This window comes from Tachysurus fulvidraco, chromosome 24 (assembly GCF_022655615.1).
Source record: "Tachysurus fulvidraco isolate hzauxx_2018 chromosome 24, HZAU_PFXX_2.0, whole genome shotgun sequence".
Lineage (NCBI taxonomy): Eukaryota > Metazoa > Chordata > Actinopteri > Siluriformes > Bagridae > Tachysurus > Tachysurus fulvidraco.
The window spans coordinates 11,061,659-11,120,036 of record NC_062541.1 but is presented as its reverse complement, the minus strand read 5'-3'; the positions used below and the strand labels follow the sequence as shown (position 1 = coordinate 11,120,036).

The window sequence follows — 58,378 nt, the reverse complement described above, 5'->3', positions numbered from 1 at the left end:
TTACACATATATGAGCAATTTTGCACACACTATTTTTAAATAATTATTTTAATTGACGTTTACAGTCTTCTTCTTCTTCTTCTTCTTCTTCTTCTTCTTCTTCTTCTTCTTCTTCTTTTTCGTATAATAATAATAATAATAATAATAATAATAATAATAATAATAATAATAATAATAATAATAATATCATTATTATATTGCTATAAATAAGACAATTTAAGGTTGGTGTGTATTTTTTATATACAGTAGTCAGGCTTTATATACTGACTAGCACCATAAACAAATGAGAATTTAGCAGACTTACATCAGTCATAATTGTTTATTGTGTTTAAACATTTAAGATGTTGTCGGTTACCTATTCAAACAAGAGAAAGTAAATGCATAAAAAAGAATCTATGTAAGTCTTTGAAATCTTTATCTCCACTGTTGTCTACAGATAGATATATTGAGCATTTTCTTAAACACAAGTGACATAAGTGATGAGTGATAACAGATTATGATCAATTCCTGATCTTGTTTTAATTTGTACCTCTAGATGGAAGTTTTCACTTATTAAACAAAATAAATCAACAAAATGAAAATGAAAATTTCAGCTAAGGAAAAAGTTAGGAGAATAATAGTTAGTATTTCCCCCCTTTGGCTCAAATAACCACAATGAGCTGTTTCTACTGGTATGCTTTTATCATGTTGCAAGGTCCAGTTCCACTTCAGCTTCAATTCTTTGACAGATATTCTCATATTTTCCTGAAGCACCTTCTAGTACTTAATGTAGAAATAGTGGATTCTGTGATGATGAGCTGGTCGTGCTGCAGCAAAGCATCCACAAATCATAACACTTCATGTCTGCACCTGATGTGAAACACCTGTAGATAATTTTATTCATTTTAAGTACAAATAACTGTGGGGGTGTACTCAATTTTTCCTCACCAGAAATTCACATTTTTTTTAGATTTCATTTTACATATTTTGTGCTTTTTATTTGTTTTGTTATATTACCTGAATTATCCAATATTGTTAAAATGAAGATTAAATGGCCGTATGTTTAACTATTAAACCACAGGCTTTTATTAGGTGTCTTAATTTTTTCACATGACTTTATGCCAAACCTACCTGAAGTTTGTTGAAATAGTCTTGAAATAGTCTTGCAATTTGTCGATAGATTAAAGAAACGTACAGGCTGCCTCTTCAAAATTATTACACTGCTGAAGATTATTATAAAAATTTGTAGCATGCAGTATACTTGTGGATTATTAGTGGCTGTCTTTTTTCTAATCAAAAAATATGCAGTATTACTTTCTCCATCCATTAGTAAGTGTAAATCTCATCTAATTTACAGTGTAATTTTGCATACTCGAAAAAAAAAACTTACTGGAAATAAAATTCTATCCTGTGCAGGATGTCGTACTTTGTATGTATGTGTATGTGACAAATAGAATTTGATTTGATTTGATACTCAAGCTAATTAAGTTCAGAAAGCAACACAGGGAAAGAAAATTCCACAATTTCAAACATCACCTTATTTTATAATTCTCTTTTAAGTTCAATACTGCTACCAAATTTCAACAGTTCCCATTTGGTACAATGGTACAGCTTTGGTGCTCTTTTCTAAGTCTGCTCAATCTGTGATGTGACATTCTATTTAACATCTTCAAACTAGAATAAAGAATTTGTTTAATTTCCAGTAAGAATGTGCAAAATTAAGGCATGCTGATAGACTGGCCCTTAGTTCTGTGGTCTGTAAGAGGTGTAGAATGTTGACTGAGTTACATCAATATAAAGTGAGCTTTCTCTCCAAATATCCACAACACTATACCACATTATCAAAGCATTCATAGTTAGATTTATATATGCAGCTGTGGGAGTTAACCATATTAAAATCCTTGCCTATGATACTTATAACACTTGGGTAATTAATTATCCAGTGCTGAATATTTTCAATCCTGCCTTGATGCCCGATGAGATAGGGACAGGCTCCCCGTGACCCGTGAAGTTATGATAAGCGGATAGAAAACGAATGAACGAATGAATGAATATTTTCACTTATTACATCCAATAAATTGGCTTTAGAAGGATTATATACATAAATGTTTACTAGACCTAAGGTTGACTGGCCAAGAAAAGCCACCAATAAAAGAAAATTACCTCAGGGGCAAAATGTAATATCTCACCAGCAAAATGATTTTTCAGTGGTGCAAACACTGCTGATCGCTCAGTGCCATGAGACATCCATATATCATTGCCCCACTGGGACATCCAATATTTAACATCATCCTGTGTGGAATAGGTTTCTTGAAAACAAAACAAAAGATGGACCTGTGCTTTTTAACAAACAAAAAAAGTGTGTTTCAGATTGTTTTTTTAATTCTCATTCATTAACTAATGGCATTATTAATGAACAATGATTAAGAAGAATCAAAACAATGGATTCAAAGGAAGATAAACAAAGCAGAGCTGTGATGACCAATTTTAAATGTCAATCTAAAAACATTCAGTTTGAATATGTTGAAAGTTCAAATCTAGTTGTTTTAGTTTAAAGGTACCATTTTAGAAGAACATTATGGAATCTGTGGAAAAATCTCAACACCTTCAAAAAACACATGCGTTTAATATGATGTATGATGAATGGTTAGACAGATCACCAACTAAATATGATGTGCATCATTTGAATCTCTTACTATTGGTGCCCCCTTGCCCACCCTCCAGGACTTGTACGATTCAAGAACCAGAAATAGGGCAGGAAAAATCACTACTGACCCTTCACACCCTGGACACAACCTGGACACAACCTCTCTCAGCTTCTCCCTTCTGGCAGGTGCTACAGAACTTTGCATACTAAAACTGCCAGACACAGGAACAGCTTCTTTCCCCAGGCCCCTCATAATTTAAACTCCCCATAATTATATTCCCTGCTTCATATCTATAAGTACTGCATTATCAGAACTGTCAGTCATCACATCTTTGCACTACTATGCACTTCTCACACTTTATGTACATAAATGATCTGTCACATATTCTGTATTCATATTTAATACTCGTACTGTCTATTGTATCACATCTGCATTGTTTTATATAGTCTGTATTGTCTTGTATAGTATAGTGTTATTTATGTCTGTACTTCTGTGAGTCACCAACAGCTGGAACCAAATTCCTTGTGTGTCAACAACACACTTGGCCAATAACCTTGATTCTGATTCTGATTCTATTACACTTTTTTAATAATCAAGGTTTCATAGATGATGCAATTTTACTGATTTCAGCTTTACAAACCGGTATTAGTGTTTTTACTAAAACAGGTATTGTTCTTTAAAAACAAATGTTATTATCGGTATTCTTTACAAAATGTATATTGTTCTTTACTAAACAAATAGTAACATTGGTGTATTTTTTTTACAAAACAGGTATCTCTGGTTTTCTTTACAAACAGATATTTGTATTCTTTACAAAAACAAACAAACAAACAGGTATGTTTGTGTAAACTATAAAATGTAAGGGTGTTTTTATTTTTTATGTACTTTGATGCCAGATGTTTGTGTTTTCATTCAGGTGTCTCATGTTTGCCTTCTCAGCAGTCACCTTCGTTGACTGCCCTTCTACCACTCAGGTGCATCTGTTTCTATTCCTACAACACCAGCATCCAAACCCCATAGCCGCTGCAGCTCTGTGAGGAACTCCAATAATATACACAAAGGTACTAAAGACGAATTCTAATTTTGAGCCCTTACGGTTTGAGGTGAACTGATTGATGGCTTTAGAAGGATTAATCAACAAATTAGTTTGCTTTCAATTATTAAAATGAGGGTTGGTTGCAGAATAATATAAATATTAATACAAAAATTCAAGATAAACATTAGAAATATTTAAAAGTGTTTGTATTTATCCCCAAGTCGTGGCCTAATGTTAGAGAGTCTGACTCGTAATCCTAAGGTTGTGGGTTCGAGTCTCGGGCTGGCCACGACTGAAGTGCCCTTGAGCAAGGCACCGAACCCCCAACTGCTCCCTGGGCACCGCAGCATAAAATGGCTGCCCACTGCTCCGGGTGTGTGTGTTCACGGTGTGTGTGTGTGTGTGTGTTCACTGCTGTGTCTGTGCACTTTGGATGGGTCAAATGCAGAGAACGAATTCTGAGTATGGGTCACCATACCGTATGCCACGTCACTTTTCACTTTCAATGAGCAAGTCTGAGGTGACTGTGGTGAGGAAAAACTCCCTTGAATGGTAAAGGAAGGAACCTTGACAGATCATCCTCATATGGTTATAAATATACATAAAAATTGAATAGACATTTTTGACTGAACTTGCCTTAGAGCGCCACCTTGTGTCCAATGACCTCCAATTCCAAACACTACCTGCACTTTTGATAACACATAAATGCATGTTTATGAAAGGTACATGCACATCACTATGTCAATTTATTTTATGCATTAGAAGCATCTCAGAATCATGATGTAGTTACGCGTGTAATTAGAGAAACGTGTCATTGCAATACAATCAATACAATCAAGTTTTTCTAGCTGATCACACTTACTCATCATGTCTCTTCTCTTCCGGCATAACAACGTCTCTATCCACAGGATTTAATGACAATTTGATGACGATAACAAAATGTTGTGCATATGCCAATATGTTCTGCAGTAACAATTTTAGATGATTTCAAGCTTTACCGTGTTATTTAACACACTTCCTATAGGTGGCAGTAATGCTCCAACGAATGTTGTACCATAAACCACAAGAAGAAGAGAAAGACTTTGCGCAATAAACAGAATTTGGATAAGAGGACTCTCATAGAAAAGAAACGACGGTAAGAAAAAAAGCAGTTTGATAAAAAATAACGTGTGTTGAATTCTATATGTTATGTTCTATCCTGTGCAGGATGTTTTTGCTTTACAGTTGACCAGTTACAGTTACTAGTTCTTGCTAACATTCTAGCTAGCATTGTAAACATACACTAGCCACTAGCTGTCTTTAATATGTTATCCAAGTTATGGCCATAATGATGTGTTTTTAGGCTTATTATTTTGACGTGTGAGGTTAAGTATTAAATATCTCCTAGATAAAATACTAACATATACTGCAGCTTAGTTTGTTGACTGTCCTGACCAAGGTGTTGGCTGTGTTTCAAATGACTGTATTCGCAATAACAAGTGCACTTCACGTAGGAGCCATTTGGGATTAAGCCCAGGCCTAATTAAGCCTGGCTAATTTAGTCAGGTGTTTTTATTCATTAACTTTTCACCATGTTTTTCCTGTTTACTGTAAATTATGCCAGATGCTAAACGCCTACCACAAATGTCATCTCAGATAGCAAGTCAAATTAAGAAGCTTTTATTATCATTTACACCATATATAGCTGTTGCATTACACAGTGAAATGAGACAACGTTTCTCCAGGACCGTAATACTACATAAAGCCAAGACAGAGCTATAAGGACTTAGTAAGTTAGTCCTAGATACATAAAGTGCCTCTGTGCAACCTGGTATAAACAATGTAGAAAAAGACAGACATGTCAGTGCAGGACAAAAGACAAGACACGACAGTGCAGGACAAAAGACAAGACACGACAGTGCAGGACAAAAGACAAGACATGACAGTGCAGGACAAAAGACAAGACATGACAGTGCAGGACAAAAGACAAGACAAGACATGACAGTGCAGGACAAAAGACAGGACATGACAGTGCAGGACAAAAGACAAGACAAGGCACAAAAGACAGTGGGCTAAAACGGTTAAGGTTTATCTAATACCTCAGCTAAATATTGTATCTGTGCTGTTCATGCAGTCACCATAATAGACTAATAAAGATTGTGACACTCTTTGGTTGGACGTTTATGAATGTTTGTTGACTGTCATTTGATTTGTGTGCACTATTTTTTTTTTTTAAAATGTTATTCCTCTGTGCATTGTAGATCTAAGTGAAAGCTTAGCTCCAGAAGGCCAGGCGTGATCATGGGGAAGGCACTGTCTCACCTGTTAAAGCAGACATGCCATGAGGATGGCCATGCCACCATGAACTCTGGACCTGAGTATAACCGCATGCCGAGTGAGGATGTCAAGGGCAGTGGAGATGTGTCTCAGTTTCCGTATGTGGAGTTCACTGGCAGAGACAGTGTCACCTGCCCAACATGCCAAGGCACTGGGAGAATCCCACGAGGTAAATGTTGCATCATAATTTGACCACCTTTCCTGGGTGGGACCTGGATAGAGTTAGACCATGGAATGGTCTGATGAGCATAAAAATGTCTTCCATTCCCCATTCTACGTATGTGAAAGCAACAATAAAAAGATAAATAAGTTTTAAAGAACATGAACACTAAGAGCATAGTACCTTTCAGAGGTTTATTATCTCCATATATTTTACCACTCCATTTTATTAACTCCCAAAAAAGAGCTATATGACTAACAATAATAATAGTTAACGAAAATCAAATTTCAGGAGGGGCCAAGGCCAAAATAAACAAACAAAAAAAAGAATAACAAACACGTGGCTAACCTCAGAAAAAAAGGTAGCAAATCTATTCGATACTATGATGGCAAAAAAATAAACTCAAAATAATTAGAAAGTACTGACGAAGGTAATTGGTAACATTAGGAGCTAGCACATTCAACAACCAGACAAGGAGCTACAACAACAAGCTGGACAGGACAAAGACGGAGCTCAGAAGAAAGATCTTGGGGGGGAAAGTAGATTTTTCCACCTCTGGCAATTTCTTCTTAGCTTTGTGCAGCCTTACTCATGCCTGGTAAGCTGGCACAGATGAGGACAACCAATGGCGAACACAATCCTTCTGACACGAGATAACAATAAGAATAAGTCACTAGGCGTAACTCACGTTATGGCCTTCACAGTCACCAGTTTGCATCGCAGTTAGCTCTCAATCTAATTAAATGCCTGGAGGAGATTTGGGTTTTGCTACCTTCGTCAACAAAACACACTGAGGGAAGACCAGACACTGTGTTTTTACGCAACATTCAGTTTGTTACCATGAAGGTGGAATTATTTTCACATTTGTCTTTTAGTGTCTTGCTTGCTGACATTGCTGTGAGAAGTGACAACGCCATTTACATTTTAGCGTGTTTTATCTCATTTTTATCTTGTGTTAGATAAAAACGTGAAATTTGTGTGTTGTTGCATCAATCGGTTAACTTTAATAACAGAAAAGTGCTTCACAGTTTCACAGAATTTCACACTAGGAGGAACACAGGCACTTGACTAGGGTACAGATGGCACTTGATTTGATTCTACTACACTGTCTCATCAAAATTGCTATAAATCTATCAAATTGTTTTTTTGTTGCAGGTCAGGAAAATCAGTTGGTGGCGTTGATTCCTTACAGTGACCAGAGGCTGAGACCAAGGAGAACGTAAGAACCGTTTGGCTACAATGATCGTGATCTAACCGTATGAACTTTATATATGTTCTGTAGAAATGTCATTGGAAGTTATATCTAATATAATTTAGAAAATTGAAATACTGCTAGAGTAAACCCAACTTGTAATAAGGATGCCACCGATGCAACTAGAAAGGTAGGGCTTGTACATAAGCATATAGTGTTAATAATGCATTAAATTAATTTGTATTTAGGCCATCCTTAAAAATATTCTTGTTTGCCGTAACCCGACCGACCCGGTCAATTTAGGGCCGACTCAAAAATTTTATTTATTTTTTTGCTTTAAGTCCGACCGACTTGCCGGTTGTAAATTTGCGTTAAGACGGGCCATTTTTTTTTTTTTACTCCTCAAACAACTAATACAAAAGCATTAAAATAATATTAATTATATTTTAGTAAGTATTGTAAATATATAAATTGCCTAGGACTACATACAAAGGAAGGCTACGTTCTTTCTTTTAAATAAAAACCCGTGACGTCATCTATGTTTACCGGATGTCAAACTATGCCCTGTGCGTTCGCTTCGTCTCATGCTCTCATTCACTAACAGAGTCAAAGGTTCGCGCTTGGTAATGATGGCTGTGGCTGCAGTAAACAAAATGTTCACGGTCACCGTTCAAAGTCATACGGGTTCGGGCATCATAATACATCTAAAAAATTCATTAAAACAGCTCGACACCGCTTTAACTTGGGGTTTAAAATGAGGATTGCAATGCTTTAAAATGAGGTTTGCAATGATGTGCCCGAAGGCATGGGTCGAAGACCCAGTCTGTGACGTCACGATATGCTAATTTGTGTCATACCTACATGATAGTAAAATTGTACTTATTTTTTTTTCGTTGAAACTTGGAAAAAAAAATATAGACCTACCTACTGGTCCATTTACTGTTACTGCAAACCAAAATATTTTTAAGGATGGTCTAACAATATTCACTGGTCTGTTGATTTAATGATATTTATTCCAAATTTAAAGCTAAAGTCATGAAGATCAATCAATCTTGTCTCGTACTCCTCACCTCTGCACACCTGTTCCTCACGTGTTTATTGTTATTAGTATTTAGTTGAGCGGCGTTGCCAAACTCTGTTGTCTGTCGTCTTTTGTCTAGTCTGTGTGCTTGTTTCGTCTTTTTTTTTTTTAAGTTAATAAATCCTGGTTATTTTACTATATCCTGCATTTGGGTCTGTTTTTATCCCCGTGACGCTGACACATTTAGAAAGTAGAAAAGTTTACAAGCGCACTTACACGTGACTGACACTGGAATCTGACCCCCAACATTTTAGTTTCAAAGTACATTTAGATTTAAAGCTTGATTTTAAAAATACAAAATATTTTATGACTAGTGTTAAATATTTCATTATCACCCAATTATATCAGATAAAAATGTATTCATTTAAAACTGCATCATTTGTAATACAGATTATTAACCAGTTTTAAAGAAATCTGATGAATTCTTATTCTGCTTAGTTTTCCTTATGTTTTCTACAACTACAATAAGAAATACAACAATTTAATCATCATGTGTGTTTTACAGAAAGCTGTATGTGTCAGCCTCGGTTGTTGTTTGCCTGCTGCTCTCAGGCTTGGCAGTGTTTTTCCTTTTCCCACGCTCCATCGACGTGACCTATGTGGGGGTGAAGTCTGTATATGTCACCTACGACCAGGCCAAGCACATTGTGTATCTCAATATTACTGTAAGCATTTATCAGCATTTCAGCTTAATCTTCACCGAAGCAGATCTAGAAAGCTCACATACAACCACAGTATAATATATAAGTAGTAAAAGGAAGGTTCTGGTTTCTTTTCTAGAACACGTTGAATATCACTAACAACAACTACTACTCTGTGGACGTAGCCAACATCACAGCTCAAGTGCAGTTCTCCAAGACTGTGATCGGAAAAACACGCATTAGCAATATAACCACTATCGGCCCACTGGATATGAAGCAGGTAAGCATTTTACAAAGAATTTTAGATCGAAAAATCATATTTCCTGTTAACTGCCGATTCGTTTGATGCTATACTGGTGTCGAAACATCGCTTTCTCTTTCCGGATCATTTTGTTTTCAAGCTCAGAATTCTTCATTAAGTCGCTGTATAAAGATATACTTTCTGTGTTTCAGATTGATTACATGGTGCCTACCACTATAGCTGATGAAATGAGTTACATGTAGTAAGTATGCTTACAGTTTGTACACGCAAACACACCAAGCTCGATGCCGCACATCTTCAGAGAGCACTTTTTAAATATGTGAGGAGACTTGAATAGAATCATTTCTGTATCTCAATGCAGGTAGAAGTCATAAACATGCCTATGGCACTCTAGGTGCATTTGTACCACATCCACAGTCATGCCACTATAGCGACTATAACAATGAGCAGAAAACCCGAGGAGCTTAATCCTTCTGTTGTGGTTTTGTCAATTTAGTAAAAATTTCCTACTTGTCCCAACCCCCCCCACACAAAGTTCTCGTTCGGTACAGTCTTCATGTTCCAATAAGACATGTTGCAGTGTCAACTAAATTTGTAAGGCAAATTTGACCTAGCAGCCTAGCATTTCATAATCACCAAGCAAGTTTTTTTCTATGGTTTGTGGTCTTGAGTTGTAAAATGAAACAAATTGTGGATTTTACTCATGAACGAGTGCCATAATTACAGTTAAATGTGTTTTACACACAAGTCTGAAAATCTTATGTGCTTACTCAAGAGGTACAATGCAACAATAGGCACTAAATATTAATAACAATAAATCTTTTTTTTCCCCTTAACAGGATATCCATTTAACATTCAACAAAACTTATTTCATTCCTTCTTTACTTATTTTTCAGTGATTACTGCACACTGCAGACTATCAAAGTGCACAACGTAGTGATGATGATGCAGTAAGTATTCCGCCGTAAACACTTGGATATTTCCTGAAGTGAACCAGAAGCAGGAGTGACTCTAATAGTTGTCTTTGTTGAACGAGTGAGATAACGTTTCACTTGTTTGGACTCTTTCAGGGTAACAGTCACCACGGTGTATTTTGGCCATGCTGAACAGGTCTCTCAGGAGATGTACCAGTATGTGGACTGTGGGGGAAACACTACATCGCCGCATGAGTACAATCTAAGAACTCCTGCGTCAGACTAATGCTCAAGCTCGAGGGTACACTGTGTTTGTCCCTTTTCCCTGCCATCACCATGTCTGTTACATTCGTTCAAACCGCTTGACGTGCGTTTGTTAAATAACCAGAAGGTTACAAAATTATGAGCTAAGCACTTTATTTTCCAATCTCCCAAGACCTCTGAATTCTGTAAAGTACTTGGAAATAGGAAAACTGAAAACCACTCACAGCTGTATATTCACATTCTCTTTTAATGTCTTTGTCAAAAACACTTTAATCACAAACACTGTAAAACTTGATAAAACCACTGCTTCATATTTAAAATCCAGTTAAAAAAAGTGCACTTTGAATACTTTTCTGCTCTAATATAGATTAAATGTTTATGATTGACAGAGTATCTGGACTCTGATAGATCCTGCATGATCTGTTTAAAAGTATGTGTAGCATATTACTAAGTAAAATTATTTATTAGACGTTTGTTTACCTCCTGGCAATCACAGACCCTCATCTGCTGCGTCTGCAGTGGATATAGTTGTTTTCTATGGGGTGAAGATTTGCACTTATTAGTGCACTGAATAGGATTAAGTCTTAAACGCTTTCTCTTTTCTTCAGCTTGCTAACAACGCCCTTTTTTGTGCTGTCAGTGATGGAAATGACCTTGAGCAAACATTTGTTAGAATACAATGTATGAAAGAGCAAATTGGTTTGAAAAAAAGGAGCAAAGTAATTAAACTGTCAGTGTCTGAATTTATGCTCAAACAATCCAAAGTACAACCACACAAGCATTATACATATGTATATACAGACTGTATCACATTGTGTTGAACCACATCAACGTTTTGTGTTGATGAATCGTGCCATTTTTACATTGTACATCAAATGTGGATGACAGCACTTTTAAAACTTTTAATCCAACTTTGTATAGAAGCTTCTGGTAAAAACCATTATTAATCAAAAACTAATGAACTGAATATTAATCAAGCTGATACTGTGTAACGTATCACATCTCTGTAACATGTCCGTTAACCTTTTTTGTTTATATGGGTTACATAAAAGTGATGCGTTATTAATCACCGAACCCAATGACTATTTGTTTCAAAGTCATATGTTTGTTCTTGCACTCGTCTGATAAGGATCCTGATTTTCCTAATCTAATATAGTCAAAATATACAACAAAAAAATGGCTGAGGTGTCATTATATTTAAAAACTGACAGTGTGTGAAGTTTATATCTGTTGTAGTGTTGTTTCAGCTTAAGCTTCGTTTGCAGAGTTTTAACAAAGAGATTAAAGAATAGTTCTAGATGCTGAAAGTATTGTGTAATAAAATGTAAAAAAAAAAAAAAAAAAAGGAACTAATAGTTTTGGTTTAACTGAATCCTATTTTCTTGGCTTGAATAAAGGTATAAATCCTCTTGTGACTTCTATAATCACTGTTGCTTATTTTTGATAATGTTCCATAGATATTGAAGAGCTGATAGTGAAGGTAAAAATTACAATACCATTATGTGTAGCATCCATTAAAAAAGTGTTTTTTTTTTTTTTGGAAAACATGCCATTTTCTATTCATGAAAATATAGTTGCTATACAAAAGCATAAGAGATAAAATCTGATACCTGTAAACATGACATTATAATAACAATACTAAAGGCTACGTTGTTGATGTAAATGTCACTGGCTCTTGTTAGCATGGTTTAATGAAACATGCAATTCATTGTTGCTGCATATCCATAATTTATAGCCAAAGCCCAACCCATAATTGTTTATATTATAGCTGGGAATTTGCTCAAATATAAACCTTAGCGTAATTCCTATATTGCATTAATCAGAAACACACAATCCAGTTTCCTGCAATCTTACTGATAAGATATTTGTTTTATGTTGTCATAAAAACATCATTCTTTGTATTGCTGCTTTTCTGATGCACGATGAACTTTGCTCTGCAATGACGTTAAATAAACATTTAATTATATTGAGCCTGTTCAGGGGGGTAATTTAGAGTATTTGAAATTTAAAACCTCACTTTAAAACAAAAATAAATACATTTAAAAATAGTTTGAGTCAGTCCTAAATTGACTGATGATAAAAAGATTTGGCCTTTTAATGTCAAGTTAACAGACTACGTAAGTCTGTAGACTACTATTAGGATAAATAAACATGTCTTTACTATCCCCAGTATAAGGCTGAGGCCAGGGCCATTACAAAATTATAATATTAAATTAAACTACATTACAAGAAAAGAGAGAAAGAAAAATAATTGTTAAAAAATAAATACCAACAGTTTTTAATATCCAGTGCTTTACTTATGATGAGCAACAAAACACTGACACCTGGTGATATCAACAATACTGAATATTAAGTAAATCGTATAAAATTGTATTAAGTAAATATAAATAAAATAGCAAGTTATATCTTAATATTAATGCCATATTCTGAGCAGCCATGATGTTAGTGTTCACTAGCATAGCTTTAATAAGTTGATTAGTGATATCTGCACTAGCTAGTCCCTTCCATGGTTTATCCTTGCTTCCTAGGGTATTCTCAAGACCCACTTTTACCAGTATGATGCATTTATTGAAGACGTATGAATGAATAAATGATGGATTATTCACAGTTCTTCAGCTTTGCTTCCCTTTATAAACCCATAAAAAGAATTACAATTCTCTATTCATGTTTTCAAGAAGCTTACTGAAGTTGCAGTATGGGATGAACTATCATATAAAATGTGTTTATGTAGGTGAATGTTTTTTTTTTAAATTGGAACTCAGTGTTAATCTCTGACCTTTGCAATGAAGCTAAAGTGACTCCTGAGTATAGACAGCAGGATTATAGAGATATTCAAGCTCTGTATTTCTGAGGGATGAGTACAGAGCACAGCGTAAACCGGTTTTCAAAACTTGTCAGTTTCTCACCACACAAGCAATGTTTCCAGTTCTCATCCCTTCACGACGTACCTGACTCATTTAGGTGGGGTAGAGGAGATGTTCCAGATGCCCTGAGGGATGGAACCCTGCAGTGGTGTGCACTATTTTGGAATACAGACAGTATGCAAGCATAATAGAAGGACTTTGTTTGAAAATTCAGATCCTTCCAGACGTTTATGAATTGCTTGACTGTACAAGAATTTGACTGCCATATTTCCATATTTCACCCTTCTTCTATTTACAAACAGAGTTAACACTTTTTCTGATTCATATGCCTTATTCACAGCTTGTATTAAATTGGATTTGTGTTAGAGGTTTTTAAAAACATTTGACATTTTGCAGTGACGGGACTTTTAAACTGCATTTTGTTCTGCTGTGTGCTTTAGGAAAACAAACCTGCTTCAGTGACCTGCCTCAAACACAAACAGCTTAGAGGGTTCTGTTTTTACAGTGGTGTATTTATGTACACTAACTTGACTTACAGTCATGTTGTATCACATAAATGTTCAACTTCACACCAGTTCAATTTTTGTATTATATTGTGTTGTCTTTTACTTCTTTCATTGTTTAATACATGCTTGAATATTCTTAATTTGTATGCATCAGGTCATATAAATAAATGACAGCAATTAGGATTAACCCAGTTTATAAGCTTTTGTACTTTTTTAAACAAAATCTGAACACATTGCATTCTGTGTTCAGAGAACCTGTCTGTCTGTCTGTCTGTCTTTCTGTCTGTCTATCTATCTATCTATCTATCTATCTATCTATCTATCTATCTATCTATCTATCTATCTATCATTCTACAGTATCTATCTACTCTCTTAAAGTTCTGTTTAACTGAAGACCAGATAAATAAAACCATATAGCCTTTAATTGGATTTCTCCTTCCATGGAAATGTGGTGTTAAATCTGTTGCTCTCTGTCTCTTTTTTTCTCTGACACTGTCCTCTGTTTCTGCATACATCTGTCTGCTTTGGGTTGGAAATTTGCTGAACACACCCACTTGCTCTCTGAGCTCTCTAGAATAGTGCTACTATTGACTCAGTCCTGACAGGCAGCAGTGTCTCACACCACACTCAGCTTCTTACACCTAGACTACTCCCTCCACTTAGACATGGCTGTTTACCACAAGGAGTTTGAAAAAGCAGGCAAGAAAGCAGGCCTCCAGATCTGGAGGATTGAGAATATGGAGCTGGCTCCAGTACCAGAAACCCTGCATGGAAGCTTCTATGTAGGTGATGCCTACTTAGTCCTTCGCACAGTCAAACAGAAGAACGTCTCCTTCTATGATCTTCACTTCTGGTTAGGTGAGTTAAAGAACATCTATAGCTCATGTAATTTATTGTCTGACATGAAATTGACTTGTTATCTTATTGCACTTTGAAATAAGAACCGTTTGCTTATGCTGTAAGGATTTTATAATGGGCAATTCAGGCTATACAAATTGGAATAACATAATCTATTAAAATGTAGGTGACATTTCCCTGTGCCTGCCTGTACCTGTTAATAATTCTATTGTGGTCACTGGAGGAAGAAATGCTTAATATAATCTGGATAGTGAGGAGTATATAAAGTTCATTTGTTTTTCAACTGCATGATTAATCTCTTAACAAACAGACAATAAATCTAACAGTAGAAAGCTAATGGTAGAAGAGTTGCAGAAACTCTTCATGCATGTGTGTGTGTGTGTGTGTGTGTGTGTGTGTGTGTGTGTGTGTGTGTGTGTGTGTGTGTGTGCTTGGTGGAAAGCAAGATCTGAATAATAGAAATTGAAATGCATGCCACTGTAAATATATGACATGTTTTTGCACATTGTTCGAACTGGTACTCAAAGCAGAATGAATAATTTATGTACAAAGACAGCTTACAGAAATGACACTCATCTTTCTGATCTACAAATGAACTGTATGATCTGTACATCTCCACTGACTGCTAGGCTGATGCGTTAATTTATACTAGAACATACTATATTCTGATAAAATGATTGTATCAGTGAACAGCACAACCAAGGATGTATGGACCATTGGTTTCTGAGGAAGTGAGACTGCACATTGGTTTTGTATATATCAAACCAGTTTTGACTTCCTATTGACTTACTGTCATTGAAAACCTACTGTCATTTGAAAACAGATTTTATCATCTGAGATATGTTACAATGTATAAACAATTACAATCAGATGTGTTTTAAGCTATTATTTTCATCTTCACCACCTTGCTCATAAAGTTAACACTACTGACATTTGCTGCCATGTCTCTACTCTAAACTCTGTCTTTTTTTTCCAAACCCACAACATTAAGCATTACTGACCACTAAGGATGTAAATGGACTCTTAATTGATTTTCTGTCCATCACATCTTCCTAGGAAATGATTAATGCAGCTCACAGCATAATGGAGAGAAATGCATTCAAGGCCTTTTATGGAGAAATAATATAAAGCAGAAGTGCATAACAGTACTTCCTGTGCATTATGTAGTTCAGCAGCAAAGCTGTTGACAAAGCATAAAAGTGTTACAGTAGCACAGTGAGTTCTAACAGCTTTGCAAAAGTGTTAAAGCAGACACATTTCTCAGTCACAAACCAAACTGATGCTGATTCATGTAATATTCATGATTGAAAACATTATGAAATCCAAATATAGTGTAATATATGAGTCACAACCTTTAATTTGTAAATAATTGTGCAGACTTTATTACTCCCCCATCCTAATGCACAGCACTGTAATAATGGAAACTGTCTTCAAATGTAATGTTTTTCTATCTGTGTGTTGATTGTTCTATCTATCCAGGTAAGGAGTGCACTCAGGATGAAAGCACAGCTGCAGCCATATTTACAGTACAGCTGGATGATTATCTTGGGGGAAAGCCAGTTCAGTACCGTGAACTCCAGGGCTGCGAATCCACTGCTTTCACCAGCTACTTTAAAGGAGGGATCACATACAAAGTATATTTTCCCACACAGTTGCACCAAATGACACATGGAGATAAAAAGTATTACATTAAGTAGGATAGATAAAATCATTGTTTCTTTATGACTTCAGGCAGGAGGCGTGGCTTCAGGCTTCCAGCATGTGGTCACTAATGACCCCAGTGCCAAACGGCTCTTCCACATCAAGGGCCGGCGTGTGGTCAGGGCTACTGAAGTGCCTATGGACTGGGCCAGCTTCAACAAGGGCGACTGTTTCATAGTGGACCTGGGTGCAGTAAGGGCCCACAAAATGATCTATTTCTTTCAATGTTGTTGCACTTCTGCTTTAAACATTTGCTAATACCATCACTTCATTCTAGAGAAGGCAAACAGTATGTCGTTTCCAATTACACTTCAGTACACTCTACACTTATGTTTGATGAAACAGGATCTTCTGAACACACATGTGCTGTTTATGCACAGTGGGAGGGAATGCTATTTGGATTAGTCCGAAGCCATAGTTACTGTCAAAAAACTCAGTTTATTTTTGCTTAAACAAGGTGTCTTTTTGGCAAGACAAATATACAGTATAGAAATATATAGTGTTATTGGTGTTCTTTTCTGATTTTATTACAAAACAGCTATCTGAATGATAGTTGATGCTGGTCAATATTTTGAATATATTGCTATTCAGTATACTGACCAGCTTCAACTATTATTCAAACAATGTTGAGTGAATACGAAACCTGGTGCTTTATGTTGTATTATTATGATGCCACTAATTTAAAATAAACACCTAAATATTAAACATTTTCCTTCCCCTCTGAGCCTATACCAAATGCAATAAGTACCTTGCATGTGTGTATTGTACTGTGCAGTAAAAAAAATCAATCAGTAGTAGTGGTAACGCTGTACATTACAGTAATTAAAATATACCTGTATCCTTATTTCAAACATGAAGACGAAGACAAACAGGTTAAATTGCAGTGAATGTTTGAACGATCGTAATCTGATCACTTACCCTGTTTCTTTGTCTTTCATGCTCACTCTCTCCAGACTATCTATCAATGGTGTGGCTCGATGTGCAACAAGTTTGAGCGGCTGAAGGCAGCCCAGGTTGCTGCAGGCATCCGTGATAATGAACGCAATGGCAGAGCTCAGGTTGTAGTTGTAGAAGAGGGAAGTGAACCTAATGGGCTGACTCAGGTAACGTTAAGCATTTAATCCTAAATGAAAACTATAGAAATAATAGCTTTGATTGTGCATTCCACGCAGATTATTAGAAGTAACAGAAAATGCTTTTCTGTAAAACAAAAGGAAGGAAGCACTGTTGGTGAGATAAATTGTGATGTTAGTGTTTAACCAGCATCAGCCACTGGCTATATGCCTTGGTTAAATGTACACATCTTGCTGTATTCTTAATACTTTTCATTTCACAGGTTCTTGGGGAAAAGCCAGACCTTGCAGATGGTGATGATAATGATGACATTGCAGCTGATGTATCTAACAGAAAAATGGCAAAACTTTACATGGTGAGACAGAGCAAGTTGCACCACAACACAACAAAATAAACATACAAATCCATAGATGCATCTTTAACATTGAACTACAAGGTTAAGATTGATTTTGTTAATTAGGTATCTGATGCCAGTGGAAAAATGCAAGTGACGCTTGTTTCCGAAGAGAATCCTTTCTCTCACAGTTACCTGTTGACTGATGAGTGCTTCATTCTGGATCATGGGAAAAGCAAGATGATCTTTGTGTGGAAGGGTGTGTACTTTAGCATCTTATTATGTACTTATGTAGATACAGAATGAATGTAAATAGCTGATAAAAAAAATTAAAATTTTTTTTAAGAATTTTTAAATTTTGTTTTCTTCTTCATCTCATACTGTATCATACAAGCCACTTTCTATCTGTCCTAGGACGCAACGCAAACCCTAGTGAACGTAAAGAGGCTATGAAGACAGCTGAGGGCTTCATCAAACAGATGGGTTATCCTGCAAACACACAGGTTTACATCCCTATGTTAATAATACATTATGTGATGTCTAGGAAATCCCTTGTCACATTGACATGTGTTTTTCCCCACATACACCGAACAGTTAAGAGACTGTATAGGAACCTTGATTTTTCATAATCATATTTACTTTGAGTTGCCAAGTCAAATGTATAGATCAAAATACAAAATTAGACCAGGTAAAAGGTTTTTCCAAGATTCCACAGTTATACTTGATTATTTTAACAAGAAGTTAATTAAATGCATCAAGCTTCATAGAGTCATTATCACTATGTCTTTGAAAAAAGAACGGTCAAATAATTAAAGCCCTGTTTCCCCAAACACAGATCCAGGTGCTTCCAGAAGGAGGAGAAACTCCCATCTTCAAGCAGTTCTTTATGGACTGGAAAGAGAAAGACCAGAGTGAAGGACTGGGCCAAGTGTATGTCACCGAGCGGATTGCTAGAATTCAACAGGTGGAGTTTGATGCTTCTAAACTTCATGAATCTCAGCAAATGGCAGCCCAGTACAACATGGTGGATAATGGCTCTGGAGAAACACAGGTGAGCAACATGGATGCAGTCAATGTACCATTAATCCCAGCGCTGTTCAGAGAGTTTCAGGTTACTTTATTTATAGTCATTTATAGTTCATTTATAGTTTGTTTTTCAATTGCTTTACGTTTTAGATTTGGAGGGTGGAGACTGGGAATAAAAAACAGAGCAAAGTCCCCATAGATCCAGAGACATATGGACAGTTCTATGGGGGAGACTGTTATATCATTTTATATACCTACACTAGAGGACAAATCATCTACACCTGGTATGAGTTACACCTCTTCAGTATTTATCTAGGACTAAATTTACCAATTTAGTGACTCTTAGATTACCTGTAGTGTATTTATTAGATCTGAAAGTATAGCTTTTCTGCTCTCTCTTTAAAGGCAGGGATCCAGCAGTACAATAGATGAGCTGACCGCTTCAGCCTTTCTCACTGTGGAACTGGACAAATCGCTGGGAGGAAATGCAGTCCAGGTGACTAGATGGACACACTTTAAAAAGAAAAAAGAAAAAAGAAGTATATTTTGTATATTGGGGCAGTGGTGGCTCAGCTGGGGCAGTGGTGGCTCAACTGGTTAAGGCTCTGGGTTGTTGATCGGAGGATCGGGGTTCAAGGCCGTGCACAGCCAAGCTGCCATTGCTAGGCCCTTGACCAAGGCCCTCAACCCTCAATGCTCCAGGGGCGCTGTATCATAGCTGCCCCTGCACTCTGACATCAACCTCCTCAGTTGGGGTATATGAAGAAAAGAATTCCACTGTGCTGTAATGTGTATGTGGCGATAATAAAGGCTTATATGCCCTGTTCTGTTTATTTAATACTCTATTGTGGTAATAAGGTAGCAACACGTATATACGGGGCATACTACAATGTCTAATGAGCTTCTAATGATACTACAATGTCTAATGAGCTGGCAATGGGGGTAAATATTTATTCAGCTTCTACATTTATTTACTTATTAATATGTTTGTAAAGATAGATTTACTTATTTACTGATTTACTACTAATGCTAGTCACTGTAAATATAGCAGTCATGACTCAAGCATTAATACTGTCCATAGTGAAGGTTAAAATGCTCATAATAAAAATGTTAGAAAAGACCCAAATAGGCCCATATAATTTATTCAGGAAAAACACTGCCATCTTGTAGTCATATTTAATCCTGTGCATCATGTGTAGGTTCGGGTGACCCAAGGGAAAGAGCCAGCACATTTGCTGAGTCTGTTCAAAGCCAGGCCACTGGTTGTGTATAAAAATGGAACATCCAGGAAAGAAGGACAGAAGCCTCCACCCCTGACCCGGCTATTTCAAGTGCGCAGAAACCTGGGTACTATCACCAGGATATCTGAGGTGAGGTGCAGCACAGGTGCACAAGGGCCTGATATAAAACATTTTATTAAAAAAATTTATTAACTAGAGATGCATTTTCATGTATGTTTTCTGACAGGTTGATGCCATAGCAACTAATTTGAACTCCAATGATGCCTACCTATTGAAGGTGCCTAATGGGAACGCGTATCTCTGGGTAGGCAAGGGAGCGAGTGAAGAAGAGACACGTGGAGCGGATTACATGAGTACGCTACTGCAGTGTAAACCCCAACGCATTACAGAAGGAAAGGAGCCAGGTAAGAGCTCTTGACATGTAGGCACACTTATGTATACCACAGCACTGTTGAACGTTCAATATTTATTGGTCAAAAGGTGTTAATTCAATTTCTATAACAGCACAGCCCTCACTATAGTTCCTGGTTAAAGGTTTATATGAATGGGTTTATTCTAATATGTAATTATTTAGTAATAATAACTTACATAGTGATGTTGTATGCCATACACCATGGTTTGCTGTAAGGTGACATTTATTTAGCATTTTTTAAGAAGGAGTCTCCAGTGTTAGCATTTTGTACTGGTCAGAATTCTGTGTCACAGAATAAAGTTCTGGTTCTTGGTGAAATGTGAAAAATGGTGAGGACTATTTAACTATTTATAGCTTTAATAGAAGTGATAACATGATCTAACTTGTCTCTTAGATTTAATCATACAAGCCTGAATTCTAGCTTTGTTCAAATTTGAATTTTCAGAGTTTATATGAAATCAATTTGAGCACTTTGACAGTTTCTGGTAGAAGGGCATCTTAACATTAGGCTCAAGAATACCTAATGAATCATTACTGACTGATCAGGATTCTAACTATGCTAACCCCTTGTCCAGGTCTCTTTTGCAAATGAGATTCCAGTCTGGTCTTCTCATAATAAATTTATTGGGTTAAAATTTTATTAATGCTTTTTTCTAGCTGTTTTGACTATAAACCCAGTCTTCAACATTTCCAGGTTGAAATAATGGCATGCCTAATTGTTCTTTTATTATTATTATTATTTTTAAGATGCATTCTGGAAAGCTCTGGGTGGACAAACCAAGTATCAAACATCAGAGAGGCTGGAGAGCAAAAGCATTGTACAGCCTCCTCGACTGTTTGCCTGCTCTAACAAAACAGGAAGATTTATTGTGAGTATTCAGCCTATAAGAAGCGACCTACATCTAACTCTGTATAGTTTTGTTTGCTTTTTTGCTCTATATGACTTCGGATATAATTTTTAAATTATGGCTTATTTTGTGTATTATGGTGTACATGTTTGGCTAGACAACATATTTGCATCAGGTGCAATTTCTGAATGTATTCTGTCCTTTCTGCAATTCAGCAATTTTCTGTTCATAATCTTTTCATATCTTTATACATATCTGCATAAATCCATGAATCCATGAATGAGAACCTGAATCCTAAACTGCTTAATTGTGTTAAAAAAAAAAAAAAAAAGCAAAAAAACCCCCACATATATTCTGAATAAGGATGTCTGCCAACGGCTGTACATGATTTTTTAACAAGCCAGACAAGATTCATCCTTTTGAATAATCACATTAAGCAAACCGTGATGAGATGTACATTAATTAGTCCCCCTTAGGGGAAATTCAACACGGCAGCAAGAGAAAGTAAGAGGAGTAGTATCAAATCTATACATAAGAAATATTGTTGAATAAAAAAACTGTATAAGATAAAGATAAAGATAGAAATTATATATATATTTAAAAAAATCAAATACATCAATGTGTATATATGTATCCTAGAGTTCTAATAATTATCTAGTTTCTAAATACTACATGCTGACTTTTTTCATTTTATAAAAAATACTGGCATAATAACAACTTAGTCATGTTTTATAGCATAATAACTGGAAAAAATCATCCGCTTATATGGTTCATCCTCAGATTGAAGAAGTTCCTGGTGAGTTCACCCAGGATGACCTGGCAGAGGATGATGTAATGCTGCTGGATGTCTGGGATCAGGTAGAATGATAAACTCCTTTATATGTTTTATATTCTGACAAGTGAATATGATCATATTTATTAAAACAAACAAACAAACAAACAACAAAAAAAACTTTACCACTCTCCATATTCATCTGTGATCTGAATAAATTATTGGACTGTCAGGCACTCACATAGTGTTTAACAGGTGTTTATCTGGATTGGAGCGGATGCCAATGAAGTGGAAAGGAAAGAATCAGTAAAGTCAGGTGAGCAGCTCTTGCACAAATGTATTTCCCTGCAATAAAATCCAGCACATTAAGCTTGATAACATATCAGTGCCATTTAACACAATTATGTGTGTCAGGATGGAGCACTAATAGCATTCAAATGCACACATAATGGCATTAAAATACATTACAGATGAAATCAGCAAAATCACAATTGCACATGTGTACATACGCACAATTGCACGTGTACATACAAATTGTCACAATTGCACATGTGTACATACAAATTGTCACAATTGCACATGTGTACATACAAATTGTATATATTGTATACTTATTTGCATATGTATATTTCATATGTTTATTTTAACTGCACATTTCACACCTGTATATGTGTACATACAATTTAATCTATACTACATATGCCATTCTGTTACACTGTGGAGATTATGTCACTAAAACAAATTCCTCGCATGTGAAAACATGCCTGGCAATAAAGCTGATTCTGATCATTGCCAGCATCATTTTGGACTGTTGTAAAAGTGTAGTGCGTGTCATGTTCAGTGTGATAAAAAATAATGGAAGAAGCACTGGGCCTTACATCAAGTTACATTACCATACATTTACAATCAGATTTTTTTTGGGTATGTATTTTAAAAGAGTTTTAATTCTTATAATGATATTTGGTTTAGTTTGTCTGGTTGCTTAGATGTAATATTGAATCAATCATTACATATATACTTCATTTTTAATTAATATGCCGATTGATTTAAAGACATACATTTGATAGAATACATACTTAATAGGTAAACTCTGATAAATCTTTTTTCTTTATTAGAAAATCTAGATTATGAAAATGTTTATGGATATTGGCCATTATGATATAGGCCTGGATAAGTCTGACACAATTGAACAGCCATGCAACAATCCAAAAGCTTTCAAACAATAAACAGCACATGTAAAAACAACCACAGTATGCTAATGTCTTACAGGGTTAAACAGAAATGTACATATCTGACAACACTGCAATACACAATCACGCACCAAAGTCAAGATAGGTGTCTATCACTGAAGTATGTGCAAACTGCATCATACAGTCAAGGAAGCACAGACCTCCAGAGGTGTAAAGGTGAAAGATCTCTCACTGACTGATGATTTAACATTCCTTTACAGCCAAAGCGTATATTGAGACAGACCCATCAGGACGGGATAAGGGGACACCGGTTGTGACAGTGAAACAGGGCCATGAGCCTCCTACCTTCACTGGGTGGTTCCTGGCATGGGACTCCTCCAAGTGGCAGACTGGGGGCACAAAATGAAGATACAGCATGTTGTTTTTCAACTCAGGAAGACTGTATGACTGTGGCCACATCTAGGTGAAGACATGCTATGCCTTAAAACTAACATATCATTTGTGCCTGTATTTCAAAATAGTGCCTCTTCATAGGTTACATTTCCTTGTCACTGCAGTGGTGTACAACTTTTTTTAACTTTATTGTGATTACTATCAAAACTCAGAAGAAATCTAACGTAATCCAGTGGTTCTGAAGTTGAAGTACTTTAAATCCATTTAATTGTGAAGTACACGCATGTTACCATATAAAAAATACATTCCAAAGGTACAAAAGATGTGCATTCCTTTTTTTATTGCACTTGCATGCATTATTCTTTGTTTGGCCTATTGTATCTGACTTATGGTATTTTTGATACTGCTTGATAATTTGCAAAAAATATATATAAAATTTTTTTAAAACTAATCAAATCATTTTGCATTTTTTGTTTGAGCCACGCCTTTCACAGTGATGAATAATTGTCTCGGTGATTAACCTTAGGCGTAGGCTGTCAGTTAGTTAGTTTAGAAATTTAATCAAGATCTCAATATGTGTGTGTGTGTTTGTGTGTGTGTGTGTGTGTGTGTGGGGGGGGGGGGGTTAATGGTTAAGGTGTTGGATTACTGATCAGAAGGTTGTGAGTTCAAATCCCAGGTCCTCCAAGCTGCCACTGTTTGGCCCCTGAGCAAGGTCCTTAACACTCAGTTGTATAAATTGAAATAAAATGTAAGTCACTCTGGATACAGGCGTCTGCTAAATAAACAGAGATGGGGAACTCGAGTGATATGACTTGACTCGAGACAGACTTGCTTGACAAATATTAAAAAAGACTCGACTCGACTTTGACTTGACATTCATGACTAGAGACTTGACTCGGACTTGAGTTAAATGACTTGACTTGAGATGGGGGACTCGACTTGACTCGATTCAGACTTAAGTTGCAAATTTGAGACTTGAAACTTGCTTGACAAATATTAAAAAAAGACTCGACTTGACTTTGACTTGACATTCATGACTAGAGACTTTCTTGTGACTTGCACATGTGTGACTGCTAAATGCTGTAAATGTAAATGATATCAGTTGTAATACTAGCTACAGTTTCTGGGAAAGTGACACGGACACCGCTAGATGGCACACACGAGAAAGAGAAGCACCGAGAAACCGAGCACATGTCCCATTTATTATTTTTCCTTGGAAGAGAAATAGTCTCATCGATATCAGATTATCACCATTTCACTCCCAAAGACAGAAACCGACGGCTGTGTATTTGTACAGAACACATTATAGACAGACTGGATTCTTGTTATTTTCTGCTTTTTAAGTCCAAACACGTGTTAATGGTCGGGTGATCATTGCTGATGGATTACAAGACACCACCTCTTTTCATCACGTCTCACTTTCAGCAAAGACCAGTTCTTTACAAGTTTCGTTAGTCACTGAACCACTTTTGTCTTGTCTTGTATAGTCCAAGCTAAATGTATAGTATAGAGTTATTTATGTCTGTGCTTTTGAGTCACAAACAACTGGAACCAAATTCATTGTGTGTGAACTCACTTGGCCAATAAACTTGATTCTGATTCTTTGTAACCGAAATATTCTATGTATTTTATATGCATGAGTACATTACAAAACAAATGGGCCAAATTTAGACAAAGGCTACACCTTCAATGCACTTCTTAGAAATATCTCAATAACAACAACAACAACAACAATAATAATAATAATTTAATTTATAAAGTGTATTTCTATAAAAATGCATTAACCATTGCATTAACAGGCACAAGCTACATAATTAATTAAATCCAAAATAAAATCCAAAATTAAATGTTTATTATTATTATTATTATTATTATTATTATTATTATTATTATTATTATTCCTTATTTTTTTCTTTTTTATACCGAACAATATTAATTTAAATTTTAGCTATCACGGGTTTGTTTTTTTTTTTTTTACAGTTATTTATAGTGCCTTGTTACTATAGTACCTTGAACTAATATCTGCACCAAATCCCAGAGCTCATGAATTCAACATACTGTAGAGTTCCCTAAGAAACTCCGCAAGCGCGCGCAAAAGGCGGTAGGCGTGTCTAGGATAAAAGATTAGCGTGACTTCTGACCAATCATCATACACCAAACCCCCGAGTTTGTATGAAAGTGGACCAATCAGGAGCTCCTGCCTGTTGTCAGTCGAGGCAGTAGTGCTCGAATAAACTGGCAGGCGGGTTGCTGTATCAGTCAGGGAGTCAGTGAGCCGCGGTGCTGGATAGAGACACGGTGTTTGTTGTAGTTTTCTTATCTCGAACGGTCTTAATAAGAAAATACATCACCGTGGAAACAGGCGGAATTATCCTTTCCACACATTGCGTGAGGTGAGTGTCACTGTTCAATTCTGCCTTCATATACACCTGTCTGTAATCTACCTGCAAATGTATTCTGACATTTAATGATGATAATGATGTACACACCGCAGCAGCCTGATTCATTTGATTTCGAGTCACTTGTTGGCAACAATTACAAATTGATTCGCTTTTTATTTTACGGCAGCGTTTCCCATAGCAACCGCACTCACAGATGGCCGGCGACAGCGTCTTAGTTGTAAAGCAGATTATACGCGATTTATCGTCATTACGTTTTGTTAATCAGTGACCAAACTAATGTATTTCCATTTTTTTTGTGGAACCAGGTGCACATTTATCCTGAAAAAAAGTGTAATGAATAGAAAGGCAGTGGGCGGAAAGCAGCGCGTTCTTGTTATTCATTGTCGATTTTTATTGCAGTTGTAAGGGATTAGACGCTGGCCATAGAGAGCATTAGCCTATGAAACCTCTGCGCTCTCCAGAGCTGCTACATGTGCAAATGGGGTCTCGGGCTCCTGCTGATTTTATCCCACATTCATCCTTCCTGCCACGAAGTGACATCCAGCTAAGGTAAAAACTGTGAATGACAAAAGGGATAAAGCCAGGCCCACTTTAGATCCAGTTACTAAAGCAGAAAACCAATGAACTGTGTGCTTGTTAGGGACTCGCACTGCTGGCCTCATTGCATCAGCTCTCTTTTCATCTGGTTTCAGGTTCTTGTGATCTCCAAGGAGTGAGCGAAGCCTTCTGACTGCTTAGTAAAGCAATAGTGGCTTCTGGTCTGCTCGATCTCCCTGTTCACCTTTGTCAAGATGGGCAACGGCTTATCAGAGCCCCACACCATCTTCCCGGGACTGCCATCGTTCCAAGCCCTGCATATTGTCATTCTTGGACTGGATTGTGCTGGCAAGACAACTGTGTTGTACAGGCTACGCTTCAATGAGTTTGTGAACACTGTCCCAACTAAAGGCTTCAACACAGAGAAGATCAAATTGGTGCTGGGCACAAAGGGCCGGACGGCAGCCTTCCACTTTTGGGATGTAGGCGGTCAGGAGAAGCTGCGGCCGCTGTGGCGCTCGTATACACGCTGTGCCGATGGCCTCGTGTTTGTGGTGGACTCTGTAGACGCTGAGCGCATGGAGGAGGCCAAAACGGAGCTGCACAAGATCACAAGGTTGCAGGAGAACCAGGGCGTTCCTGTGCTTGTGCTGGCCAATAAGCAGGACCTGCGTAGTGCTCTACCACTGGGTGATCTGGAGAGGCTGTTGGCGCTCAATGAACTCGGTTCCAACACACCCTGGCATCTCCAGCCAGCTTGTGCCATCATTGGAGAGGGCCTACAGGAGGGTCTGGAGCGTCTGCACGGCATGATCAGCAAGCGGAGGAAGATGATGAGGCAGCAAAAGAAGAAAAGATGAGTGAGAGGGCTTAGTCAGGTTCACTCATCTTGTGATTACATGCCTCCTGTCACTGTGCACTGGTGGATTCATTGATTTCACTGGTTGAGTTTTATCAGCCTGATTGATGAAGCTGGAGGGATACAGTTTGAAGATATACCACTGTACACTATTGATTTGTCACCCTAGTCATGGATGGGTGGGCTGGAGTTGTCCCAATGACATCACAGGACCTTTTACATGATTTCAGTGGACATGTTGTTTATTGATTTATTTTTTTTATGAAGTTAAACACTGGAGAATATGTTATCCATTGAAGATGGATCTCTAGGCTGTTTGATGTTCTTTGACCTCCAGTGTTAAATATTCTGTGGTCCACATGTGAACTTATGAAGTGAAAAGATAAATTACCAAAGCCCATGTGGAGTGTTCTGAATTATCAAATGTACACATAGTGGTGATATTTCACTCCTGTTTATGTGATAAACACAAGCCTTTTTTATTGGACCATTGTTGCACAACAGAGGTGGGGTTGTACGGAGAACCAGGATAAGCTTTATGCGTCACTACTTGGGAAACACACAAATATTTGAGTATAAAGTCAGAGAAGTGGGTGCTTCACCAGCCAACACACATGCAGTCCTGCACTATCAAGTGTTTTGTTTTAAAGTTCAGCATTTGGTAGCAGGACGGCTCCCAGGGTTCCTAAAGTTTCTGTCTTTACGATCGAAGTGGAATGATGGTGTTATTTGTATTTCAATACACCATGTGTGCTTCCCTCTATATTTAAATGCACTTTAGCAAACCCCTTTTGTAGGCTATGAACATCAGATTTTGTATAAAACCTATGACATTGCTTCAAATGAAGCGTTTTATAAGTCCTAAGTTGTTCCATGTTCAGGTGTGTCATTTTGTCACTCAGTATGTGTGTGATGGAGGGCTTTGTATGTGTCAAAAGTTAATACGCCTTGAATAAAACAACAGATTCAATCAAGAAACCTGAATATATTGATTTCTGATAGTATATTACATGCCTTTTTTATTGCTAATCGTAAGCCACTGATATTTCTGGAATTTATTATCTACTGATTTCTAATCTGATAATGATATCTGAAGGTCTGAAATCGGTGGACGTTGACCTTTTAGCCTGTGGTGTGGAGAATTGGCACTGTGCCTAATTTAAAACACTTTTGCTCTATGTGAGTAACACTTTTCTCTTTTCCCCTCATTGGCCTCCACCACAACAATGTACCAGCTGCTTCTCAACACACACACACACACACACACACACACACACACACACACACACGTGTGTCTATTAGCAGTTTTGAAATTCTGTCAGAGCTGAAACATCCTGAGTTTTACTGGAAGTAGGCTATTTCAAGGCTAGTCTCAACCATACAGCAAATCGATGAGGTCTCTGCAAATATCAATTACATTATGGTGCTTTAAAGATATCCAATGACATAAAAGTGGCCCTGAGAGGCTCAGAGGGTAGCACTGCTACCTCCCTGGTTTGATCCTGAGCTCAGGTTACTCTCTGTGCTGAGTTAGTGTGTTTCACATCTTTCCCATATGAGTTTCCTCCAACCTTCCAAAAAAACATGCAAGAAAATGAATTGGCTCGGCTAAAGTGCTCTATGTGTGAACAAGTGTATTCCTTCCTTGTGCCCAGTATTATAATCTGAATTCATAGGGACCCAGATAAAGTTGTTATTAAAAATAAATGAATAAATTAAATTAAACGTATCCTGAATACACATAGCAAAGAAAAGCTAGTTCTTATGAGCATGTTCAGAAATTCTTGCAATATCTTCTAATTATATTCAGGGAAAGCTTTGAGCTCTAAACAGTGGATATTTGAACATTAACTTAAACTCAAGCTCTCAGTGGTTGGTTTTGGCTGAAATTCCCACAGAGGTGTGTGTTGACTTTGGAAAGGACCTGGCACGACTCTGTTTAGGAAACACTTAGCTTCTCTGTGAACAATGAGGTGCTAACATGAGGACAGGGGCCTGTCCAGCAGCTGACACATCAAAACAGGACATTTGCTGGACTTATTTGTGCTGTGTAGTGTTCCTGTTAGAGGGAAATGTTACAGAATAGGTAGAAGGGGAGCTGTGGGGTGGCTATGCCTACAGGCTAAAGAGATATAGGGAATAGAATTGGCAGGCTGCTAATTGTGGCTTGGTTCAAGAAATATGCAAAACAGTTTTTGTCTGTGGGAGATGCTGCACCTTACAGTATGGAAAGCAAAGATTCTGTTTGGCACGATTATGTGGAGACTTTAAAATCCTCAATCCCAATCAACATTGAATTTTTTTAAAAGATAGCCCAAGACTCGGTTATGAAGCATGGATTGCTTGAGGGCTTGGATTATGGCATGGATGGAAGGAGAGAGAGAGAGGGAGGGAGAGAGAGAGAGGGAGGGAGAGCTGTGTTTTGCTGACTGCTTTGGCTATGTGCTTTGAATGGTTCTGAAAAGAGGACTAGAAAATCACACCTGACAGCCTCTGCCTCCCAAACTATGTGGACCTGCTGAGGAATTTTAATGATTTGGAATACCGGCCTCAGTGTTTTCATGTAAAATAAAGTAGTGCTGTTGTTGCGGGGATGCTGGCAGTGTGCCAAATACCCAGTGATTTGTTCAAAATGCGTTCAAGCAGGGCCTGGTAGTTCCCATGATGGTGAGAGGAAGTAGACTTGGTTTATCATACTCTCCCTACTGCTAATAGGTCAGTTTTACCCATACACCCACATCAGGTTCTTCCTGTACTTCTATGGCCTCTAGCCTGAGAAAATTTCCTTTTGATCATGTGATGTCATTAACAGAGGATTAAAGGGCTTTGTGTGGCACAGACAAGTTTATTTTGCTTAGCACACTTCCTGTTCCTCTTGTCCCAGAGCTAGAACATACTGTCTCAGGCTATGGTGTACTACTATTCCACCCCCATCTCCACACTGCTTAGCCCTTGCATGGCACCGTGCTACTACACCATAAACAGGCACTTCAGACACCACAAAAATCACTCATGGTCATAAAGTCCCATCTACACTGTCATTTCGGTCTTTTTAAGAAGAATATTGGGTGGATTCGCTGTGTTATTTTCACAGTAGAGACTGATCGTGATTTTCAATAAGTATGATAAATATTGCTGCTAAAGAAAATTTGACCCCCACATAGAGAAGAATGTAATTCACTCCGATTATAGGCTATATAGTGCTTCAGACAGTGGAGTGAAGAGGGCAGAATGGCAGACTGGCTCCATACTTTATAACAAGGCTAGGAACACTTCCTGATTTGGGTAAATAAACTTAGCGGAACCTACCAGTAATAAAATCACTTTAAAACAGCAACTGATAAAGGTTGCAATTATGGCACTCAATTTGAATCCATATCAGTTAATGTATTAGTGTCTCCGTGGTTTCATTCACGCAGTCTGACTCCTTGCTAAAGAGACAGACCTGCTTAAATTTAGATTACCAAAGCTTTGAGCAGGATAGCCTATCACAGACGTCTAGCTGTATGGGTGAGGGTCGAATGTGTGTGTGACGTGAACAAGCCTGGGTGGGGTTGGTGGCTTCTTAGCAGAAGGGAAAGCAGACAAAGATAAGTCTAGAACCACTCCCTGAGAATATCTGTCTCCCGCCCTCTCTTCTCAGAATCTCTGGACGGTCGTCTCAATCTATCTGTCTCTGTGTGCCTAATGCCTCTGACTGTTGTATTAAGGTTATTTTTTTTAAAAAAAAACAACTTCATTGTACATACATGAATAGTCGGTGTATTTCCATCTCAGAAATAAAATAAATAAATTAAAAAATATCTTGGAAATCTTAAAAGGGAGGCATTCTTAGGTGCAAAATTACTGCAGTCATTTCATCTATTGTTGCAGCTTGTAATAACGAGAATATAGTCATTACATAAAAAGGCAATTATTCCAAGTGCTTCCAGGGCTTTCTATTTTAATCATAGATCATTATTTTGTAAAGCAAGATCTGACATTTTGCACTAGCTTATAATAAAGTGGGAACATTCTTGAACTTCATTTAATTATTATATATAAAGCTGAAGAATTTAGACATCCAGTTTTGTCATTCAGTGAATCACCCTCATTGTTTTTTTCCCTAGTGGATTTTATATTGCGTTTAGCATCTGATTTAACACATCTGGGCATTTTAGGTTAACCGAACACATGTGCAGCTTGATTGCTAAATCTATTGCAGTTTACTTGAATCTCTCAGGGCTTTTCTGGGTTTATTTGGATTAACGCTGCTTTGGTCTGGTGGCTGCATAAATCAAGCTTGCATGAAAGCCACATGTCTAAGATTGCAAGCTTCTTTTGAGGAGAAAATTAAGCATAAATGTAAAACAGGAAAGTGATGCCTTCCCTCTTTATTAATGCTTGATTTCATGTTGATTGTGAGTGAAGTCAAAAAGTATGACGGCACAGAAGAAGCCATAGTATGTGTATTTGTCTTGACTTATGTTGGACAGGAAACAAGGGTCTGCACCACCTTGTCCATTTCCGCTGCTTCTCTGATTAGAGGTCAATGGTCATGAAAATGGATTTCTGTAACCTTAAAGTCTACCAAAAACAGTTGCAGTATGTTAAAGTATTTTTCATTTCTAAATAAAGTGGTATAACATGACCAGATAGATTTCAGTAATCATTTGAGTTTTAATTCAGATGCTTGCTAGTCAATTGTGAAAGGGGAAAGTAAAATATGAATAATTATAGAATTATTCAGTTTGATCTGCTGTCCTTTAAAAAAAATCATCAAACAAACTGGAATACTTAACAAAAAGCAAGTTGAATTCAGCGATAGCTTGTAAAAATAAACTTTACTTTGATCAAAAGCACATCATAACATTTATGAATTATGCACCGAATATGGCAGAGCAGCTCAGTCTTTTTTTTTTGTTTTTTTTTTATCTTGCAGTAACGTGAATGGCTGTGGGGGGATTAACTGGAATAACTGTTAGCAGTGGATAGTCATTTGTGGATCATATACAAGGATTTGGAATTCAATTAGAATTCGATTCTTGGCTTCCAGGGTCATAATTTTAATTTAAGCATTTCATAAGACTTTGTAATTCCTTAGACCTGATTAAATATGAGGCTGAGCTCTGGGTGTGGATTTATAATACTGAATGAGGAAGTATGGATAGGAAGTGTTCTGTTTTGTCATTTGGGCAGCAGGGTGGGGATGTCCTGAGCTTTCTATAACACAAATGAGGTGCTTTAGATGATTTTTAGAAATATATTTATAAAGGAAATGTCATAATTTATGAATACAAATAAATAAGCAGATTCAAACATGTTTGCTGGATCTTTTGCCATCATAGCAGGTAGATAGCTAATTCACTGCTAATAATCTAGCTCACATTTGACACCGGTAGACATGAGTGGTATTTCAGTATTAATGTACTAAAATATTAAAGGCTCTGTGGCTAAAAGTGTTTGGTTAAAACATCATACTTTATAATTAATATTTAATCAACAGAGGAAACTGTTGAATTCTCAAATCTGTTTGGTCAGAAGGTGGGGCTTAATTTTGTCTCTCATTCCTAATTCATTTACTTACATTTTAATATGGTATTTTTTCTACAGTAACAGTTCATTCACAAGGACCTGCATGGCAGAAAATACATGCTGTTATTTCACGAAAAATGGAAAACGATGCTATAAGGAGGCATTTATTTAACACTTACCGAAGGAGTCTCCAGTTTCAGCACTCTGTAATAGTCAGTAAATTTTTCACTCTGAGGATTCTGTGCTTTCATTTAGTGACATTTTTACTTTTATTAATTTCAAGATAGAGCAAGAAGTAGAGGCTTTTGAAGGGAGTGTTTATAGCTGCTATAAGAGACGGGATTAATAATATGTCTTTTGGGATGTTCCAACCTGTATCTATAAACCACAGTGTTGTTTCATTCATTAATGTTCTCATCCTGAGCTCATAGATAATGTATTAGTAAATATAAAAATATTCTGTTGTCTTATATTTATCTGTGAATTTAATCCCAGTTTGTCATTTCCTCAAATATTCGGTTGTGTATATCTTTTTAGACCTATTTCTCTCCGTTATTAGATAATAATATTAAATATGGAAATGATTTAAAAGCCCTTGTTCTCATATACTTTTTTCACTCATCTGGAAGACATTGTAACATTCCGACATCTGAGTTATACAACTCTTTTTGGCATAGTGGAAGAAAGGCAGTGTGAGTGCCACTGGAAGCACAGAGGGTTGTCACCATCTTGGCTCTACACACCAGCTATTAATCTGGAAAGCTCAGGTGAAGACTGATTGAATAACCATGTGTGAAGAGCTGTGTTTGTGTAGGATGGTGTCGTGTGGCACATGTTTACCAGAGTAAACCAACAGGATTTATCCTCTCAGCAGGACAACTCCAATAAGCCTGGACTCGTTATCACTTTAGATTGGCATGAGGAAATGAGTCTGAGTAGTCTCTCACTGCAAACCACCATTTTGCCTGAAAAGGCTATAATGGCTGTGAGTCACACAGCACTGAAAACAAACTATAAATTGTCCCAGAAAATGCAGCTCTTTTATTATATTTGGATATGGATATAAAATGGAGGACAAGTATACAGCTTACATATATATGACTGGAGAGATTTGTAGAGATTTATTTAAATAAGAATTTAGTTCAAAGATCTAATATTTTTTGTGTTAATGTACAAACAATGTGTCTATTCTTGTGATGGATGAAGTCAGTTCCTGTTTTCATTGGAGTAGCCAATAACAAAAATGTGAAATATAATTAAAAATATCAAACAACATAGACTCATGGTACACATACTGTAAGGAAGGAAGTGCTAAGTATCACTGCTAAAACCTCTTAGCAGTGATACCGTATCTATTTCTCACATCTTACATAAATCCGCTGCCATTTCCATCTGTGTGTCTGTAGCTCTCTGTCCTGTGCAGTGACAAAGTCTTGTCCAGGATCCAGCAGGAGCCACCTGTGTTTTTGTTAAAGACCAAATGACAATTTGTTCTTGTTTTTCTGGAACAGACACAGCAGCCACAGAGCCCTGGGCACTGTCTTTACCCATAATAATATTTTTTTTTTGGTAAAGTTGATTAATAGCTTTTCTTCATACTCTGATACAATTGCTTTGGATGGAGACAAGCAATGTTGCTAATCTCAAAAGACTACTGGTTGTACATAATGTATAATTCAACTTGATGGGAGAATTGTTTTATACAGCAGGTCTATTAATTTCTCTCTCTTTTTTCCCCAAAGCAATAGACATAATGTTAAAAGATATGCTTTTATTTCATCTGGTGTGCTAATAATAATAATAATAATAATAATAATAATAATAATAATAATAATAATAATAATAATAATAACGTGTTGAAATCTGATAATTCTGTAAAAATAGAGTTACGTAGTCCATGAAAAGAGCATGCAGAGCTAAAATACATGTAGTTCCAGCTCTAATCTTTTCCCTCCTTCCTGTTCCGTGACTAACACTTCTCTTATCACCACATTTTCCTGCTCTTTCATATTCCATCAGTATACCTTTTCCTCTTTCACTCCATTTTCATAGCCTTCCATTGCCCTGTACTTTTTCCACATGCTATCTCCTCTCTTTCCTTTCCTTTCCTTTCCTTTCCTTTCCTTTCCTTTCCTTTCCTTTCCTTTCCTTTCCTTTCCTTTCCTTTCCTTTTTTTTTTATATAATAACATTTTGGACTTTTCTCCTTCTCATCTTCTTCTCTGAAGTTATAACTTTTAATCGCATTTCTACTGTAACTCTCTTCCACCTACATGTCTCCATCTTTCTCCTGTCTGTTAAGGCTGGTTGAAATGAAGATAACTGACCCCATGGTGTGAGAACAATAGCAGGAGAGGAGTTGTTTTCCCTTATCCTGAGGTCACAGCAGGGGGAGGATGCAGCCAGGGGCCTTTAGTGGTGCCAGAGCGGTGGTGTAGAGTTTAACTCTGTAACTGATCACCAGCAAGCAGATTCCATGTTTGTTCTTGGGCCAAATCACATTTGCTAAGAGGCTGTCCTTGACTCTGTAAACAAAGTGTTATTGCACAAGGGTAAATCCGGTTAAAATGAAGTACAAAGGACAAAACAAAAGACAAAATGCTCACTCACCTTATTTGAAGTAGGCCGCATGAGAGACAGATAAGATCTTGTCTCAGCCACTGACACTGAAATTGTGTTATGTTTTGTCTACGATTTCAGCTCAAGGTATCTCTGACTGAGGCATCAAAGCAACTCTCCAACATTTTTCAATCTAATCTCTATCAGCAGCCAAAACTGGCATGTTGCCCCGTAGTGAAAAATAAGGAATGAGAACAAACACATTTACTTATAACAGAGTCTAACTGTTGTCTAAAGCAGTATACAATTCCTACAGACTTGCAGTTTAATTATTGTTCAAAACTGTATATTTCTTCTTAAGAGCAGGAAAGACGTTTTTGTTACGAGTGTACACCTAAACACAAAGCAGCTTTTCTTGTCTGCCTCATTTATAAAAATAAGTGTTTTATCAGTTGTTTTGAATTTACATTACATAGTTGCGTAATTTACAATTTGCAATCTGTGTTTCTGATGTTACATTTACAAATAAGTTCAATATAATTTAAGGAACATACATTTGAGTCACACACAAACTTGCAAAGTATAACAATTGTACTTAAATTTACAGTTGATAAACTAAGATTATGTTTTAGATTTACTCGTATATATGTGAGTTTTGGAAAAAAATACAAATTGTTTTTGTAATTCTTGTTCATAGTAATCTCACAAACCCTACAGAGGCAGTGAATAGAGATTGGGTTGATAAAAGACTAGAGAGAAGAAAAGGTTAGTGTTGTGTCCGATTTCCTCTGATTCAGAGTGTGTGACCTTGTGCTCATGCCACAAATGTGTTGGTTTTGTAACGAGACAGCTGTAAATCCGGCAGCTCCTCATGGGTTGGGCTTTCATATCTGACCTGTGCGTGGAAAAATAACCTGCTCCTCTAGAGTGTGATTTCTTTTTCCTCTTCCTCCACTTAGGGTATATAACTAAGTTTCCACACATCCCAGGTTCCCAGCAAGCTTGTGCTGGGACTGGCTTACCTATCAACACTTGAGGAAACATAAGGAAGATAGGAAACATCTGTTCTTAACATGCATTTGGTCTAAATTTTACCTAAACATTAACATCTCGTATGGTAAGAGGTGGAAGGATTCCTGGTACCAGAATTTGAGAATAAGAAATTTGGACAATAACTGTGCAAGTCACTTTAGTATTCTTGCCAATAAATGTTCTTTCAAAATGTCAGACTTAATAGGGGTCAACCTGCCATATGGCATTTTGTTTCCTGTTAATTCTCATAAGGTTGGTCCTATATTATTCTTGCAGTTTAATGATTATAAAAAGTATATTCTTAGGGGTCGAGTTAAAGAGCTAGCTACCCTTTCTGGCCATAAGTATGTTAACACCTGAATGTAACACCCTTAAATAGGTCTTCCCCAAACTGTTGCCATAAAAGAGCACACAATTGCTGTTTCTGTATGCTGTTGCATGGACCTGAGGTTCTTTAAAGACATGCAAGGTGTAGTGGATGAACTTGAATGGCCTGCACAGCGCAGCGACCCACTGAACACTTTTTGTTTGAACTGGAATGCACCGAGCCTCTTCACCCAACACCAGTGCCTGACCTCACTAATGCTCTTCTGGCTGACTGAGCACAAATCCCCATGGCTACACTTCAAATTGTAGTGGAAAGCCTTCCAAAAACAAGTGGAGCTTATTACAGCAGCAAAACAGGACCACATTTTGAAATCATTAAACCATTTGGCCAAATTGTGTATCTAATATCTGCACCACAGGAGTAAAGACCCAATTGATCATTGTAAAAATTGTCTTTGTATAAGGATGGACTTAAAAAATATTAAAATATTATTTTGGACCATCCTGTGATAAGGGATGAATAAAATCCAACATTAATCGTCCCTAAAGCTACTCATATTACAGTATGGACGACTCCAGTATAAGATAACTAATATTAAACATGTTCAATGTTTATGGCCCATGATCTTTTTTTGGAGAAACTCCATCTGTCTCATGTTATTTACACATTCTTCATGTGATGTATTAAAGGTGCATATCCAATAACATTACAAATACAACAAATACAAACCCTACAGTGCTGTTAAATATGCCAGGAGGTCAAAATGTTCTGAGGGTTTGTAATCATTAGAGTGGATTTACGTCAGGAGTCTCAGAGGAGAGCAGGGAGAACAGGTAAGGATTACCCAGCAACCTCTTAACTCTCTAAGTCCCTCTACCCTAACTACCATCGCAACATAGTTCACTTTTCTCTTGGCTGGCAAACCATGTTTGTGTGGGTTTAAAAAGAAGACAGAAAATGGATCTGTGTATTGTATATTGTATTCTTTTTAGGGATCTGTATTTGAAGCATGTCTGTGTGCTGAGTGATATGAAGTGTTCAGTGCAAGACAAGTAGTGCTGTTATACTGTTTACAACAATCTAAGACTGAGCTGAAATACACACACACACACACACGCACACGCACGCACACACGCACACACACACACACAAACACACACGCACGCACGCACGCACGCACGCACACACACACACACACACACACACACACACACACACACACACACACACACACACACACACACACACACACACACACTATTTTGTAGGAAAATCTCAGAAGAACAGAGCTTTCGTTGAAGCGTCTTTAAATACATGTGGGATTTTCTGTGTGTGTGTGTGTGTGTGTGTGTGTGTGTCTGTGTGTGTGTGTGTCTGAGAGAGTGAGAGTACTAAAACAACATGTTCAGGGTCACATCCCTAAAGGCAATATGAGGAACAGAATAACACATAGTTACATAGACTCGGTTTTGAAATTATCTAATTCATAATTAACCTTAACCCACTCGTATAATGCTCTTTACTTGTGATTAGAAAATACATGTTTGAATACAACAAACTGAGTTTTCATGACAAAAAAATGGGTGACAAAGGAAAATCAAATGGCTCTGTTATGCAGTGGAGGCATTTTTTTTTTTTTTAGAATTAATTCCACTTGTTCCCTAAGAGGGAAGAGTCACTTCAAATCAATACTAAGTTCCTCTGACTGAACCCCTTTATCCTATAATGAAACATTTCTATCCTGAGAAGATGACATCTTGTCCAGGAAGTCAATGTCCACAGGGCATGAAGAATTACTGAAAGGATTGATGAGGATAAAAGTGATGTTAATCACATAATATGGGCTTCAAACTTTCCAGATCACAACCCAGACTAAATATCGATTGGAGATTTTGTATGGGCATGTTTGACAGTGTTCTACAAGATCATCATCTCTACAAAAAAAAGAACTAAAACTGAATATATTTATGAAGACTGCTGTTTATCCTTCCAGTACAATTCCAGAGAGTTGTGCCAAATTAGTGCCAAGACACACTGAATCTGTTCTGGTGACTCATAATTACCTCACAGATTCAGAGTATAGATTCATGATCAATTTTACTTAAAGATGTCAGAAAACAACGTTTGTAAAAAGGAAAAGACTTTGGCAGTTGATCACTACACTGCTAATGAACTGTACAGCTGGACTGTGCTGTCTGGTGCAAAAACAATTCTAGCCAGAGACATTTTGATTACATTTGACCAGCCAACATTCTGTACTACTGTACTTCTACCAATGTGACTAATATTTTTACATTTGGCTCCATAAAAAAAGAGTACTCAAATTCAGCAGTGGTACCAGCCATGGAAAATCATGGTCAAGTGCAAAAGTGTTTTTGAATGCAGGTATCCATAAAAACCACAAATGCCATTTACATGCATGCAGCTTCACCTGTGAACTTCTGGTTTCTGGCTAAATATTCTCACATACCATAGTTTGATGTAATCTCAGGTTGTTAACTTAGAGTTTATATTTAAATATATATTCCCCGAGGTGAAATGAGTTCAACAAGTGTCATGGATCATCTATTCAAAAATGTGTCCCCAGCTATCCAACTCTATTTTTATAAATTGCAGCCTCCAAAATCATCATGGTTTCTGGGTCACCTCCAGAAAGAAACTGTAAATATAGAAGACTAATGGCTAACATGCTTTCTTAATGACACATACTGTATTTTTCACCATCCTGTCACAAAATACTCTACGTCTTGGAAACCGCTGTCTATTTTAGTTTATCTTTATGCTCTAAAAAACCTCAACTGGCAAAAATCATTAGACCCTAATATGGATTCTGGAGTTCCAGGGTTACAAACCACCTTCCCTTAATCTACCTAAATGTTCCAGGGCTTTTGTAGCTTGCTGTTCATTACACAAAAGTTAACATTAATAATATTACTAGTGGACATTTATCTTGCATCTCGTCATCGTTTATGGCATTACGTCTAGCCACCTTTAATCTGCAGTGTACAGAATCAACATCAGCTCTGATAATATTCCCATCTGCATGACCAATACTTGTAATGCTACAGGTTTATAATAATGTGCTTGCTCCAATATGTTATTGATTAATAGCTGACACGGGGACTTAGGAGGAGGAGGATGCTTGACATAAACAGTTAAAAATGTGTACTGTATAATCATCAACATTCTAATTTCCTTACAAAAGATACAAAAGAAATAAAGATTTCATTTTAAATTCTCCACCAAAGTTTGGAGGACTGTGTCATTCTTTGACAAGACATTTTCTGTCACAGTAACCTCAAGAAGAGAAGAAAGGCTGGTGAGGGAATGATTGTGTATAGCTGTCAAAATAACATAGATAACCACAAATTAATCTGTAAATGTAACTATAAATGGAATGTGACATCATTATATAGTAACTTAATAATCATTATGTTTGCTGTCATACAAGATGAATTAAACCCTTGAAACATTCAGTTAGAAAAAATATAACCAACATCAGGGTGTAACTGATAAATGTGTTCAATCACATCAAAAAAATCCAAAAATATTTTTGCAAATGTCTGGATAAAGTTGTATAATAATAATAATAATAATAATAATAATAATAATAATAATAATAATAATAATAATAATAATAATGGTTCTAATTCCTAATGAATTACTTTTACTGCAAAGGTATTAAATCATTATAAATTTGCCCTTGTTATGATGTCATCATTGCTTTTGTACAAACTAACCTAACAAAATCACAGAAACACAAATAAGTCACATAAATCCCCTCTCCTGTGTCACTGGTAACATACCTAAAGTGGATTTTCTCTTGGGGCTCTCCTCTAATATGATATCTCAAGTTAACAGAGTTGTTTGTAGCTTTGTGTGTGATAAAAGCTTCCAGAAAATTGCTTTACATCTACTGAGCAAAGATTAGCAGCTGCACAGGCTTAAGGGAACACACTTCACTTAAATCCAAATGAGAGTCATTTCTCTGGCACCCTGCAGGCTTGTGTGGGGACAACACCTCCACGAAAAGAGGCAGAACTCAGTGGGAGGTAGATCCCTAACAAACTAATCAGTGTACATATATCCTTAAACAATTACTGCTGAAATCCCACATCAACATGTGTTCACAGATGCAAAAACCATTTAAACTAATCCCTACCATTTCACACTTAACATCCAGTTGTGTCCATGTAGTGTGTGTATATGTATTCAAGCTGAGGGATGAATTGTGGCCTAGCAAAGACTTTCGATACAGTCACTAACTTTTGCTAAAAATTCATCTTTAATTAACTCCATACTTGGAGGATCAGCGTGCATTATTCTCTCTCTCTCTCTCTCTCTCTCTCTCTCTCTCTCTCTCTCTCTCTCTCTCTCTCTCTCTCTCTCTCTCTCTCTCTCCCACACACACACACACACACACACACACACACACACACACACACACACACACACACACACACACACACACACACACACACACACACACACACACACACATTCGGATTAACAGAAATTCAGGCTGTAAATAGACAATGCTTGACTGATAACTCTACTTGAGTTACAAATGCTGTGAGTTACCACTGAAAATATAAAACAACCTGAGGAAACCAATGCAATATAAGATGCACTCTCTATTTTGAATATCCTAATTCTTTATCACACACAAAAGGAAGTAGAGGGTCAAAAGCACATGCTAAGCCTCTTGGGTTCCCCAGAACAGTTCTACACACCGGTCCAGATTTGCTAGCTCAGCGCAGCAGCACTCTCCTGCACAATTCTGGGACTAATAATCTCCAGGTCACAGGTGCAGATATTTAATCCCTGGGTTATATTGGACCCAAAAGTTAGGGCACTGTGGAGATTTGAACTCAGAATCTTCTGTGAACTTGGCAGCTACATTGACTGCCTAAGCTAACATAAGTCTCCAAAAGCCTACAAAGAATAGTGCCAAGCTTAAAAACACTTCCCTCCAGTTTGGTGTTACCAGTTCCCACTCACTTCTATCACACAATCACTTCTAACTCTGAATTGTAGAGCAGAGTCATACTTCCTTCTTTACAGACCTTCTTCTACACACACAAGCACACAGAGGAATGATGTCTTCATCGCACTTCAAATGACCAGTTATAAAGGACTTTTATATCACCACCATTAGCTTTTGTTGCAGGTAACAAAAATGTTTAAAATACTGAATTAGTTATTTATATAGTTAATGTACAGCACTTATACAGTTGAGTGTTAACATTTAAAACAGCACCAAACACACAGATTTTATTATTATGTGTGAATATGATTCTAAATAATTTTTTGATATACCTGGTATACCTGATATTTTTCCTTATAACACGCTCCAAGCTCTTTGTATATCCCACCAGCAGCTTTTAAGTCATGAAATCCCTGAGCTAATAACTCCTCCTGATATCATTAGAGATATATCGTTTTTTCATCTCTCTTACCAATTGTTTTTTAAGTAGATTTTGTCAGTAAGGAATTTTTGTTTTGTTACAGGAATGTTTTTGAATTTCTTTCTTCCCATACTCAGAAGCCATGCAAGCATTTTAGCATTACATCCAAACTTGGTATTTTATAATTGAGTGTACTTAAAGGTTTGAAACACACACACACACACACACACACACACACACACACACACACACACACACACACACACACACACACACACACACACACACACACACACACACACACACAAACACACACACACACACACACACATTAGTGGGGAGACAGGATTTAATAACGCCTGGAACCAGAGCTAGGCACAGACCCGTCCCTCCATAAATATCTCAAATAAAAAAGGAAGCCTTCTACTGCTGACTATTAATGGCAGCCCTGCTGCTGTGAGTTCCTGTTCCGGGCTCATTCCAAATCACCATCTCGTTAATCTTTTGATGAATATATCACCCTCGTTCTGTCAGGCCCCCAAAGCCTGCATAGCTCTAAAGGGCTTTTTAAGGAACAACACTTCATCATTTTGCTCAACTCTAATGTTTTGGATGACTGCATTAGCTGCTTTGTCAGTTTGTCCAGAAGAATGTATTTTGTAGCCTGGAAGATAGGAATAACTTGTTTTGGCTTGTGGCATAAGGTCTGTTGTCGTTTTATTGCATCTAAAAGAGTAGCACATTCCACACTATTTCCTTTTACTCCCTCTGAGATCTCCATTTTTCTTAAAGTCCTGAGCTATTTAGCTTGCATAGGTATGTTTAGAAGTCTCTCTACAGCATGTACAGATTTTCATATATGTCTAAACATATATATGGTGTGGCTGTTAAGTAAGGATCTGTACTTTATATAATGGGGAATCATATGTATATCAATCAATCGCCTGACAATTATTAGTCATTCATTTAATCATTCCTATCATTCTAAATAAAGATTGCACAAGATATAACACAAGATGGGGATAAAAATAAATAATAATACCACACAATAATCAGTGGCAAAGTGGGGAAAATATTCTGATATAACATCACATCTGGTACAAAAATTTGTATTTATTTATTTATTTATTTATTTATTTATTTATTTATTTATTTATTTATTTATTTATTTTATTATTAATTAAAAAACATCATACTTCTATGTCAGAAGATAAACTCAGCGTGATGTGTTAGCACTGAATTTTCAGCTGATTATCTCCTTTTGAAATTAATAAAACAACAAAAACATAAACAAGAAGTGGAAAGTCCCTCTGATCCGATGTCTTTCCCATGGCAGAAAACATACTAACTGTTACAAATTTCTGACACTTGAGATCATGATGAAGAAAAAAAGAGCTGTGACTGTAAAAGCATCAATGTATTAGACAGATGGCATTAGTATAAAACTACTGCTGTTATAGAACAGTAATCTCACCCTTTTGACCAATTAGATTTGAGAATTGAATTAAAAACCGAATAAAATTTAAATAACACGAAAACCTAATTTAAATCCCAATAACAGTGACATCCATTTGTATATCTGATTATATTTCCCCTTAAGACTAAAACGTTAAGACTAACACATTTAATAAAGAAAGAAGAGGTAACATTATGGTTTTGTCAATGCCTCGACCGGTGATGAGATTTCCCTTAAAATGAGAAGGCCATTACTGGACTCTACATTAGGCGACAAGAAGGAAATTGTACACAGAGATGACGCAAGCAGCCGTCTCTCAGATTTCAAATAACCTGCCTGTTTTATTTTCTGACGACATTTCATACTATAAGTTTCTGGGCAGGGCAGAGGTGTTAGTCAGACAAATGCATAGCTGGAAATTTGACATGTACACCAGTTATACCATGCTGCATTCCCAGTGTCTATTGCAGTAGAGAAAGCTTGCATCATATATCCTTCCTTGTACTGAATTACAGTATTTGATTGGTTTCACTTCTCTGAGTTTCGCTCAGAGTAATGTCTCTGTGGTTCACCTCTGGCAATAGTGATGCTGATTATTGATAAATTACTTTTTCACCTTTAATCTTTCAGACTAACCTTCAGTCACATTATCAAACTTAAGCAGAATCAGTGGACAAAAAAGAATGAAAATAATAGATGTGCCAGCAGGGTTTTTGGAGGGACTTTCCTTCCTTTCAAAATGTGGACATGTACATGTGCATTAAAGTTGTGTGAGTAGTTTAGCTGCTGTTACAACACAATAATAAGACACGTGGGGAAGACAAAAATGAATAAACGGAAGGAAGGAGAGAGTGTGGAGTGTGGAGTGGAGTGTGGAGACAGGAAGGCTGTCTGTCTGAGACCCGTTTTTGTGTTTGTGGATTTGAGGTAAACAGATAGACAAACACAGACAAATAGATAGACAGATGGACAGATATATTTATTATAGCATAAGAACATAGCATAAGTATAATATACATTTATTATAGCATAAGAACAGTAAAATCAAATAAATGTAATGATCCAGACTACCACCATAGTTACCTTAAGATAGGACAGTAACATTGTTACAGTACTATATTGGTTTTTGAGTTTTTCCATTCGTGAAACAAAAAACAAAAAACAACCCCAATACATAGTTTTGCATATAGTTACAAGCTCAGGGGAAAAGTTTTTCTAAACCCGTTCTACTTAAAATAAGATATTAGAGAGAAGGGAGGAAAAAACTGAGGAGGTGTTAGGGTTTCTCAGTTTACTTTTATTATATACAAATGAAGTTTAAAGCACTGTAGCAAAAACTGTTGAAGTATATCACAGATAAATGTTAGGAATCTACTTTTATCTACATATAGTTAAATGTAATGTTTGTACAAGAAGTTAGTTCTTAATTTCACCTGCTATGGCAGATATTATAAACAAATGTGTTTCCTCACAAGTCTAATTTAATAAGACAAAACTTTGATAAGACAAAAATGCAGCTTAATAAGTCCCGAAGAAGTCCCGAATAAGTCTTGAATAAGTCCTGAATATTCTGTGGAAGAAAACTGACTCTTACAAGGCTTTAACATCTGCAATACATATCATTGTGAATGAGCTGTTACTATACAAACCATAACATATATAAACAAGTGGTTAACAGATTGATAATAAAATGATTTTCTCTCACTAATTAAACTTAAATATTCCTTATTCCAAAATAACGGCTTTTCTATTCTGTCTTTCTGCACATTGCTTCAATACACGTCCTCCTTGGCTCGGTTGCCTTCTGCAGAAATGTTTTCTCACCACAGGCTACATGGTCTAGGGTGTGTGTGTCTGTTTTGCTGTGCGTGACCTGATACGTCACATAATGGCTGCAGGTGTGTTTGTGTTGTTCAACCTTCCAGTGTCAACATCTCCCAGTGCCAGCTAGTCACTGAATCAGCAAATCTGCTTGTGTGAGAGAGAGTGATAGAGACTCTGTGGAAATGTGCCTGAAACAAATGTGTTTTTGTATAAAATATGAACACGAACATGCGATTCAGAAATGGAGATAATGGGATTAGAATAAGGTTAGGATTCTGGTTGCACTTTAAAGATTTCTATTTTTCTAACTAACATGTATATCTTGTCTGTTGTGTTTCTGTGTGTGTGAGTGTGCAGAAAGACCTGGCCTTGTCTTAAGGCCTATTATACAGTAATTCACCTCCTGTGTTAACAGATGGAGTGTGTGCTTCTGTGTATCGGCAGACTGCACTGATAGAAGACAGAGAATGTGTGTGTTGCGTGTGTGAAGAGAGGACACAATGAACAGAGGACACGTCAAGGCAATGTACAGCATCAGACACACAGGCAGGAATCTTACTGACAGCATGCAGCATTTATTGAAGGTCACATGGCAACAACACAAGCAGAGTATAAATTAGGTCAAAGTTTGGGAGATAGAAGTCACCAGAGCACATTCACATGTGAACAAAAATTAAGAAGAACGTTCTGTATTAAAGATACTAGAGAGAAGGTTTAAGGGTTTTCATAGAGGGAAAACTAAGGGGGAGTTACGGTTTCTCAGTTTACTCTTCTTTTATACAAATGAACTTTAAAGCATTGAAATAAACTGTTGAAGTTTCATGGATAAATATGTCAAGAATACAACACAGGGTGGAATGTTGCTGTAGGAAAATAATCAACAATGATGTGATGCAGCCTGACACGAAGCAGACATACCAAACAAAGTCGATTATTGTCTAATAACAGCATGCCCCAAAGTGTTTTATTCCTCTTTCTGTACTCCTTAATTTTAACTTTATAAGTAAAAGGAAAACGTTATTAAAATTGCATGTTTGCAAAAGAAGTTTGTTTTTAATTTCACCTGTTACATCACACTATAGACAAATGTGTCTAATTTAATAAGGCAAAAAAATTTATATCAATTTTTACATTTTAAAATAAAATTGTTGGTGTGCTTTAAACCAGTTCAGTAGCATTAGGCAATGATAATATATTGGTTATAGCTAAATAGTTAGATAGGTCTTCTATAATATTATATATCCATATCCAATGTATTTGAATCTATTACTGAGATTAGGAATATACTGTGGTGCAAATCCAAATTGCTTTAAATCAGCTCACTTTCTATTCTTGCCAAAATATTGCCAACTTAAAAAAAATTTAATTTAAAATGACTAGAACCACAGAAATGATTTACACATCACGCACATCTGATCCATGTCTACTGTAAATATCAACTCATCTGAACCTCATTACTATAGATAGGTTGTTGGGTAGATATTTAAATCTAGAGCTCCAGACATTTCTAAAATGGTAAATATATATGTCGTGACTTATGCCCATGGAGCTGTGTTTCACTTTCATCAGCAGCATGCCTCACACTCCACTGACACACTCCTCACTCGAGAGTCCTCACAAACATGTCACGCAGTCTGTGCTATAAGTAGCAACAAATGGACTATGAACCATGTGATAAAGCGTGACTCCTGATACGGACAAGCACACTCAGAATGGTCCAGGGTCAGTATGTGGTTGCAGTATGTACAGAAACAGCTGAGCAGATGATTAAATAGAGCACTGAGCTATCAAAAACACATTTCAGTACATACTCAGGCAATTCTACTGTGTCCATGAAGTCACTCTTTACACGCTACAGTAAATATTTCAACTGAAGACCTTTTGGTTAAATATGAATATTTCAGAATCTTGCCTTTTTCATGTCTTATATCTTATCAGTGCTGGCTTGTTAGGATTTGATGCCCCCTTCAGAGAACTTCAGAAGGCTTGATATCAAACAGAAATCAAAAGAAAAATCAAAAAGGCTTGCTATATAAAGTGATTGTGGTTCTGGCACCCTAAACATGATGGTTTAGAGAATTAGCTTGAGCCAAGATTTGATTCTGACACGCGATTAAGTGTGTGTGTGTGTGTGTGTGTGTGTGTGTGTGTGTGTGTGTGTGTGTGTGTGTGTGTGTGTGTGTGTGTGTGTGTGTGTGTGTGTGTGTGTGTGTGCTTAAATGAGTGTGTATGTATGTCCTAGGCAGAAGAATACAATGACTGAGAGAATATGATCAGTACAGCCCTAAGGTCCTGGGATTCACTGAGTGAATCAGTGAACATTTGCTTTGTAAAATTTCAGTACAAATTCACAGCTGATAGAACAGAATATTTTGACGTACAATATATGATGTCTCTGTGAACTCATGGCTGTTTTAAAATATGATTAAATTCATCAAGGAGTAATGTGCTTTAGTGGATAATTATGTGAAGAACATAGGAACATTTGGATTAGAGCAGTGGGAATTGTGCATGCATGTACAGTATTGTTGATGCCTTTTCCTCATTAAATGTTTGTGCACAGGCCTGAGAATGACTTGGAATGGGTATCATTTACACATTATTATTCACTTCTAAAAGAAAACAAAAATAGCATGTGTTATTCATCTGATCTGAAATGCAATGCACAATGTAGTCTATTGTCTGGGAATGTGACAAATAAGATGCCAAGAGCTTTGAGCGTTGGCTGATATATGATACAAAGCCGATACTTGTGTACTCAAAGAAACTGACTAAAGTTATCCAAAATGTCACTGGTGTGATGGCAGGCTTTATTGTCCCATGTTCACCTACAAGATATGAGTTGTGTCTGTCATTTATAAGAACTAATTTTTTCTAATCAACTAATTTTACAGTTGATTAGAATGATAAAATTTTTTTTATATTTGGCACAATACCAATCCAGCTACCTCATGAATACAGTGGTGAATATAAAAGTGTCGTTAATGTCACAACCCTTAACAATATTAATGATCTGACCATCCGATGTGGGTTTCAAGCTTTGAAAAAGGAAAAATAAGCCGAGAAGTGTAGTCAGGAGGCACACATAGTCTCATAGTCTTCTGATCTAGAACTTCTGCTGGAGGCAGCTCAAGGCCTGTAAAATAAACCACCTCTCTCTCTCTCTCTCTCTCTCTCTCTCTCTCTCTCTCTCTCTCTCTCTCTCTCTCTCTCTCTCTCTCTCTCTCTCTCTCCCTCTCACTTTCTCTAAAATCTTTTCTGAGATGAGTGGGCAGGAAATTTGGAAATAGGTCAAATCTGTGTAGAGAAAACATTCTTCCCAGTAGACAAGCAAGTGACATTTTCCTTTGAGAGCAGAACAAATATTGGTTAAAATTGCTATAGTCAAGATGTGTCATCGTATTATATCTTTATGAGCTTTATTGGCATCATATAATACTCAAATATATTACACGTATAAGTTTTTGATGGTGGTTAAGAGGGTGATCTGAAACCTTACAATCACTCATCTGCTCTCATATCAAATCAGTTGGCACATGAGCTCATTGTCATCGTTCTTATCCAGAGAGATGGTGACGGAGAGGAAGAAGCAGTTCTCACTGCTGTGTGTAGTAATGAGCTCATGTCTGTCCCCTCTCTCTGCTCTGCACAGCCTGCTGTTTCAGAGAGGGAGATAATCAGTACGCAGCCATGCTTCCGTTGATTGTGCCTCTTTGCTCCCTCCTTCCACTCCTCTTTGCTGTACCGCCCTGATAAGCAGCTCTGAGAGTCTATGAGCAGGGCTGTGGCCCATTACTGACTTGCATGTGTATTTTCTGTGTGCATATGTGAGTCTGCACGCATGCATGATACAATAAGAACAGATGTCCAGTGAAAAGACCAGCTCTTCTCTGCATCCGTGGTCCTCCCTAGTTGTCATGGAAACACTGCTGCCTGTGTGTAGTAGAGCCATACAACCCTTCTGTTTGTACTCCTCTGCTGTGTTTAGGCCATCACCAGCTTCAGAGTGTGGAAATATCTACAGTTAGAATCAAAAGCCTATTTATTCACCAGTGCTTATCATTTAAATGGAATAATACAAACCACAACACAGCCATATGATGCCCAGAGAACATACATAACATACATCATGGTGGTCTGATAATAAAATGCATGGTTCATTTATTTATTTTTCATTCATCTTTAGTAACATGCTTTATCCAAGTCAGAGTGGATCCGGGGCCTACATTTACCAGGAACACTGCATTTGTGGTGAAAATATACTAAATATACTATAAATAATTTCTTCATACTATTTATTTCATCACAATACCCTGTTGCAAAACAAAAATCCCTAATGTATAATAATGAATAATATGAAAATTCTATCTTTAAATATAAGCATTGAGTTCCTTTATAGAAAGTTAACTAAAGTTTGACTCTACAGTTTTGACTCTCAGTCGTTATGACATATTTTGATAAAAACTAAAGTTAATGCTCTCAAAAGACATTCTCTCTTTCTACCCATCCAGAGGAATCCAGAAATTATACCAGCTCCGATTGTCTTCTGTGCCATGACGATTTTGGACCTCCACTGAGATGAGGCCGACTCTGTGAGGATTCTGAGGCATCTAGAGATTTACCGGCTCCAGTTGGACTCTGCTAAATTAAGAGCATATGACAACTCCATGTGGTCTTTGAGGACAACAACCTCCTCATCAATCACACCCTCCAGTCCATTTTACAATATCAAAACATATTATACACAATCACATTACACTTTTTACAATGTTATCAAAAGAATAAATACACTTCAATTTGAGTCATTACACTTAGTTTTCATTACAGATCATACATTTTTTTTTACCATCTTTTTAAAATAAGATATATTGCTTATTTGTCTTATACACATTGACAGTTCCCCTCCTTGAACCGCCACCTTATTGTGGTGGAGGGGTTTGCGTGCCTGAATGATCCTAGGAGCTATGTTGTCTGGGGCTTTCTGCCCCTGGTAGGGTCTCCCAAGGTCCTAGGTGACAGGCCAGACAAAGAGCGGTTCAAAAACCCTTATGAAGAAAATTATGACAAGGTCCGTGACGTCGCCCGGTATGGCGCAGCCGGGGCCCCACCCTGGAGCCAGGCCCGGGGTTGGGGCTCACATGCGAGCGCCTGGTGGCCGGGTCTTACCCCACGGGGCCCGGCCGGGTTCAGCCCGAAGGAGCGACGTGGGGCCGATCTCCTGTGGGCCCACCACCTGCAGGAGAAACCGTAAGGGGCTGGTGCAATGTGGATTGGGTGGCAGTCGAAGGCGGGTGCCTCGGCGACCCAATCTCCGGACACGGAATCTGACTCTAGGGACATGGAATGTCACCTCGCTGGGGGGGAAGGAGCCTGAGCTGGTGCGGGAGGTTGAGAGATACCGACTAGAGATAGTTGGGCTCGCCTCCACGCACAGCTTGGGCTCTGGAACCCAACTCCTCGAGAGAGGCTGGACTCTCTACTACTCTGGAGTTGCCCACGGTGAGAGGCGGCGGGCTGGTGTGGGCTTGCTCATAGCCCCCCAGCTCAGCAGCCATGTGTTGGAGTTCACCCCGGTGAACGAGAGGGTCGTTTCCCTGCGCCTTCGGTCTCGGGGAGAGGTCTCTCACTGTTATTTGTGCTTATGGGCCAAATGGCAGTGTAGAGTACCCGACTTTCTTGGCGTCTCTGGGAGGGGTGCTAGAAAGTGCCCCGACTGGGGACTTCGTCGTTCTACTGGGGGACTTCAACGCTCATGTGGGCAGCGACAGTGACACCTAGAGGGGCCTGATTGGGAGGAACGGCCCCCCCGAACTGAACCCGAGTGGTGTTCTGTTATTGGACTTCTGTGCTAGTCACAGTTTGTCCATAACAAACACCATGTTCAAGCATAAGGGTGTCCATCAGTACACATGGCACCAGGACACCCTAGGTCGGAAGTCGATGATCGACTTTGTGGTTGTTTCATCTGACCTCCGGCCGTATGTCTTGGACACTCGGGTAAAGAAAGGGGCGGAGCTGTCAACTGATCACCACCTGGTGGTGAGTTGGGTCTGATGGCAGGGGAGGAAGTTGGACAGACTTGGCAGACCCAAACGTACTGTGAGGGTCCGTTGGGAATGTTTGGCAGAGTCTCCTGTCAGAGAGATCTTCAACTCTCACCTCCGGCAGAGCTTCAACCCCGAAGGTCCTGATTCCCCATCCCCGAACCCGGTGGTGGACCCCGGAAGTAAGGGATGCCGTCAAGCTGAAGAAGGAGTCCTATCGAGCCTGGTTGGCTCGGGGGACTCCGGAGGCAGCTGATAGTTACCGGAGGGCCAAGCGAGCTTCAGCCCGGGTGGTTGCAGAGGCAAAAACTTGGGTCTGGGAGGAGTTCGGTGAGGCCATAGAGAAGGACTATCGGTTGGCCTCGAAGAAATTCTGGCAAGTGCCTCTGGACTGGCAGACTGGGGTGGTGGTCCCTCTGTTTAAGAAGGGGGACCGGAGGGTGTGTTCCAACTATAGGGGGATCACACTCCTCAGCCTCCCCGGAAAAGTCTATGCCAGGGTACTGGAGAGGAGAATTCGCCCAATAGTCGAACCTTGGATTCAGGAGGAACAATGCGGGTTTCGTCCTGGTCGTGGAACACTGGACCATCTCTATACCCTCACCAGGTTGCTGGAGGGTTCATGGGAGTTTGCCCAACCAGTCCATATGTGTTTTGTGGATATGGAGAAGGCATTTGACTGTGTCCCTCGCGATGGCCTGTGGGGGGTGCTCTGGGAGTATGGCGTCCGGGGCCCTCTGTTAAGGGCTGTCCGGTCCCTATATGACCGGAGCAGGAGTTTGGTTCGCATTGCCGGGTGTAAGTCAGACTTGTTCCCGGTGCATGTTGGACTCCGCAGGGCTGCCCTTTGTCACCGGTCCTGTTCATTATTTATATGGACAGGATTTCTAGGCGCAGTCGGGGGCCGGAGGGAGTCAGGTTTGCGGACCACAGGATTTCGTCTCTGCTTTTTGCAGATGATGTTGTCCTGTTGGCTTCTTCAAATCAGGACCTTCAGCATGCACTGGGACGGTTTGCAGCCGAGTGTGAAGCGGCGGGGATGAGAATCAGCACCTCCAAGTCCGAGGCCATGGTTCTCAGCTGGAAAAGGGTGGCTTGCCCTCTTCAGGTTGGTGGAGAGTTCCTGCCTCAAGTGGTGGAGTTTAAGTATCTTGGGGTCCTGTTCACGAGTGAGGGAAGGATGGAGCGGGAGATCGACAGGTGGATCGGTGTATCTTCTGCAGTGATGCGGTCGATATACCGATCTGTTGTGGTGAAGAAAGAGCTGAGCCGCAAGGTGAAGCTCTCTATTTACCAGTCAATCTACGTTCCTACCCTCACCTATGGCCATGAGCTTTGGGTCATGACCGAAAGGACAAGATCCCGGATACAGGCGGCCGAAATGAGTTTCCTCTGCAGGGTGGCTGGGCGCACTCTTAGAGATAGGGTGAGGAGCTCAGTCACTCGGGAGGAGCTCAGAGTAGAGCCGCTGCTCCTCCACATTGAGAGGGGTCAGCTGAGGTGGCTCGGGCATCTGTTTCGGATGCCTCCTGGACGCCTCCCTGGGGAGGTGTTCCGGGCATGTCCAACCGGGAGGAGGCCCCGGGGAAGACCTAGGACACGCTGGAGGGACTATGTCTCTCGGCTGGCCTGGGAACGCCTCGGTATTCCCCCGGAAGAGCTGGAGGAAGTGTCTGGGGAGAGGGAAGTCTGGGCATCCCTGCTTAGACTGCTGCCCCCGCGGCCCGGCCCCGGATAAGCGGTAGAAAATGGATGGATGGATGGACATTGACAGTTGATTCCAAGCTACTGAGGATCTAAATAGTACAGTTCTCCTCATACAATTTGACTGTGCAAAAAGAACAACTAGATCACCAGAGCTGGTTCCTCTCAAGGTTTCTTCCTTTACCATTCAAGTCACCTCAGACTTGCTCATTGGGGATAAATACAAACACATTTAAATATTATATCTTTATCTAATATATACTTTGTTCAGTCATGTTGTAATTTCACCGCAATGCCAAATACTTTCTTCTTCTCATATACCATTTTAAAAAAATCATATATTGATCTCAAACCTAAAGACATCTTTTATTGAAGTGTCCATTCAGCTAGAATCATTAATTTTAAACATATTTCTCAGAAACAGAGCAACTAAAGAAAAATCTGGTGGCTGTGTTATGGTGTAAGAATTTTGCTGGGATATTTTGGGTCCACTTAAAAGGAAGAGTCCCTGCAAATCAAGTAAAATACAAATCATGTACTTCTGCATAATCCTCTATATCATAGAGACAAAAACATTACTGTGCATAAAAAGGAAACTTTTTAATAACATGAAAACTGTTATGTTTACTCCTAAAATGTGTCTGTATCTCTCCAGCACCATATGAATCTTTCCTACTATTATTTTTATACTGTAATATAGTATACAGGTTTTTAAATTGAAATCAATTGCTTGTTCAGTACTTAGGTGACGTATCACGGGATGTGTACAGAAGTACAACAATGCTACACTAATCATGTGAAATGTAATATGTAGGTTGGATCAACAGATCTAAAGAGTGTACACCGAGCTTTAACCTAGCATTTAAAGGAACATATTTTGGTGGTTCTGGTGGTTTTAATGGAATTAAAATATTTGCTAAGTGAAGGTTTTGCAAATGTTACCTTGGCTGGGTGTGCTTGTTTGTGATCTTATTTAGATAGATATTAACCCTGAGGGGAGCTAATGGGTTTCTTGGCAGACTTGACATCACCTTGTAGTGTGTGTCCTTGGAAAGAGAGGCAGCACAGCCAAATGAGGTGAAGTGGCAACAGAAGAGACAAATTTCTTCTAGAAATGGTGGAGTTATAGTAACATAAACTAAGCCAAAATATGAGGGGAAATTCCTCTATAGAAGCTACATGTATTTGTGTTACTACTCTTAAGTGCCATGTCAGCAGTCATGCAATCTTTTTCCTGTGAGATGAACAGCAAATGAGAGTAACACAGGCGGTGTTCTGGCTGTGACCTAAATCTGTCACATGACACTTCTTTCATAACCTTTACCAATTACTTTCACCTAAAATATAATGTTTTTATTCGCATATAGAGTTATGGTTAGATGTCATACATAAATGTGTAACCTGTAGTAACTCAGCATATATACAGTGAACTAGATAGATTGTTTTCTAGCATTAATACTGTTTAACTGAGCACTAATTTTACAATGCTGAATATAGGAAATATAAAAGCTGCACTGGAAAAACACTGACTTCAGTGGACAAAACAGCATCTAGCTTCCTATACATTGTGGAGAAAAAAGTATTCGGACATGTTTGCTTTTGTGAAGAGCTAAAATTGATCCACAATGCAGGAAAAGGTGGGTCACCTCTTATCTTGAATGTTGGAAACCTGGCGTCTGAATACTCTTCTCCTACCAGTTTCTTTATAAAAACACTCTTTGTTTATGAATATATTGTTGTTCATATTTATTAAGTATTAAGTCATAATACATCATTTGTGTGATTAAATGCACTGGCAGCATATTAAATATAACAAAAAAGTGTCTAAATACTCATTTCCCCCTCACTGTGTCTATTCTTATATCTATTTCAGTAAAGATTTCAGTAAAGTCCATTTGTTCATCCATCCATCCGTCCAACTATCTATCCATCCAGTATTACTCATTTTTATGAATTAATTATTGCATTTATTTTAATGAATAAATCGTAATTTTTTTGCTTAAAAAGTAGAAAGTCATAGTTGAAGTGTGTATGTTTGTGTGTGTGTGTGTGTGTGTGTGTGTGTGTGTGTGTGTGTGTGTGTGTGTGTGTGTGTGTGTGTGTGTGTATACTGTATGTGTGTGTTATATTAAGGTTTTTTTAGTTCAGAAAAATACTTTCTATATTGGATAAAGGATTTCACTATTCATGTATTATTTCCAATTTATCTCAAAATAATACACCTTGAACCCTTTTTTACTTTCCTCAACATTTTTAACTGGGTGTATTCCTGCCTTGTGCTTGACATGAAAGACATGTTACTGAACTTTTATACTGCCTCTAGGAGCACAGTAGGAAACTAATATGCTACAGAAGATGAAAAACCGTAGGCACTAATACAGTGTTTGTCTGATCGAATAAGCCTTTCAGTCAGTGTTTATTCAGTATTTCAGTCCTAGTGGGGAACATTGTCTGATCCCAAGCTGGAGAGCTTAATTTCCTGTTCATGGTTCATTAAAAGTGACCTACATAAGTTTAACATCTAAGGTGAACCTTGTTTGCAGTTTTGTGTGCTTCTAGATTTGACCAGTTTTAATTATCGGCACCTGGTGTGTTAGCTTTAGAAGGATTAAAGAAACTTTTACTTCAGTTATACACTAAGTCAGTGTGTGCACAGTGTAATTTAACAAAAAATAATTCTGACTATTTGATTAAGATAAGCAACATGTGATGTTAATTTTCAAGCAATTTTCCTTTTAACAAATTTTGGTTCTTAACAAAAAGTCCCAAAAATTCGGGGTGTGACATGACGTCTTGTACTTTTTGCCTGATTGGAGTGGCCTAATGGCAGTTTTGTTACGAGTTACACCATGTCCTAAAGAAGATTAGAGCAAGATAGCAACACCAGGCCATGACCTCCTGCAGAGGACATGTGCCTAAGGGCCAAAGGCTATGCTAATCATTATATAATAGGAGGACACTGGAGGCCGTCTAGTGTCTAGACCAATGGTCACAAAGCTGGCCTGAGGCTACTTCTTTATCTTACATATCACCCCGGCTGCTGAATTAAGAAGAGGCTCAAGAGAACATTGTCTAGAAGTAGGGCTCCGTGTGAGACCAGAGTCTGGTCTATAGCATGGGGTGAGTTTATGATTCACAGAGGATGATGATATTAGGGAAACTTAAGTAAAGTATTCTCCCAGTAAGGAAACCAAGTGAATGAAGAATATGGACTGTTATCTGTGTGGTTTTTATTACTTGGTTAATCCCCTTTAATCATTTTTAAGCTATTTTAAGAAAAAGATTAGACTGTGCAAATTAAAAGGTTTTTTTTAGGAGTATTACTTGTCACACTGTATGAGATTATCCTAAAATCTTGTCTGAATTCTACAGTCGAATAAGAGAGATTATATAATTGTACAATAAAGGTCTTATAATGATAGACCTTTGATTAAAGGAAATTACTATGCTACTTCAATAATTATCACATTCTGCTCTCGTACAGAAAATAGAGTTGTATTAACAAAACCATGGTACAGAGAGAGCTGGAGGTTATAAGGATTTATTTCTGTCCATTATAATACAGTATTTCATTCATGTTTCACCATTGACACTACAGTAACTGGAGCTCTCCCATAAGATTGCTGTAATCCTATACATCCTCCTATTGAGAGCTTTTAAATGAATATCATTGCAATCTTCACAAACTGAGATTTTAATTAAAACTACAGCATTTGAACATTGTCTGTCGTTGTCTTAGATTCCAAAACTTTAACTGTCAACATTTCCATTTCCGTGTTACATTTACATTTTTTCTTATTAAAAATGGAAATAAGCAGTCAGGTGTATGTATACAGTGTATGCAACACTGCAACCTGTTTTGGTCTTTAACTACATGTACAATACAATAAAGTATGCTGAATCATTTTGGATAACGATGTGTCATCACTGATTCATGTCCCTAGAATAAGTACATTGTCATCCTTGACCAGTGTGTTCGGATGCCTGTGAGTGGGTGGCAATCCCTTGTACTGTGTGTAAACCTGCTCTTGTCAGACAACATACTCACAACACTCTATGTAAATATTAACTTTATAGGTTTAGATGACATTGTTTGAGGCCACCCACTGTGGATAGATCCATATATCACTTTTTTTTTCAGCAAAATAAATAGACATTGATGACACAATGATGAGTCCGAATTCATATCTCAGGCAAGTTATCAGCAGTACTGCACTGTTACTCTCCATGCTGCGATCATGCACAGCACATTATCATTTATTATTTTGCTACTTGGTCTATTGTATCTTGCTAGTGCAAGAACTTGATGACTGGTGTGGAAATAAATCACAAACACAGCACATGCAGCCTTGACCCAGTTTAGACAGAATGTGTCACCATCAAACATGGAGCTCTTTCTCTATGTGCTATATAAGCATTCGTTTTAAATGCTCTATTTGTTTACTGTCTCTTGTTTGAATTAAGATGTTAATTCAGGTTTTAAAGAACTCTAGAACTAAAAGAAATTATGAGATAAAATGTATAAGTGGTGCATTACTTTTTAAAGTGATTCCAACAGGAAAAATGACATGAGATCAGTTCTGATAATAACAACATAGACTTACTCACCAGTTATTAGAGGATACTGAACTGGCACACTAAGCTATCCACCTATCTAACTGATAGGCTTAGTTAATTTTATTAATGAACAAACACATGTTTAAATGTTTGGTACTACTAAACAATCGCTGATACCAGAGACTCCAGTAGCACTTGTATTTACCTTGTCATTTACTAGTAGTCAACCAGCTGTCCATCTATTAGGGATATCATAAGGGAAAAATGTTTACTGTTCAATTTAATGACAGTACAGATGAAGAGATAATTTAATTCCAGTAGTCACTTGGGCACAACATTTATATACATGGCATGTTTTTATATTAATCCTCTATGCAGTATGCTATTTTTTAACCTTTGTTGTACCCTAAATGGTACATTTCTTGTAAACACCATAAAGT

General features: G+C 37.7%; 3 protein-coding genes and 1 long non-coding RNA gene across 7 annotated transcripts; 3 read left to right on the top strand and 1 right to left on the bottom strand.

Moving 5' to 3' along the window:
• Positions 1 to 3,185: 3,185 nt before the first annotated feature.
• On the top strand, positions 3,186 to 11,908 carry tmem106bb (transmembrane protein 106Bb). 3 transcript variants are annotated; one of them, XM_027175779.2, is made up of 11 exons: positions 3,211 to 3,293; positions 3,399 to 3,461; positions 3,544 to 3,688; positions 4,688 to 4,798; positions 5,904 to 6,148; positions 7,295 to 7,358; positions 8,918 to 9,077; positions 9,193 to 9,333; positions 9,507 to 9,556; positions 10,212 to 10,265; positions 10,386 to 11,908. In XM_027175779.2, exons 5-11 carry the CDS (start codon positions 5,944 to 5,946, stop codon positions 10,513 to 10,515), a joined length of 804 nt encoding a protein of 267 aa, XP_027031580.1. In that variant the 5' UTR covers positions 3,211 to 3,293; positions 3,399 to 3,461; positions 3,544 to 3,688; positions 4,688 to 4,798; positions 5,904 to 5,943; the 3' UTR covers positions 10,516 to 11,908. The 3 variants fall into 3 exon arrangements, with proteins under 3 accessions (XP_047663855.1, XP_027031580.1, XP_027031581.1); XM_047807899.1 differs by lacking the exon at positions 3,399 to 3,461 and having other exon boundaries at positions 3,186 to 3,293; XM_027175780.2 differs by lacking the exon at positions 3,211 to 3,293 and having other exon boundaries at positions 3,422 to 3,461; positions 3,567 to 3,688.
• Positions 11,909 to 14,439: 2,531 nt separating this feature from the next.
• On the top strand, positions 14,440 to 24,028 carry scin (scinderin). The gene is made up of 16 exons (XM_027175778.2): positions 14,440 to 14,721; positions 16,201 to 16,355; positions 16,453 to 16,614; positions 17,376 to 17,525; positions 17,759 to 17,851; positions 17,957 to 18,089; positions 18,245 to 18,333; positions 18,666 to 18,881; positions 19,007 to 19,140; positions 19,262 to 19,352; positions 20,056 to 20,226; positions 20,324 to 20,501; positions 21,257 to 21,378; positions 22,138 to 22,215; positions 22,385 to 22,445; positions 23,580 to 24,028. The coding sequence occupies exons 1-16, from the start codon at positions 14,529 to 14,531 to the stop codon at positions 23,723 to 23,725; spliced, it is 2,172 nt and encodes a 723-aa protein (XP_027031579.1). The 5' UTR covers positions 14,440 to 14,528; the 3' UTR covers positions 23,726 to 24,028.
• A 1,883-nt stretch (positions 24,029 to 25,911) lies between these two features.
• Positions 25,912 to 28,491, top strand: arl4ab (ADP-ribosylation factor-like 4ab). Of its 2 annotated transcripts, XM_027176069.2 has the most exons (3): positions 25,920 to 26,108; positions 26,517 to 26,666; positions 26,810 to 28,491. In XM_027176069.2, exon 3 carries the CDS (start codon positions 26,909 to 26,911, stop codon positions 27,512 to 27,514), a length of 606 nt encoding a protein of 201 aa, XP_027031870.1. In that variant the 5' UTR covers positions 25,920 to 26,108; positions 26,517 to 26,666; positions 26,810 to 26,908; the 3' UTR covers positions 27,515 to 28,491. The 2 variants fall into 2 exon arrangements, with proteins under 2 accessions (XP_027031869.1, XP_027031870.1); XM_027176068.2 differs by lacking the exon at positions 26,517 to 26,666 and having other exon boundaries at positions 25,912 to 26,108.
• A 4,502-nt stretch (positions 28,492 to 32,993) lies between these two features.
• On the bottom strand, positions 32,994 to 41,040 carry LOC125140168. The gene is made up of 3 exons (XR_007139412.1): positions 40,752 to 41,040; positions 35,354 to 35,551; positions 32,994 to 34,485 (listed from the first exon to the last, which is right to left on the bottom strand). It is a non-coding gene; the product is annotated as an uncharacterized LOC125140168 (long non-coding RNA).
• Between the last annotated feature and the right edge of the window lie 17,338 nt (positions 41,041 to 58,378).

What these genes read in the sequence shown, in the direction of transcription:
- tmem106bb (XM_047807899.1), top strand. Translation starts at nt 5,944, where the DNA reads ATGGGGAAGGCACTGTCTCACCTGTTAAAGCAGACATGCCATGAGGAT. An exon ending in AGGCTGAGACCAAGGAGAAC is followed by an intron (nt 7,359 to 8,917) that starts GTAAGAACCGTT and finishes TGTGTTTTACAG; the next exon opens with AAAGCTGTATGTGTCAGCCT. An exon ending in TTGTGTATCTCAATATTACT is followed by an intron (nt 9,078 to 9,192) that starts GTAAGCATTTAT and finishes TTTCTTTTCTAG; the next exon opens with AACACGTTGAATATCACTAA.
- scin (XM_027175778.2), top strand. Translation starts at nt 14,529, where the DNA reads ATGGCTGTTTACCACAAGGAGTTTGAAAAAGCAGGCAAGAAAGCAGGC. An exon ending in GTTATCCTGCAAACACACAG is followed by an intron (nt 18,334 to 18,665) that starts GTTTACATCCCT and finishes CCCCAAACACAG; the next exon opens with ATCCAGGTGCTTCCAGAAGG. An exon ending in ACAAAACAGGAAGATTTATT is followed by an intron (nt 21,379 to 22,137) that starts GTGAGTATTCAG and finishes GTTCATCCTCAG; the next exon opens with ATTGAAGAAGTTCCTGGTGA.
- arl4ab (XM_027176068.2), top strand. Translation starts at nt 26,909, where the DNA reads ATGGGCAACGGCTTATCAGAGCCCCACACCATCTTCCCGGGACTGCCA.